Here is a 72089-nt window from a genome sequence, read left to right as displayed (position 1 = left end):
AATTTTGATTTCATAGGGGTCACTTAAAAATTAGGGATTGATGGTGAAAACGGGAATAAGTAGCCCAGTTGGAAGAGCAGTCGCCCGACAAGTGGAAGGTCGTGGGTTCAATTCCCGCCTTAGGCAGTTCGATTTTTTCAAGTTATTTATAATTTTGAAGTTCGTTATATTCTTGCACAAAGCAATACGTCCATCAATAATTAAATAACATTAATTTGTCAAGCATACAACGCTGTACCGATGTCCGTTGAATTGTTAATTAGTACTTTACCATAAACGGTAAGCTCAACGGTCATAGCGCACGAGGCGGAACCACCCCACACGACCCGGAACACCGGAACAAGTCAATGGAACAAGTGCGGAACAGGTGCGGATGTTCCCCAAAGGTCACGTATTGTTATCAACGATCTATTTACCTTCCGAGGGGTTGATGGATTGCACTACCTGACAAAAAAGACCAATTATGCTAAGGGTTGTAGGTAGATACATAATTAAGTGAGAATGTCGTTTGGTCCTGGACTATATGACGGTTGTGGTCGTTATGAATTGTCTTGGCGTTGTCTTTAGACAGTTACTTAGAAATAGTTCTTGTTCAACCCTTTTCAGGAGTAACGATCACATCGTTTTATATTATTATTACTATTCTTTAGACTTCACAAGCAAATGGATAGGAACTTAATTGTTATTAATATTACCCATCTCTCGGAAAAAATTTTGAGCTCCAAATTATGATACTGAAAGCAATTTCTGGTTTAAAAAAGGGAATTGCGATTGATTACTAGATAAGTCATATTTATGGAGAATCATAAAACATCTGATTTCTCTCACCAATTTTAGGGTACGCCACAAACTTTACGGCCCAATAATAAGTAATCGATGTACGTTATTACAATTTAGTGTACCCACTGTTTATGCCGATTCGATTAACGGAGAAATCGCCCATCATCGGGTGCCATTAAGACGAAATTGATTGAGCCTGCCGGTGTTCCGCGTAAGTAAAAAAAGGCTGGCACACGTGGTCTGGTCACTACCGTTCATTTACGGCGCGAATATGCGTAGTAGCAGGTGGTGGGTCGGTGGGAACCCGGGGTGGGACTGCGTTCCCACGGCTCATTCAGTAAGGAACACCTGCGTGCGCCCTTAACGGGGAGGCAGGCGACTGCCACGCGAAGGAAAGCGTCGATTAGGGACGCGTGTGTGCGGCGAGTAGGGCTGGCTAGAATGTCTTAGATGCTGCTGCCTTATTAAGAGACAATCATTACTTCATAGAGTAATGGACTTACATCTCCACTTTTAACTTCTTTTATATCCGGAGCAAGCTCAATTTCATCGATTTTATTTCATCTACAAAGAGATAATTTAAGTGTAATAATTTACATGGTCACGTCATCGGTTATCTTTCTAAGCTTAGGTACTGTACCAATTTGAATCTAATTGGAGTTTCTATACCTCTATAAATATTTTTAAGTATGAACTCGACTACAAACCGCGCTCTACTTATAGCGCTTACTTCTTAAATTTGATATTGCAAAGCTCATCAGCCATCAAATCCATTAAACTTTACCCCTTGCTCTACATCTCAACTGCAGAATATTCCAGAAGTCTTTCGCGCGGCAGCCCTACCGTACGCGTGCGTACACACGCGCGAGCCTCGCTTATGTGTGCGTTACAGGATTTACTTACTGAACCAGCGCTTGCGCAGGGCTGCTCGCGTGGCTTACTATCGGGGTGCGCGTTTGGTTGTGTGCGTGCAACTGATAAACATGAGTTCGCAATTGAAGTTTGAATTAAATGGTTATTTCCATTCAATAGGACAGTTGAACTGGATTAGACCACGTAGGTTGACCATTTGTCAAAGACTAGTTCTATTTTAGTTTAGATTTTATTTAGAAATGATAAAACTTATTAATTATAACAACCAAAGCGTTTAGATTAGTGAAATTTTTTTTACGATTTTGATTGGAAAAAGAAAACTCTACGTGAGCCAGGTGTGCAGAGAGGATGTCTAAAGGATTTATCGCAAATCGAAAATTGAAACTCATTGAGAAATTCAAATTGCTAGTAAAACAAAAATATACCATCACAAACAAGGATCACTCACACTAACAAGTTCTAAGCTGCGCGTGAGTGTGTTTGATTTACGAACGTTAGTTGTATGATAATGACTATGTTACGTTTTCTTTTGCTCCTGATTCTTATGTATAATAAACACCCGCACCCGTTTGTTTATAAATCAGCGGATATATGGGGTGATGTAAATCTATTCGACAAATTAATGGTAACAAATTCAACATCTGCTCGTTGCATGATTCAGCCCGTATATGTATCAGTTTCAATGAGCTTCGGGTTTTTATAAATCCTAATATAAAGTAGGTGGCTTTATTTTGTTTTATTCATTTTGTGATATAAATTTTCGTCAGATATTTGCAGATTTATTAACTTACTTTTGTGTCTGTTAAGGACTCTACACACCATTACAGGTACTCAGTATGTTAGCTGATTAAATATTCCTTTGAATTTTAAGTGACTTTTCAGTTTCTATTTATACATTATACTTTAAGTTTTTTATACATATGTACTTTAAGTTTTTTATACATACTTTATGTTTAGTGTTTTATAAATAACTTTTTAAAGAAGCTTCAAACCTCCTTCAATGAAATACCAACGCGTAGTAAAAATCAATAACACGTAGATTTGATCACGAAAGCCATTGTCACTGGTTATGACTATAACTTAATTTCACGTTCAACGATACATTATTGAACAGCTCATATGTTTTGTACAGTCGACCGCACATTATACTACATATTTCACTGCAAAATCGAACCTATTACCACTGTTAAAACGCTAGTGTTGATTGTACCCATATTAAGGACATTTGTTTGAAGCACGCATACAAACTATGACACGCATTGTTGGCGCACGCGTGTGAATGCGTTTGTATCATTCACGCTATCATAATAGACATTAGCTGAATGAAAATGTTGGTGTTGACAAGCGACGTAATTATTATAAAAGATATTCAGTTAAAATAATAAAAAAGTCTGTGAACTTTGTCGATTGATTTCAAAATTTAAAATACATACATAGCAATTATGTAATTAACTTTTCATATTTAAAGAAGAAAATGAGCACGCTCAAGTTTAAAATTAAAATCTCAATTTCAGAAACCAAGAGTTACATACCTACTAATATGATCAAGGAGAAATATAATGACTAGAAAATATATCTAACTCTACAATAAGATAAGTTATCATCATCATCTCAGCCATAGGACGTCCACTGCAACATAGGGCTCACCCAATAATAAGTATGGTTGTATTTTTCATACAAAGATTTTCTGTACTGAATTTCAGGCTCAAATAATATCAAAAGCCGAGTAGAAAAATTTACATTCTGAATACATTTTATACAATGTAGAGTCAAAAGTTCTGGCATAAAAGACTAAAGTATATTTATCTATTATAATATTGTGCCAATAACAACTACAATTGATGGCATGAGTATTTCCAATCACATCTAAATCAGAGCCCCCATGCCCGCATTGCTGTACTCGATGCGCGTGCGCCGAACGCGTGGCGAGAGTGTGCGCATGATTTAGTTAGTTGCACATTTTTGTTCCAAAGTAACACTTATTGCAATCATATAAGAACCCACAGTGATTTGCTTGATGAGCTGACGTTTGTACTTATGGCTCCGGTAATTCTCATCATTGTTACATACTTAAATGTTAAATATTGACTCCAGTATGGCCCTCAATAAATATCTATTTATTGATTGCGTGACAGGAAATGATAATCCTATCACAGTTCACAGAAAATATAGTTATATCTTTTAATTATCTTTTTCGTTGGAGCGCAAATGACAATATAAGATATCATAGATTGCATAAAAAGCAATGATTAGAAAAACTGCTTGGATATATCCAAGTTTTTACTATACCTCCTGTTTTTATTTAATTTTGATCGGCTAATCTAATTCAACGAATTGTAAGAAACTAGGTAAATAGTATTATTTTCATTTTTTGCCAACCATTGTTAATTTTAACCTAGGTATGTAGAGTTTTATTATTCACGTATAAACTTAGGGACCTTAATCAATAAATTCTTCGTCCCATTTTCAATCACTAAAGCACAATATTGATTCATTTTATCGTGCTTAAAAATAGCCAAATTTGAATACCACTTAAGGGTTTAATCTGCGTGATAATAACACAATGGGAACCTTTTTCAACCCTCAAATGACAATGGGTCATAAATGACAATCCCGTGCAGGGAGCGGGCAGGCGTGTGTCTAACACGCTCCATACAATAAGCATACACTTACTTATAAGTAAATGGATAATATTTAGAAATACATTCATCTAAATCTAAATACAAGTTTTTTACCTTCTTTGTTTTTATTTTCCATTGTAATTATGTCATGTGGCACTTTTATAGAGAGGACCTACGTAATAAAATCTATAGACTTGTAGCTGTATTTATTATCTAAAAAAAAGTAGGTAATACCTACCCAAATAAGTCTCGGTATTTTTTTCTGATAAAAAGTGGTGGAAATTCTCCAGTTGCATCTCTTCACGTCTAAACAATGTGGGTGGGTCAAATTCAAATGACACTTTTCAGAAAAATACCTGTTAAAAGAATTCAACTTCAAGCTGCCCATAACTCTTAAAGCACACTTCAAAACGACGTATACCTATAACTCAAGTTTTTTCCCTCAAGTGTACACTATACCCAGAATACTCTGATAGTAACGTTCCATTTGTAACCCTATACTTGGGGATGGACAAAAAAGGAATCTTTTTTCGACGAGACCATGCACGTGGTCGGGTTGTGGTCGAGGATTTTTTCTTTTTACAAAAGTATTATGTTGAGAAATAACTTCGAGACGCGTCGGTTAGGCGTAGTGACGCAATGAATTTTAATTTTATAATACACATAGCTAGGCATTACATAGGTATGTATATCTAGATCATTATTAATTAGTGTTATTTGACTACTGTAGAGTTCTACACCTTAGTCAAATAAGCAAGTTTGCATAGTGAGGTCGTATAGATTAAGAAGCTTGGCTCTACATGCTGATGATTCTTTACAATGCGAGCCTTTATGATCTAGTGTTGGCAACATATTACTTAAAAATAGTTTTTTTGTTGGCTCAAAATATTCAAAACTTATTGACTCTACATCACTATGACCACCATCGATTCTGATTGGGCCAAGCTTGGATTCTAGTCTTACAGGTTTATACCGCATTGAGATGTAGCTAATATTTAATACGCATCATCTACAATTACCGAGTTTAGTTTTATTCAAATACGCATCATATTATTATTTAAATTGCAATTTAATAGCTTATAATTTTGAAAAACAAGCATGCGATCGTCAACATTTGCATCGAATTCCAATTAGGTTGATTAGAAAATGTATTTTCTGTGTTCATCATTATTTTTAGCATTATTTACTTAGATAATGTAAGTTTGTTTAAGAAAATATAGTATTTATTTATGATGTAGTTTTCTTCACTTCGCTATATCGTTTTATGATGGAAAGCTAATTGGAAAAACATTTATTTTTCCAATAGGAATTCATGTTCCTAGTTCTTAGCTATATCAATATCCGTGTGTTGGCCAAGCTTCTAAATTGATACATGCTTAATGTGTTTTTTCTCTTATTTGAATTTTAAATTAGTTCAGATACCTTTGTAATCCTAATAATCTTTAACACGCCTCAATAGATGGCGTTACTAGTTCAAAACTGATTGTTAAGGTGATTTTAAATTTCGTTTTAAAGGGACCTTTAAAACTTTTCAAAAATATTTTTGACCATAAAATGACAATCTGCCAATCGGCGATAAAATTTAACTACGTAATCTCGTTATAATCATTATAGTTTTTTTTAAGTTCGAAGATACAATCTTATTATCTTTACAATAAACTTATCTTGACTGAAAACTTTAATACCCCGCCAAGGATTCTCATGTTATTAAATTTACAATGTCGTCGCCATCTTCATTATTCCGTGCACGTCGTAATTCTGGCGAAATGACGGTTTTATTAAAGCCGGTTAAGTTATGCGAAGTATAAAATTATTGAATGACACAATCATTATAGTCTTTTTACAAAATTCGATTTAATTACTTATACGGAGTTTTAAAAAGATCCAGCATTTAAATGTTAAAAAGTAGAGGAGACAATTAATTATAGCAAGAATGCACGCCATTTAAATAAATTTGATTCTAGTATGAAAAACCTCCATGTGAAACTCTACTATGTACTCGTACTTATCTGTGTAGTAGGTATCTTTTTTTCTATTAAAACATTTGCCAAATTAAAAAAAGTTATAATTAAAAGTAATGTTTTATTATGCACTACATTAAGGCTGGGTTGCACCATTACTTTAACTTTGGCAAACGTAAAAAATCTGTCAAATTCCGCCACAAATAACGCCGGTTATCGTTAAAGTTACGGTCAAAGTTAGATGATGCAACTCAGTCTAAGAAAATACGCGATATTTCCTTCAAGTGTAAAATAACTTTTTACTCAATTAATAGTCCACCAGATAGCTTACCTAAAGCAAAACAAAAACAGCAACAGTTTCCGAGCATATCATAAAAGAGGTTCGACTTCGTGCAATAATCCTACCATCCCGTCTCTCCATAGGAAATTGTTTATCAAACGCTGTACACGATTATATCGCAGGAAGCGCTAGTACAGCGCTATTAGAGCCAACAGCGGAACCTATCTATCCATGGAGCCAGGTGCAAAATTCATAGATACTATTTGTATTTCCGTACTAGGAGCTAGGTTTTATAGCTATCTTTTCTCAGCCTATTTCAATCTAGTTTAATTGCTAGGTTATTTGTTATGATTGATGTGGTACTAGCTTATGCTTCAATGGCAGGATACGTCGGAGATTGTGTTTAATAAATTGCCACGCGCCGCAAATTAGTTTTATTAACTTCGTCTCATTCAGAAGCTTGGTTTATTTCGTGCTGGAAAACTGAATACCTATAGGATTATGTCGTTTAGTAAATTGATGTGTTCATGTGTTGCTATGTTCTTGACCTTGTACGAGTAGTTAAAGTGGTTGAAAAAATAAAATAAATGTAATACATCCCAGTTAAAAGGAATTCCCTTTTAGACAAAAATAATTCCAAAATATGACAATAAAAACTGAACTTATGACGTAAATACGAATCTTACCTATAGCCTCTCATCAATCTGTAACCATCACAAATCGATAATACACCTAAACGCAACAAACTCATCACAAACAATAATAGACGTCAGTCAACAAAAACAAAACCTCGTTTAATCCGTTGTTAGTCATCAATACGCGGCGCGTCAAAGCCTTCGTAGAACCACGCGCTACATAAAAACGGGTCCGTAGCGCGCGCTACGTTCGCGTGCTAAGCGCGCGCCCCGCAAGCACGCGACTCAGGACCCCTATAAAAGCGCGCCCACCCTTCCTGCTCTACCATTCCCGCCCGAGCTGTCGTGCGTGCGTGTCGTCCACGCTTGTAAATACGTAGTCGTACGCTAGATAAGTTTCGTAGTAATTATGTGTTTGGCTAAGAATGAAGATTCACCGCAGAAGGAGGCCGTGTCGCCTCGGTCGCCGTGGGCGAAGCTTCTTAATCGACAGGTAAGGATCTTTTACTTGTTTTTATTCAGATACCTACAGTGATTTAACTTTGAAATTATTTCATCATTATCAACTTTGAAAAATTTAACTTCATCCCAAGATAATCCCTAAATTACTCAGTGACTTGGACAAAGATATTTATTTTTGTTTCATTCTTTTCAGAGCTCAAAGCCGCGCCTGCCGAGAAAGGTGGCATCCTCTACGCGAGTGAACCTCAACAAGTGTTGGTCGAAGTTGGGAGAGCTCATCTCCAACTCATCGCCCCGCGCTGACCTACCATCGCAAAAGACTGCTTACCCTGAAGAACCGGTCGTCATCCCGTTCTCCGATTTCTTCTACCCGCTGGACCCGGTGAAACCGGTGCCAGTCGAAGACAACGACAACGCCGAAAACCAGAACATCCTGAACTCCAGCCGCTTCGAGTTGATCTCAGAAGACGAGGTCAACGACAACATGGCCAACGAAGTTCGCGAGATCTGCTACTCCGCGACCGCGAACTGCTCCGTATGTAACGTTTGGTATTAGTTTCTTCTTCCTCTACATTCTGAGACCAGTGAAAACAAAATCTCGTCTTCCAAAAGTAGATTTAGTGCGTGCTCCGATGCGAGCTGTAATCCAACGTCTTCCAGTAGCATTAGTGAAGTGGCGTGAGAACCTGACGTTTGTCGTGATGTTTTGTGATGTTAGCCTTAATTTGTGATGTTAGTCGATAGAATATCACGCCCTGGCATCAGGTCCTTACGCTACGCTTAGTTGAGTGTATCGTTTGTAACATCACGTTTTGGTAGACAGCTTTAATGCCTGCACTGTTATCGTCGCACACCCTCAGCTATCTCCTTAACTTCCTCTAACAGATAATCGTTTATGTTATATCCAACGTCTTCCATTAGTTTGTAAGAGAGTTTTATCTTGTCTGTGATAATCAGAGTACACATATTGAAAGCTTTAATTAGGTTAAGTAAAGATTTATGATTGTACGCAATGGCTCTCTCTACGCACTTTTGATGAAATTGCATCGTGAGTGTCTTGAGAAAGTCAATTGCATTTTTATCCAGATACATTTATTCGAGTATTAGAACTAACATATCAGTGAAAAGCTTTAATAGTTTGTAAGAAAAGTTTTAATAGTCTTAAGATCTAGAATATAATGTTCGTAATTGAATGTTTTAAAATCTAAGCAGAAGTGGGCCGAACGTGCCAATCTTTTACTTGTAAGTTTTAGTTTAATAGTGATAAGGGTGCCTTTCGTAGTTAAGTATTAGTTTAAAGCTCTCAATTTTTCGGTTTCGTTCTTTTAGTTTAGGATTGCTTAGTGGAAAAATTCGCATAAAAATAATCAAAATTATGTGGTTAAGTTGTAATTAGTTTTTAAGTTTAGACTGATAATGTTAAGGAATTTCAAGACTTTCGTTTGATCTCCATTCTTATTAATAAATGCTTTGAATAAATAAACATTTCTTTTCTTCACACACCACTGAGTCATGGCCCTTACCCTTGGTTACCCTAGTTCAGTTCTGGTTGAATTAGTAATGAATATTACCTGTGGGAAACTAACATTTACCCATACAAGTACCTGATAAAAACAAAAGAATACAATTACCTAATTACTATAAGATACGCGAAGTCATTAAACTTGATCGCTTGTAGATTCCTGATAATGTAAGAATGTTTTACATACTCACTGTACTCGTTGAGAGAATATATTACGAGTAAATTCTGGACTTGGAATACAGTTCGATGCAATTAGTTGATAGTAATAATTACTGGGTCCGATAAATAATAAACTTGACTTTTGTTTAATCGTTGACTCTTACGATGAAAGCACCTAGTTAGAGGAGATAGAATAAAAGTGACGTTTAGTATAGGAATTACATTTAAAACTAGTGATTACACGCGTGTGTAAAGGGATCAATCTTGGTCTGACACGGGTGGCTCGCGTGGCGGACTATTAAGCCAGCAACAATCCTAATTCCTCATCCATAATTCCATCAATCTAGTATGACAGTTCAGCAGAAATTTAAATCTCTGACTCTACCAGTCTCGTGTGTGGATATGTAGTTTTGTTTTACATACATATAAGTTACGTATACGCCATAAACTTATTTACAAGTAATATAGTAGAGACTATAGAGATTATACTTATTACATTTCAATATAGTGATTACAGCACGCGTGTATAAAGAGGTATCTTATTCTGACACGGGTGGTTCGCGTGCCGGACTACTAAGTAACGGTTGCGGGGTTGAATCTCGCCAGGAGCAAGTGTACAGACGACAGCACATTTTTGTTGAAATATCGCCCCTTTCACAACTATGTACTTATGATGCCAGTAATGTCTGTGCCTAATGTAGTCTTTATTGCTCACAATCTGCCTTAAGATATACGTTTTAGATTATTGGGAGCCTATATTTTTATTATTTATTATAAACTAGCGGCCGGCCGCGACTTCGTACGCGTGGATCCAGTTTTACCCCCTTCATCTATCTTACGCGGTTTAGATTTTTTCATACAAATGTTTTTTCCCGCTAACTCCCATTCCCGTGGGAATTTTGCAATATCCTGTTGTAACTAAGCTTTAAGTTTACTAAGGTACCTGCATGCAAATTTAGGTTTAGATTTTCATAAAAAAGGATTTTCCCGCTAATTCCCGTTCCCGTGGGAATTCCTAAGTACACTATAACCTGACCAGGAGTATGAAGAATAGTTGTACCAAGTTTCGTTAAAATCCGTCGAGTAGTTTTTGTTTCTATAAGGAACATAATTATAGACAGACAGACAGACAAAAATTTTACTGATTGCATTTTTGGCATCATCGGGACTATTCCCACCTCTCGTTCCCACCACTGCAACTCCTGTGTAGCCAGGATCTACAGCTTGACCGCCACAAAAACCCAACCAATGAAGGTCAAGTTTGTCCCAGGGGAAAGTTAAACTGTCATTGGACCCGCAACGAAATTAATCAGAAGAACATAGGAGGAGTTCGAAATTAAGGTTCGACTTCCCTCCATCGCAAAGCGGCATCAGTATCGATCATTAATCACCCCCTGATAGTTATTTTGAAAATGTATTTAATGTACAGAATTGACCTCTCTACAGATTTATTATAAGTATAGATTTATTACAAATGGTAATACAGGTATACTATGTTACTGGAGTAATTAATGTTACTATGCAGACACTTTTTATGTCTTCTGTCTCAGAAGGATATGATAAAAAAAGCAATAATATTTTCTCAAATAAATGTACCATATTTTCAGTCCCCGCTGCTGTAAATATTTAACATTTTCATTATATTTCATTGACATCGAAAAAAAATATCAAATCTCATGCAACTCTAAGCTTGAAACTCTACTCGCTTCGTATACACTACTATACTACAATAAACGAATTTATGAAGCACTAGCTAATCCGGCGAACTACATACCGCCTATGTTCATCATAAATAATGTATAGGATTCTAATTCGTTCCTTCATAAATATATTTTAAAATCTAGCTCTACGAATGCCTCGCTCTCTACTCCTATTCTACCTAGCAAGTTTTACGTGTTTTAGGAGCTCTAGTTAGCGTCTAACTTAAGCGGTTTAGATTTTTCATGCAAAGGATTTTCCCGCTAATTCCAGTTCCCGTGGGAATTTCGGGAATTCCTTTCTTAGTGCACCTCTACGGTACCTAAACTACGTCCCTTCCAAATTTCAAATGCCTACGTTTAGCCGTTTAGGCTGTGCGTTGATCTGTCAGTCAGTCAGTCAGTTTCTCCTTTTATATATTTAGATATTGTGTTTCACTGGACAATAGTGTCTTTCCCGGATTCCTCCAAGTATCTCAGTAGGTAACCGAGGCTCTAAGGATTTTGGCATTAACATTGTCAAACTATTATTTTGTCAATTAATTATGTACAGTCTAGTCCTAATTCTACATCCATAATTCCACCAATCTAGTAAGACAGTTCAAAAGTAACGAAAGGAAGTATAAATTTTAAGATTTAGTCGACTCTACCACACACATGCGTGGGTGGAATATGTAGTTTACTTTTACATAAGCTACGTATACACCATAAACTTTACAAGCAAAATAATAGAGACTATAGAGAATAGGTCCAAGGAACGTGACATTTTACAGGCTGTCGGGATGTCCATTTAGTAGGTATAAAGCGGGTTGCATTTGAAAATGATAAATCGGCTCGTTTCAAAACGCGATTCGTTCCGATCGGCGATATAGCGACAAAAGTCTATGACACCTTCACCCGACTTACTGCCTTCAAAGGTACGATAAAACTGCCATTTTCTGGCCAAATAATTTTAATAGCTACGGTTTTGGAAATATGTTCCATTTTTGAGTGAAAGGGCACCAAAGATTGCAGGATGCAGTAATAGGGCACCGTGAAATCGCGGTCTGTGTCGAATCGCAGAAAAATTCTGGTTTTTCGGTTATTTCTTAGGGATTTGTATGGGCTTTCTTCGCTGATTCGATTCGCTGTACGGGTGTCAGTATTACAAACACATGTCCTTTGATTTAACGTTGAGATCTATAGAAAAATCCGCAACGGCTTTTTCGATTTCGCGACGAATGTCACGCTGGATCCGCGTTACATTGATGTTGACTTACCTTCCGTCACAGCTGCTTGCCATGATTTTTATTGTCGCCAGAATTATGGCAAAGTCTGACGTGCCATTAGGGGATGATTAATATTCATAGGTAGGTATTTGTAAGTCTTCGAAGAAAACAGCTACTAAGATTTTCTTTGACGTCAATTGCTGTTATCTGATGAACGTCACCAGTCAAAATCACTTTCCGTGTATTTCACGTTGAATTCACTTATAAATCAGTACGTCACTATACATAAATTACCTATAAATACCATGCAACCTTGTAGGTGCAATCATGCAATCACCATAACCATTCGTTATCAACGGAATAAGTACATTCATGATCAGATCAGCGACATCCTTTTGAAATTGTATATTCCATTTCGAAGGTATTTTAAAGCAACAAACTGATAACTGAGTTTATTGCGGAGCTTTTTTTCCAGTACCTACTTGGAAAGTTTTCCTCGAAGTGCTGGTAGCTATAATTATACCAATGCCGCCCTTAAACTATGACTAATGACAGTCATAACCCACTACCTACTTAGCTCATGCATGCTTCCAGTAAAACAATTACATTTCGATACCATACATAAGCTAACAAAACAAGCTGCCTATCTGTTTAATTAATAATACTCCAAAACAGCTCCTTGTGTTTTATCTACAGCTTAAGTCCACATCCTCTACAGCCTTAAGTAGGCACATACCAAAACCACCCAAGGATCGTTAGAGACCAGTTGACAAATACGTCCTCTGGTATTATTTAAACCCCAACAATGCCGTTTGAAGTCACCGCCGGGTGCCTTTGAGATTAGCGCCCGCCAACTAAGTATGGTCAGCGTAAACGCGTTAGAATTTTCAGCCCAACTAAAATGGTAATAACATCTCAAAGATCATTGCAATGAGCTTCAAGTAATTGCTTGATTGCAGCAGATAATTATTAAATTGCTAGTAATTATTATTTTGTCACAGAAATAATTTGTTGAGATAAAGGCAGGTCACGTAGTTTGATATAGATTTGTATGTAGTTAGATTTACAACTTTTGCCTTATTTATGTGTTAAGCAATTATGATATTAGTTATAGCATTAATAACATGAATGTCAATTGAATTCTATTTTTTAGTTTAACTACTTTAAATATTTTGATACATTTTAGTAATAGGTAGTTAAAGGACTTGAGAAAAGTTTAGGTTAATTAATTTGCGGAAAACTGAGAAAACTGGCAAGAAAGAAAGGTCAAGCCATCCTTCTGGCACAGTTGGGTAAAAAATGATATAACTATGCTTTTGCAAACGGTACCTACTTATTATTTGTACCCAAAAATTTACACCCCAAAGCCCAGCTTCCATCAAAATGAGACTGTCTTCAAACTCAGGGACCTGTGAAAATCATCAGGAACCCGCCACTTGCCTTGTTAAAATTCACAACTTAAATAGAGCCTTTTGTGTGGAACAGAGCAGCCGTAAGACAAACAAGTCTGCCGTGAAATTTTGATAATGTTGTTGGTACAACCTTATAAAACCAACGTTTATTTGTCACAAAAGTTCTAAATTTTGCTTCCTATACCGTCCTGATAGAGTCTACAAAAATTATATCAACGGTAAAACTATCTTTGCAGGACTAGTTCACGCTTCAGAAATGTTGCTATAGAGGTAACACTAAAAGTGGCGAGATCAACAGTTCTTAACTCAAGCCGTGATAAAGGCTGAAGAGTGCAAATAGTTTACGGGCCCTGACTTTGTAGAGTGATAATTTCAATTCATAGTTGTCAAATCTGGCGTAAACGTTGCCGATGTGGTTGTTAAAATAAGCCGGAGATTATAGATATTATGATTTACAACAGTTTTTGATTATAATAACGTGTGGCTCTATGTGTATTGTAGTGCTATTATACAACTTTTCTTTATGGTAATAGACTTTTGTGAATAATTGTTTATTTTGAAGTAAATTACGTAACTAGAGGATTACCTATGATTTTTCATTTTCAATCATAATCACTTCAAAAATTACAATATGGTCAAGTACAACCTTTCTTTTTGGGCATGACACAGAATTTCTTTCAAAAATTTCATGACTCATCGACTTAATTTTGGATTTAAAGAGTCAATTGTCAACCCCAAACTATTTTAAGGTAGTTTTGGAAAAAAGCCATATCAAAATAAATGCGTGTGAAATCGTAGACAGAAGCTAGTTATTGTGTGGACCTAAACAGCTGCTTAAAGACAATCAGTGTAACAATACAAAACAAGCCACAACACTAAGTTCTACAAAAAGGGCAATATAACTTCAATAAGTGCAAACCGTTTTGGGTATTAGGTTTGACGCTTTAAAGTTTTACAGCTTTTGTGCTTTTGTTCTAAGAGGGTTCTTAAGACTTGGCAGTTTTTACAGCCTTTAAGTGACCACTTAACAGCATTGCACCTCATGCACCTTGCAAAGTGACATGAGAATTCTTTTAGGATTTTATGGAATGCGTTTTATGCATTTTTGTTTGATTATTTTTATTAAAGAAGGAAACTTTGTATTGCCTTGTATGTACATTACAAGAATAATCAGAAACAAAGCATAAATAGTTACGTGAGAATTTTTTTGAGTTATTAGATCCTCGTCTCTACATTTTACAATTACCCACGACCTTTCACGGGAAGCTGAAATGAAGTTCTTGTTTTTCGTTACTTACTCGTATAATTTGCTCTCCATTTAAGGGACTTAGGTAGGTACGAAGTTCACAACACATTATATTAAATAACGTCCTAAGTATTTACAAATTTAATTTATTGATGCGTATCTTATGTATGTTGGCAGATATCTGAAGCTGAACTGTCGGTTAGGTTAGGTTAGAAAAAATAAAATAAAAAAAAAGGTGAGATACAGGCCAAGAGCTTCCTCGTTGTGGATAAAAAAAAAATTTGAAAAGCAAGCTTGGCTCCCAAAAATACTAAAATGTGCCAATACTCTCTCGTAAGTGGCACTTTGTTCTAGCATCTCAAGGAGACACAAGATTCCCATTAGCGTAACCACGTCTGCATGGGAAGTTACACTTCGTAAGGATTCCGTGCAAAGTGCCAGGAAGTCGTTACTGCACATAATTAGGTGCGGTTTTGTAACACTTAGCCGCTTCCGATTGGATATGGGGTGACAGCGAAATTTTAAGTGTTCTTGGCCCCGTGTTTTGAAACGATGCTAAAAACTTCAAGCACAGATTTAAATTGTGATTGTCCTTTCAAAGAATGGACCTTATACATACCTACATACAGACTTGTATCAACAACACATTAGAAAGATTCAGTCTTTTGGGACTCATGTCTTTATGAATCGAATTTATCGCGCTCGTTTAGGTAGGTAAAACCATTAAGAACTTTAAATATTTTATATTTTTTTTATCCAATAAACAGTTTACTTAACGTTATGATAGTAACACAATTAAATACCTATTTTCAATAAATAAAAGTCCACCCACAAGGTGGACCGACGACCTGATAAAGGTAGCAGGAAGGCGCTGGATGCAGGCCGCTACCAACCGTGCGATGTGGAAGTCATTGGGGGAGGCCTATGTTCAGCAGTGGACGTCCTGTGTCTGAAATGATGATGATGATGATGAATAAATAAAAAAACTTTCTGGTTCAATTAAAGACACAATTAAGGCGCTAACACTTGTCGCACAACAAGAGCAAAAGGATGCAAAGCGGGCCCATTAACGCAAATCAAGCCCACGTGGGCCAAATATTTGCCGCCAAAACTATTTTTTACTTCCAAAAATGAAGTTGCAAGTGGAAAAAAACATTTTGCTGCACGTGTATCGGCAATTTCGTGCGGTGTTAAATTACAGAGTTTTTTACCGGAAACCGCGGATTTTTGGATTTCTGGGTGACGAAAAGGACGCGAGATTTTTCGACAGTTAGTTACTGGTGGCGAAATGTTTTTGCACTTCCTCCGTCTTTTTATAACAGTCATAGCGTTAGATGTGGCTGTGTCCCGCTCAGCACGTGTTCAAATAGGTTAAGGCACATGTTATTAGGTTAATGGTTAATAGAATTTAGTTCAATAATTAAGAGTACATAAAATACTTACTTATATTGTGTTTCTGTAATTAATGTCAATGTATGACTGCACGTTTTGAGCCTAGTCTTTGAATAGGACTTATGTAGATGTCTAAGTACTCGTATATCGTCTGCTCGTTTGCCTCCTATCACATAAAAAAAATAAAAAATATCGGCATTGAAACTCAGAGTTAACATCTACCTTCTACCCAATTTAAGAACATATCAATGAAATCACGATATGGAAAAGACACCGAACCATATTCTAGAGTTTCTAACTATGGCTGCTCTATGACAGTATTTTTCTGTCGCCGTTAAAAGTTCCCAAGTGGACAATGTAATATCAAGGAAGAAGGAAATAATAAATGCTGCTAAAAACATTTTTATCTCAACAAAGTAAGGGGCAGGTGCTGAATATCTTTTTACACAAAACTCGCGGCTACTTCATCTCACAGAAAACGCATCTATTCAACTGGAACCGAAAAAAAATAAAAATCGCCATAGACCTTCTCAAAAAGCGGTATACCTCCAAAAATTTTTGTCCCTAAAAAAATTGCGTTTTAGTAACACAAACCCACTGGCCGTTGAAAAAACGTGCTTAAAAAGTTTAATTGTATCGCAAAAATTCGAAATTCAAAAAAATCTTGCTGGCCTAAGGGCACAGGAAATGATCAAGCGGTGACGTCCAATAAAGGCCCATAGCTGTCTCGGTGATGGATCGCCGAAACACAATAATTCGATGGAAACTCGGCCTTTAAGTGCCCCTTAAAAATCAAGTGATATTCTTCACTTTTATGCTTGTTATGGGCTAGCTTTGTAGTTATTGAATCCAATCTCCAAAAGATCTTCCCACCTTTACATAAGGTATACATTTCTGTAACTGTGTTCGATATTCTGTTACATTTTCACATGAGGAACTTTTAAGCTATTTCTTCTTTACCAAACGAAAGTGAGCTTTGATGTTATTACAAGTAGAGTTCCAAATCGTTTGAAAAACGTTTTAGAGATATGACGTTTGTTTTCAGTGTACTACAATAACAATATACCCGAACACATGTTGGATGGCCACTGGAGAGGCATAGAGCCTTGTTTATGGTTATCTGCCATAATAACTATGGTGTCACGTTAATGTCCAGGTATCAGACAAGAATACTTAGTCCTTAAAGTTTTCTAGGGTTTTGTTGAAGCCTTTTAAATATTCCTGAGAATATTGAACTGATTCTAGAGTCTATGATATAAAGTTAGGTTTGACTACATAGGTATATTTTAGGAAATTCAGCAACATTAAATGAATCAAAGTATGGAAATAATTACTCACATTATTAGAAATAAAATAAAATACATATAAAGATTTTTGGAAATATGTAACCTAACTAAGATTAAAAGTATAAGTTGGTGCAACATGGCGACATGAGCAATATTATGCTGCTACAAGCGGAAAACCTTATAAAAGCATAACATCGTACCTATTTACTACTTGTAATTTTTACCAACTTCCAAAATCCCCTGGCGATCGAGATTACGATCTACAGAATGGCAAGACGCGAATAAATGTTGCCTATAAATAATATTACTCCAAAAAAATAGTAACCTAACCTTATTCCATGATCTTTAAAAAGTTTTGAACGGCCCAAAAGAATTAAAAAGTGGGCGTAACTCTTACTGTCATTTCGGCGCACGTATAATGCGCTCGCGCCGGCCTATTATCTACTTTCGGAAAAAATAAAAATGGATGATACAATCTTGGGCCGCGTGAAACGAGGGACGCTGCGGGGTTCCGTTGCGTTGGATAAAAAGGGAAAACTGGATTATTTTTATATTTACACGATTCACTAGTTATTTCCTTTTTGTTTTTAAAACTTATTCTATGAAGTACACACATGCAAATACAATATCTTAAAAAAATACTCCTTAAAGTGTAAGAGAAATGACATACTTAGGTATACATATGTATCTTTTAAAATAGAGGTATGTCCCTCAGAGGTAGATGAGAGATTGACGCTTAGTGTGTTGTGCTTTGCGATTGGCAAAAAATATTTGAATTCTTATTGATATAATTTAGTTTATTAAATTTTTGTTGTCATTGAAAGTCATAAAACTTTTTTCAGCGGCTAACTTTTGCGAGTCCAACGGAACCCTAAACAGAAAGAAAGACTGGCCTCACAATGAGATTTGAAAAGGAAGCGTGGCCTTGCGAATCCGGCCAATAAATCCTATTGATTGGTTTCGGCCCCATGCAGAGATACGGGCTCATTATATTGCCGGTAATTTCGTTTTTTGCATTTAACGTACATTTTGATTGCAAGAAAAACGCATCTAAGTCCGATTTTTCAGAAATTTCAAGACATGCAATAAGACAAGAGGGGTAAAGGGAGAAAAAAAGTTCAGTAAAAGAAGATTATGTAAAATGGAATTTCAGGACAGAAAAGGAGTTATAAAATAGGTAAAAATAGGTGTATCATGTCAACTACCTGCAATTTAAGATGTTTTGAGAGGTAAAGTCAATACTTAATCTTAATCTTAGCTCAATAGCTAAAAGAAAATACTTACGCTTTTCTTTTGGGGCTTCTGGAGCGCCATTATCTTCATTTCTGGACACTAAAAATAAATCTCTAGTTTATAAGTAGGTAATGAGTAGGAGTAGTTGCAATACTTGCAATCAATCTATCAGTAAGCTAAAAATCCTTTTACCTTGCCTCTATGAATCACTCATTCATTTCCAAGGAAAAAAGCTCATGAATGAATTGCGCGCGCGCACCGATTAGCCAACGGTCAGCGGTGAATGGCGGATGGCGCGTAAGGCTTCCCGCAGACTATGCGAAATTCGTTACACGTTTTATTAGCTTCTGTGTGAAATTCCGGCTTCCTTTACACTTGCACGTACAGTTGGAAGTATATTTTTTGGTATATTATTCAAAAGTCCATGTACATTTAATACTATTCTGCGGGCTCAATTTTGTACCTTAAGTTCGCTACTAGCGAACACTTAAAACATTATTATGATCTATTTATTAATCATTGAACATTTTTAAATCTTACTTCTTCTTCTAAATATGGCGTTTTCAACAGACGGCTTAACGTACCTGCCAATCAGGTTGATATAAACAATGTCCAATCCAACATAGTAGAACAAAGTTATGGTCACATTGAGAGTAGGTTAATCCATGCAATGAGTCCCAAATTATCTTTTAACACGAAAAATACAGTCCAACTGTACCCACTGATATGTTCTAACCGTATCATCAGTTACTTGATACACTGTTTAACATGCCACTCATTGTGCCAAGTGTAAGTTTGAATGAAAGGACATTTACTAAGGATAGTTCATACATTTGACTGTTACCAATTTGGTACGCAAGGATCGCATCACTATACTTTTAAAGCTATTGTCACTGCCATTCAATTGTCCTCAAGACATTTAAAGAGGGAATTTATAGAAAAGTCGGTTTTCTTAAAAGTATTGAGGATGGTTTTATAGTTACTACCTATTATGCTGTTCATATGAGTAACAAAAGATACACTAAAGTTTTATGTAACTACTTAAATATAAGATACTTACTTAGGTAGGTAAAAAGGCACGTCATGTATGATAATGAAAAAAGGTGTATAATTTTTGTTCTACTGGGTATAGAACAGTCCGTACAGTTCATATTCATTGTCCATTCGTTCTGCTCGTAACTACTATCCAGATACTATTGTAGTGGATTGCAAATGAAGTGTCCTGCTATCACTTTTAAAGTGTGAATGAAATGCGTCTCTAAAAATGGGTGGTGTCGCCGTTTTATTTTGTGTTTTGGTCTTTTTGTGCCATTTGGAGTACAATAAGTTCGCGGTACTTGCGATTCAACTATTGTGTAGTTTATTGGAACTGCGAGTTTAATGTGTTGCACGTGTGCATTTCGATGTAGGCATGGAATTTCTTGAAATGTCCTTTCTATGCTTATTGTACTGAGTAACGGAAAAATTGTTTCCAAACCAGGAAATGTTCTTAGAAAACACGTTGGATAGGTAAACGAACGAAAGGAAGGGAAGTAGATACAGAGTTAGTTAAGAGGCAACATTGCTTTAATATATGGAAATATTAAATACTTTAATTTAAAGTCTTCGTCGCAAGTGACCTGGAAACTAATACTGTATTTACAAAAAAAAAAGAATTTAAGTCACGAATTTAGTATAAGTGATAGGTATTTAGAAAAGTAAATAATTTATCAGATATAGATGTTTGCAAATTGCAAAGACGCCCAACTAGAACGCTATTCGCTAAAAGTCAAATCGCTCCGTTCCTCAAAAAGCAATGTAATCAAAACACGCCTCAAAGCAATAATATGCAGTAACGCAAACATTTGGAAATCCTAAAATACCTTGGGCCCAACATTTCTGTCCAATATACAAACATTGGCTCAAGCCTGTTTGCAATGATAACAACCCGGGCCCAGGCAAAACAAATATGTGCAAAGGGCTCAAGGACGAGCTCACTTGCATTGGAATTAGAGGATTTTGACCAACTTACCGCCTCTTACCACTCGTGTGGGCTGTAACTTGTTGAGAGAAGCTTTGAATTTAAATATCAGAACTGATATATTTGTCTCATACCCGTTTTCACCATCAATCCTTAATTTTTAAGTGACCCCTATGGTAACACATAACATGAATTTCTTTTTCACAGGGGTCACTTAAAAAATTAGGGATTTAATGGTGAAAATGGGCATAAGTCTGTATTATACAGCTGTCCATTAACTTCTACTAAATAAAGTGTCTTTTTGAATTAGCACTATAAAATACATAGTTTATCTTATCACTTTGGATACTGTATTACTATAATGGGTTAAATAAAGTAAATAATACTACATTTCATATAATTAGTAGAAACAGTGGTAAACAAAACTCCTTTACTTATCTGTCATAATTAAGTATTAGGTATATCATCAGCACATGATAACCACAAATGGTGTAATTTCCTCACCATTTTCTCAAAAACAATTTGACTAATAGCAAGTTTTATTACATCATTATGTACATGTAAAATACGATCTTGTGGTCTCGTAGACTATTAATTTCATGACTAACATTTGTTTCTATGAAAGGATCATTCTCAGAATGAATCTGACGAATTCCCAAAATCTCTTACTCTGTTTAATGTAGTGGTATTTCCTTATAATTTTTATAGTAAAAAATTTTCTTTTCATAACGGATACTATATTAAATTCATATTATGCAACACTGTCTGTCTTTTCATTTCATAACACCAAAATATTTTTAAGTGGCAAGCATACTGCAAAAGATACAAGAACACGTTGTGTACTTTACAATAAGAGCTACACTTAAGGGACAGGACTTACTTATTACCTTTCAGACCTTTGGACTTGTATAAGTTTCATTATTGCCCTATATTTTTTATTATACCTAATTAAGTATCACATTATTATAAGAACACGTCACGTCATTAACCACACTTGACCTAACTTTACAAATATTATATTAACTGCTTAAGATCCATAATTACCAAATCGGATCACTGTCCCCGCATGCCCATAATTCAATTAACCGTCCCATGTTTGTGGCCCTTTGAACGCGCACGTGGGCCCACAATGCTAACCATCGCTGCGGGTAGTCGGGCCAAGTGAGAAACTTCACAATAGTGTCACAGCAATGGAGTAGGGCTGCCACATAATAGTTTTGGTGGTTTGCCAAAATCTTGTGAATATTGGTCTGGGATTATGGATACTATCATATCATCTACTTATCAGTCGTAGTATTTTCTCGTAGCACCTATAAGTACTGCGTAAAAGAGCGTAGAATACTACGCTATTTTATTAAGAAATAGACCTAAAAATTTTTATCAATGTCCATATCAGGTCAAGTGCAAGAGTACGACCGTCACTCTAAGTTATTTGTAATTTCCATAGAGATAGTGTAGACCAGGGATGGCGAACCAATGGCACGCGTGCCATCGATGGCACGCGCCACAATATTTAGGGCACGCCACCAATCACAAAATTTAACTTGTACTATCTATACCCCTCATTGATAGCATTAGGTGTTATTTGATGGCACGTCTATGACTACATCAAACATTTTTTTCGGAAAAGTGGCACGTTGAGACATAAAGTTTCGCCATCCCTGGTGTAGACTCTACCAATACTGTGCAGTACTGGCAGGGTTATGGCGGTCTTTGTCGATTTTTGTGTCATATTTTCTTCCCTTCGCCTTTTACGACATCTATGGGAGAAGACAAGATGTTAATAAGTCAAAATAACATTTTTATGTCCTTATTATCTGTAAGGCTTGTAAATCCTACTTTGACTATCGATAGAAGACAATTATTGAAATATTAGTGGACTCAGTAAATTTTAATAATGAGGATTAATTTTCTTTGAATCTGCAAAATCGTCGACAGCCCTACACCCAAGATAGGTGTGACGGTTATACCTCACAATGGCACAGTGTGACGTCATTGCTCGTCTCTGATTAAAGAACCGCTTGTATTGGTTAGATCTATTTAGAGTATAAAGGAATTCTTGAGGCTGCTTAAGATTGTCTGGAGGGCTTTCAATTGAACTATAGATTGGCATGTCACTAAGAAGTGTTTGAAAAATTATTCTTAACACTTATATACAGATGATCCTATAGATAGAGCGTCGTCGTTGAATTATTTTGAAACTTTATTTGCCGACAGACAGATGGGCAAAGTTTTTTTAGCAAGGTCTCAGTCATAACAATCAGTTACATGACTCAGTTATTAAATTAATTTTAAATCTTTAAGACAATTGTTGTACCTAATTACAAGATTGATGAAATTGAAGACAAGATTAATGAGATTTATTCGTCATAACGTGTTTTACTTCAGAAATCTTTGAAAAGACTTTATGAAATTGTCTCTACATATTGAAATTAATTAACTTCTTGCAAACCGTTTATCAAGTTTTCATAAGTCGTGATGTAATAAAAAATGGTTTATATAGTCAATTTAATAGTATCTAAAATTCTAAATTCATGGTTAGAGACAAATAAAATTGAAACCCTAAAGGCAATTAATATTGAAAACATCCATTAATTCCTTTGAAAAAGCCAAGTATTAGCTATTAGCCAGTAAAGCCATAAAATAAATATCCACATTGACAACACCGTCAACAAAAACTTTACCAAGCAATGTCATTGCAGATCACGCTCGTGCTGTGGACGATCAATCGAAAAGAAAAACCAACACTTATGGCTTCGTGGTTCCGTACCAGTATTTTAAGCATCTATTTATGATGGAAGTAACTGTGAGGATGTCAATTATTGAATTGCAATTAAACAAAATAGATATTTTAGTAAGCAAAAAATAAAGTTGGTATTTTACAGATTTGTCTGTAACTATCAGTGCCTGAAGGGGGAAGGGGGGGGTGCTTTGACCAGCATTGGACGTCATTTGGATAAATGACCACCACGAGCGTCTTAGACCATAGGCAATTGAATGAGACTCATCTATAGACAGTTCATCATCATCATTTATTTGCTTCAAATCTGTTACAAAAGTAAAAAAAGTTACTGTGAACCCGAGTGATTTGATTTTCTTAACAGCTACAAGATAGCTATGAAGGCATTATAAAGATACAATCAAGAGTTATAATCTCTTCCTGCTGATCCCCGAAACTACCCAGAACGATATCAATAAATCGTTTGGACAAGAAGTGACTCTTCAATTGGAGGACGTGCGTGATTGAAAAGGCGCGGCGGTGGTCGAGCCTCCTGCAGGGTCCCGTGGACGTGCCAACATAAGCGCCAAATTCGAAGTTAAGGTGCTTTTTCATGGGTGCGATGTCTACCCCCTTATTACAATAAGTTAGACTGGGTTGCAACATCTTACTTGGACTGTAACAAACGTCAAAAATCTGTCAAACTCCATACAAAAATCACCGGTTATCATTAGACTCTTGTAAACTCTGGTTTAAATTGACATTTAGTATGAAACTGTAGCTTTAAACCAGTGTTCGTCCCGGGTTTAATTTTTTTGTAATAAGGAGGATAGAGTAATTTTTAGTTTGATTCAGTTTGTCCACCCAGGAAATGCTCGAATGGCACCTACATATCAGATCAGAAGCTCAAGGAAAAATAATTTTCCCATTAAACAAAAGTCTTTGTAAGATAAGTTTTTATTTTTATTTTATATCTTTACTGAGTTTATCAAACACGAACCACCAGATGAAATGCCTAATTTGTAAAATAAATTAACATGAGTCAATAAAATTGACGTTAAACAGCCAACTCAAACTTGCTACACGCCCATGGCCATAGCATTAATAAGCTTGAAATCAATTAAAAGAAAGTATCACAGACCATACGAATAAAGAAGAAATATCGAGTCAGTCGAGAACAGTCGAGTGTCGTTTAAAATTCGTGTCAACAAAACCACCCCTTACCATTGTCCTCGCTCTTCGCACGAAAAAGCTAACTGTCCCATAGGAGCCATTGTTTCTTTCTGACGTTGGCCAAATATTGGGCCAGGCTATTCAAGGCGTTTGCAAACATGGCTTACTGGGTGGCGTCCACAAAGCCCTTCCCGGAATATTCGTGATCGTGACAACACTTCAAATATAGTGATTATGCTCTAATTGTGAGCGCACCTGGCTTTTATTTAGTTTTTAGCGTGAACAACTATTTCGAGTATTGAGCTGTCGTCCGCAATTGATGGGAAGTAAGAAGTAACCAGCTCGCGAACATTGGAATCGGCGTTATTTTAACGCAGGTGCAGTTTGGACACCGCGGTGTTGGTGGCGGGAGGTCTCAAGATGTTTGCTAAACACAAGAATTTGAATTACCGGATACTAAACATAGAAGTACAAAAAAGTCAATGTCGGAACTTACAGTACGTGCTTAAATTTAAAGAAATATGCCTGAGGCGATCCTAGAGAAAAAGTTCTAACGAATAGTTGTAACGACTTGAACTGTACAAAATCTTAATCTTTTTTTTATCCACAACGATCTTATGATCAATAATCAAGCTACAGATAATTATCCTACTTTTGTGTGAATTTACGCTATAGAATATCACAAATCTAAATAAATTATCTAAGAAGTCAGAAAAAGAAGAGTCCTCCTGAACCCATTTTAATTAACGTGGAATTTATATTTTATTGTACAGTAAAATAACCCGTGTTTATGGGATATTCTATTTTAAATAGCAAAGCTTTCCTGTTGTGATTATAATTTTATATGTATACTAACATGTGGTTAATATTATATTTGTGTTGTTAATATGTACCTACTTATCTTTAGAGGTATGAAACCTATTATTAATAGAATCAAATACGAGTATATTAAAAAGATTTACAATAAGTAGTTTTTTATACGAAATTCTTAAGAATTGGGCTCATTTATTGACCTCTCGATAAAAAAATATAAATTTCACTTAAGATTTCCAATCGATTTCGTTTTATATAAAAAATAACGATGCCTTATTATGTCTAACTATTTATTGGAAAAGGGCCAACAGCACCAAACAGAATCGTAAGTTACGTCACTTGACTAACATTAAAAGAAATATTATCTCAATAAATATCATCATCAAGCCTATTTATTTATCCAATCCCACATAGCCAGTTGACTCTGGCAACGAATAATTCATATAATATTTGTTGGCAGCACAATAAACACAATCTTTTCTGTATCGTCCTTGTAACTCGAAAGATTTTTTGTATAATCTCCACAATGACAGCGAAGGATCTTTTCTGGCCAATGTTTGGTTAGCTGCCCCGGCTTTGTCGTTTCGAAAATCAATTTACGATAATTGTCATTTATTATGAAATAAATATGATTCTTTATTCGTTGCCTTTTGTGATATTCTAAAGGCGATCTCGTTCTTAGCCCTTCGCTCCATTCAGAAGGCATCATTGGGCGTAGATAATTTTTATATTTTGCACAGGAGTTCGCTGGGGCGTACAGGGATGTGAGTTTGACAATAATTATTGAAGAACTGCATGCCTTGGGAGATATTAGCCGGAACATGTAGGGTTTTGACGTGAAATGATGTCAAAGAATGTTTTCTCAGATTTTGAGCAGATGTACGTTGGCATTTTCTTGATCGAATATGACCTGGTGTTACATACCCTTCAGGAAGTGTTAAACAAGTAGAATTGAAACACTTATGAGCTGCTGAACTATTAGGTTGAAAACGAGCCAATTACGGACTATAAACTAGCCGGCCAATTATTTATCTGTGTAGGTATATTACAATAGTACATTATATGGGCATATCCTAATAAAGTTATGACCATCAAAATTCAGTCAGTCTAGTAGTTTTTACGTGATGGAGTAACATCTAATACAAAACATACTTACCTAATTGAATAAAATGTCTTGAATGTCAAAAATTGTTACAAATTGTCGACATTCAAGACATTTTATTACTCCAAAACATAGTTACAAAGCAGAGCCTTATTTAAATGAAACTAATCATAATCTAAACAATTTCGAAATCTTTTCTCTTTCATAAAACTTCTTAGGCCCAGAACAGACGGTGAAACGCAACTGCAACGAAACTGCAACTTTTTGATGATTCTTATGAATGAAACTGAAACTGAAAGTTTCAAACTGGTCGCGTCATGTGTGGTCTCTCAACGGACGCTATGGCAGAAACTTAGATGCAACTCAAAAGTAACTAGCAGTTGCAGTTTCGTTGCAGTTGCGTTTCAACGTCTGTTCTGGGCCTTACCTACTCAAAATTTCGAGTATTATTATATTTATGAGAAGGTCGATCGATGCAGTCCGAATCGATTACAATATGACGTAAAATTTAATGCGTCGCCATTCGACGCGCAGGCGCGGACAATGATTCGGTGATATTTTATTGGTCGGTTCTAAAGCGAATTTGTCTCGATTTCGACTGCATTATAAGGACTATTATACGGTCTTTTGTCAGCCATTGATTTGTAGTTGACTTGCGACGAGAAACGAAGTGGTTGTATAGGGTGTTCCAATATTGGGAAACACCAAAAGGTAATATTTTCGAACCAATAATTTGCGTAAACGATGGAGATTCAGTCCTTTCCCTAAGAATCTTATAATTCCCTTCATTGACACAACCTCATATTTTAAAAATAACACTTTATTTTAGTGTTTTGCAAAAAAAGAATTAGATCTCTTCATCTATCATTTAAACTCTGAGGTCATAAAACTTGTGTCCGACAATACGGAAGAGTTAATGGTCAATCGATCTACGTGGTCTACTACGAGTACGTTACTGACATTAGTAAATCCATTAATACTTACGCGTCTTTTCAAATTAACATTACAACAAAAATGGTTATCATTTAGCTATAACTTTTGGAACAGCCTGTACAACTAAAATCGTTTAGCGAAAACATCATGCGACTAAACATGACAAAGGACCTAATAACATCAATAATAGACGTCACAAAAAATTAAAAACGATTCGCGCTTCAGAGAATCCTTTTAGTTTATTACATTTACCGTGAATTTATCATATTAAAGATGTGTATTAGCTATAATGACACATCTAAGAACACCTTTAAGAGGTTACAATGAAGTTTTAAATGTCCCTTTATGAACGTCATTTGGGCGAAAGAAATTCAATAAAAATATGTCGTCACTTGGACACGTGTAAGGAATCAGTTGAGCAGAAACTTATTAAGAACTTCGTCTCAATTTTGAAACATCTGTATGTTATTCTATTCATACGAGTAATAGGTTCTCCGATAATAGTTTTGTAACTAGGCTATCAGTCAACTGCTGAACGTAATCGTACTCCCAAGGGTCATCACAAAGAGTCATCTCAGACTTTTGTACCCAGATACTCCTAATAAATTTTCTTCTTGATCTTCGGTCCTGTGAACAGGGGCGTCCTACACTATACGGTAGGTAGTATATTGTTTCAACACAATGTGTAAGCAGTTACCAAACAATTGAAACAGATTTTCTCAATCATTACTGACGAAGTTTGGTCTATTATGAAAATATGCGAATAAAAAAAAGATATTTTCCATTATTCTTACAAAAATAAATTTTTTAAATCACAATCCTCTTTCAAAATGTACGCTAACCAACCACGATAACATAACACTTCTTTATTACCCATCCATTTATCTCCACACTAAAAAGCAAAGACAATGCGCACTATCCATCACAAAAAATGAAACCATAATGCTCAATTTGTCTTTTGAATATAGGTCCACGTGTTCGTCTTTTGTTTGGGATACGGGCCCAGAGCTGGCCTCAGCTCTGATAAGATCTGGCCCTTTCAAACGGTTGTAGATGGGAAGATAAGTGCGGAGATCGTCCATTGTTTCGTACAAAGAACGAAAACTGAGTCGGGAAAAAATTGTGGCACTCGAATGTGCGAATGAGATTTAGGGCTGGCACTTAAAATACAACAGTATGTAAAGGACCATCATTAAAAAATTGTTGCCCTAAGATGTTTTGGCAATAAAAATATTGACGCCAAACTTTTACAGTACACAATATGAGATACAGGCCAAGAGCTTCCTCGTAGTGGATAAAAAAAATGTTTTGTAAATACTATTGGGAAGTCATTAAGTCATAGAAACTACATTAATATTGAAATGCATCGCATATTACAGGAATAAATAGTTTATTAATTTCATGTACAAGTTCTGTACTTTGCACCTCATTCCGTAAGTAATTGCTACTTAGCAAAGATTTTATTTTCAGATTTTAGTTTCAAAGACATTGGGAGTTGAAAAAATGCACCTCATAAAGGTAGGAGAAAGGCGCTGGATTCAGGCCGCTACCAACCGGTCATTATGGAAATCATTAGGAGAGGCCGATGTTCTGCTGTGGACGTCCTATGGCTAAAATTGATGATGATGATTTTAGAATCTGTCAATTTTCAGGTTATATTAAGCTTAATCCATCTACCGCAAATTTTACCTGAAGTGCACAACCCTACCAATGATGGCTTCATGTCAATCACGTGTTTTTGTGTAACGGTATTTGTTGTCCCTGGCCAAACTGATGTCTGTCCCGCTGTTCGGCACAATACTGTCTGGCCGAAGCTTAACGTGCATATTAGTGCCTCGTCATGTAACTAGGTGTAATCAATAATACTTACAGAGATCAAAGATAAAAGTTACGAGTGTTTTACAAAAAATCTTCTTTGCAATCTTGGATAATTTGGTCTGATTTCAGTACATGCACTAATTTTATTATTCATATCTAAGACTAAGGCTGAGTTGCACCATCTTACTTTAACTTTGACAAACGTCAAAAATCTGTCAAACTGCATACAAAAGTCATCGTTAAAGTTACGACCAAAGTTAGGTGGTGTAACTCAGCCTAAGAAATTTCTCTAAACCACAATGTAATTCCTGCTAACCCGTCATCCTGAGGTAAATAGGGAATGAATCGGCAGTATATTGAAACTTTTAGGTTGTAGTCGCCTATGACAAATATTAGGCACTCAAGGCAGCTTCACTTGACAATAGGTGTGATTGCGATGAAATTCCAGTTTCAAAAGGTAAGATTCCACGAGACCATTGATCTTGACCACGCAATTTAAATGTCAGTTATTTGGTTCCGCCTACGGATGGAGGCGCGAAGGGCGGAGCTCAAGCGTGTTGCACGAAAGTTCTGGGGCGGTATGCCTCTTCACTTACAAATATTATTAATGCTACAGAGTATTTTTTTATATTAATTACTTAATTACTAGTGTTAAAGCTTATTCTTGCATTAAACTAAAGTAGTTATTAGATCTGCAGTTTTGTGTGAGGTTGTGATGTATTCTATTATATTTAAAGTTTGTATAATGTGTTCATTGATAATCCAAAACTGTAATAGTGCCCTGTACAAGGAAATCTTCAGCATAATAGTTTTTATATTAAATCAAATGCCCAATAGTCAACTTTTTTTTCCGTTGGCAACATTATCCAATTGACAATTTTTTATCAAACATTAAAACAATTTATTAATATACAATTTGAACCAAGAAAAATTGGTGAACAATAAGTAGGTATTATTGTAAACAAAAGAACCGTTAATCACACAATCGAACCTTATTTTTACTTTTATTAGTTTATTCAGTCAGCTATTATTGGATGATAAATCTTATAAAACGATTAAGATTAATTAATGTTACGCCACTCTGAACACTCTACTTTCAAACATTTAAACTAGATAAAAAAGACAGAATTAACAAAGAAACCCAATCTTGGCCAAACAATTTACATGTCAGTCCTATAACGTGGATCCGCCCACGGCATAGAGCGCTAAGGGCGGGGCGCGCCTTGAGGGCGGGGAGGCATAAATACCTTCAGAATCGTGGCAATTTGTAGCGTGATGCAGCTTGTTTATTTTATTTTTAATTTCTAGGCGTCACTTTAAAAAGGTACTGTAGAATTATTTATGATTTGCAGGCGATTGTCAATTTCTAGGGCGGCGAAAGCCTTTGATATTATTTACTAGTACATATTGAATTTTTTCGCATGTTAACTTTAAATGGGTTACTTGACTCCGTCTATTTTACGTCATATATTTTGCTAGATTCTAGTCTGCTCGACATCAATGTTTTAACTATCCAATTAAATTGTTTCGTTTATCTTATTCAACCTGTTGCTATACTTAGTCTAAGATATGCATCACTGAATTCATTACGGTTACTTTTTAGTTCAGCTGATTACTAATACCTAACCCACATTTAAAAAGGTGTCAAGTATCACGTCTTTTTGCTACCTTCGAGTGGTGCACAACATCCTTCAATAGAAATAAGCAAAGGCGCCGACTCTAGCACCGGGCGGGGCGGGGCCCACGAGCTAGGGCGGGAACTGCTCAAACTAGCCGACAACAAATTCCACGAATCTGTTAACGAATTCACGACATGAATGGTGCCGACTGTTATGTTAGATTGTTGCTCGTCATTGCCTATTCTAAATTGGCACTTGGACAGTTAAATGGACAGTATGAGTAGCCGCCAAGAGTGCGGTATGCTATGAATAGAGTTTGTTCGCAATTAACAGAAGTTCCTTGAAGTGGTAAATACACTGCAGCTTGAGTAAATCCAGCTTATGTCACGTCACTGTAGATAGCTATCCAGATTGAAAAAGAGGTATCTAAATATACAACAATCTCACAAAATGTTATTCATATTTAGCCTAAAAGTATGCTTTGCACAAAGCGACTTTCCAAACCAAAACCCAAATATTTTAAACTATGAAAACAATTAAATCAGGTTTCTCGTCAACTACCCTATCCTATCACGTGGTAAAGTTTTATGACGCCAATTAAGAAAATCGTTTTACCAACCAACTGAAAACGATAAATCTCGTTTAAGAAGTACCTCACCTTCCCTTAATGTGTTTCTTCAATTCTCCAGGCGTAGTCCTTGGGCGGGGTCCATCATCGGCTCATTGATTCCACACATCTGCGTGTGCGCATGATTCTCGAAATTTGCGATAATTAATTATAGAAGGGCGTGTCTAAGCAACGGAGAGTTTTAATTGAAAACTGGTTCTTTTAAACAAACTGCACAAAAACCTTTGGCGATTAATTTTGAATCGAGCGGGATGACTTTCAATTAATGTTTTCTGAACTTTTATTATAATGAGTTGAAAGTAAAACTTGAGATATCTACTCGTACATAGTACATGTATAAAATGTTTAACACTTTCCGCGACAGTAACCCAGACTCAATAGAAGTTTAATTGTTATGACTGCTAATAGCAGTTCACTGTCGAAGAAAGTGTTAATGATCAATGTCTCTCCCGTCCTTTCTCCTCTGCAACTATGATAATTGACGTTAATATTTTTTGAAAAAATTTCATAGTTGACCATATACTTAAATTATAAGAGGATTGCGGAATAAAACCAACTGTTGAAATATTCAAATTATATTACAAAGGCTCTCCTATACCAGTCCTTATTTAATTACCAACTGAGTTTACCAAGCATCTTAAGACTCTAATACCTTATTATGATAGCAAAATTTGCTTGAGCACCCTCAAAACTGATCGTCTAAATATTGAAACAGAATTAAATGCATTATTTTCATACAATAACATCGGAACAAACTAAAAACATCACACAATATCCCCTATTTACCGTAACTCATATTATGAATGTGTAAAACCATTTAGAATAGCGAAACTTGAATAGATGAATGTTGCATTGTGTTGGTGAACCAACTTGGTCGTGATGGTTCACGCACATTTTATTTTACAAACAATTTTCTGAGATTTGATCCTACAACGTAAAATCATTCCTATTCATCAACATTTACAGTTGAAACTGCAGTGGTGTTTACAAAAACCTAAACGAAAACTTCGTCATTGAAAATACGACTTCATTCTTAAGGCGTCACAGTTCAGTATCGGCTCTACATTTTTGGATTTAAAGCGTTTTTCTAGTGTTGAACAAGGAGGCTTTCATAGGGCAGCTAAAGGTCTCAGCATTGTCGATAATCATTGAAGCAAACACTTGTTATTTTAAGAGATCATCCACCCTAAAGCTTTACATTGAGCTTGCAACAATGAGCGCATAATGTATTATTTATAGGCACACTTGGTAGGCGATGTCGGGGCCGCAGCTAGTATTGTTGCGAGAGGTGAGAGAGCCAAATCGTGCCTTCGGTATCATCAATCAGAGGCATTTCTTAACAATTGAACTGGTATAAAGAATAATGTCTTGGGTGTGGATATTGTCATCTACGCGGAAACATTTTGTATTTCGGTTGCAGTTTTGACCAAAAAAATACAGAAAATATGGTAGACATCAAGACATTATATGTGTAGCCGTTGAAATACATTAGCTGAAGTTCTATGATCATATTAAACGTTCGTACATCCATATTGAACAAAAAACGCTCTAAAAATTGGAACTTAATAAAAAAATATTTCAATATGTCTCTGGGGCAGACGGTCGCCAAATAGAAATATTAATAACAAATCAGTTTCTTGCGCGTCCGCCTTATTATACATTTGATATTTATTAATGTCGCTGTCATGTATGCTACAAAAACACCTTGGTCCTCAAAAAATGGCTGACAATGCACCCTCGCTAATCTTTTCTGGGCCACAGTGGTGCATGTCAAACGAAAAAGGGTCCAATTCTTCAACTTAGTAACCATTAAATAAATTCAGGGCACGGACAAAAAAGTATTTTTTTAACAAAAAAGGCCGTGGGGCTACCGCTTTTAAATATTTGTGCGCATATGGTTTCCGGCTATTTGGAGTGGGTTATGCTAAAAAATACTCAAAAATCCTTTTCCAACAATGCATATTCAATGTGACTTATGAAATATGACCGGATTAAAATGCAAGCGATAGATTACATTTTAATAAAATGGAAAGGAAGTCATAACTTCAAGGGGACAAGGATCATTAGGAGAAGTGACTATGTACGAGTATTGTGAAAAAGGTCATTTTACGATCGGATATAGATAAAAAATAACTTTACTTAAGGAAAGTTTTCTGATACTCAAATGACCATAATTACCATATCACAAGCGTTATGGCTACCAGTTTTACTTTTTCATATTCATTTTATTTAACCTGTTAACAACAACTTCACTCACAACATTTTTATATGATGTTGGTATTTATTATATACATTCTTCTTTGATTTGATTTCAGTGTACCTAATACTTCTCAACATAAAATTATCTAAGATTATTAGCACTTGCGTCTACTACAGAGACAGACTTGTGCTTATTATTTTTATCCAATTTAGCACGCTAAGTTCAATTATTGCATAAGTGCAAAATACACTACAGAAGTGTTCAGGTAGCTTTAGCAAGGTCATGAGATATTTCGCTGGAGTGTACTAATGGCCTAATAATTACTACTCAAGCGAAGTCAGGTGAAAAGTTGCATCCATATGCGAAAAACTACCTGAGCTACTCGCTTATCGGGGCCTTCTTTGTAAAACTTACGTACTGGTGCCAATTAGATAATATTACCTACCTACATAGGGTGATTAATATACCTGCAAAATGCATTAAGTACATATTATTTTTCGAAGGGACTTTTTGCAATACAATCCAAGACGTTACTGAGTGGGTCACCTTTTTGACAATATATTTTTCTTTTTTTCTTTCTCTCTTTCTCCTTTTGATGTAATGTTTGTCATTTATTAAAATGGTATGAATATATTTATTATTTATGTTGTCAAATAAAGATTTTCTATCTTTCTTTCAATACAATTAGTACTTTTTACTCTGAAATCTAAAATCTTCAATTTCCCACGTTACATTTTAGTACGTGCCCTTTGAAATTTGGAAAAACCAATTTGCAGTTTTCTACAGTCGATATAAGATTTAGCTTGATATGCCGTCTTTTGTACTTTATAAATCACATCTAAACACGCCGCCAAGCGTTTGTACTTCAAGGAACCCTCTTTCAACCCTCCATTGACAAACCAGGCGTCACTATTGACTAAGGTCCGTGAAACAGAAATTCTTCTATTCAGGAGCACGTCCCAAGACAAGAACCATTCAAGAACCATGAAATGGTTACCTAACTACTCCACATTGTGCTATTTCTCGATATTCCGTAATTCCGCCACCGACAAAGGGTTTTCGATTCCGTAAGCTGTAAAAACAAACCGAGATAGTGGTGTGATCGAGATTAGATATCGATATTTTTATGCTTATGACGCCGACAGCTCTACAAAAGTATTATTGCAGCCTCTTTAAGTAAAATACACAGTAAAATTATTTGTAGAGAATAAGGAATGCGATTGTTTTCCAGATTTAAAAATTCATTTTTGTCTGGAAAACAATCGTCTTATTATTAGCTCTACTTGGAAACATTCGTCAAATGGTTTTGTCGTAGGTGTACTTCTTTATTCTGCAATATTAGCTCTTAGTATTTTAGTAGTAATCATTTCGTCTATCGACAATCGTTGTATCGATTGCCAAGTTATCGACTATTTCACATCACTAACCTGAATAAAGGCTGCTGAGGAACTACAGTAAGATAATCCTTCCTTAAGAGAGCGGCATGCTATTTTGAAAACAGTAGAGAATCCCTTTCGATACCAATTTGCCGCTCGGATCACCCCGCTTTTTCCGTACAATTGTAATTTTTTATACAGCCCTTTTAACACCAAAGTGTTTTGTAATCTTTGGCAGCTATTTAAAAGCTGCAAAATTCTTAGCAAATTGCGAAAAAACTGTTTCTGTACCTTATTTTTGCTATTAGGTGTGGGCTTTTTTCTAATGGTGTTTCTGCATTGATCAACAATGCACGAGTACCTAATACCTATAGCTAAATATAACATCCTTAGCTAAATATTTTTAACAAATCGAAGATCAAAATCTATAACGTTACATAGATAACACTAGAATACCGAGTAGGTAAACCATTTGTATTCAAACTTAGCGTCACAATTTTATGGAAGACATTAAATCCAGCTACCTCCAACTTTTCTTTGAAAAACCCGGCCTGAATAACGCAATTCGATTTTCAAATTGCCCTCACGTGTGAAATATAAACGCGTAACTACAAAAACTTCCGACTGAAAAGAACAATACGCGCACCTAAGCCCTCAGACTAGGACAAAAGTCTTTATAACTGTGCCGGCATCGGATGGTAGAGATGCACAATCCGACCACGCCTACAAGTGAAGTATTGAATCCTAACAATCCAAGGAATTTCGCATCTGGTGTTTGACAATACGCTTCCTGTTGGATTACGAGATACGATATCGCCTCAGGACACGGCCTTTATACAATTTATTTATCAGCAACATCGGATCCGAATTCGCGTGATTGATGAACGTTATGCCTTTTGATAGCGAATGTTGTACGTAGTATGAAGTGTAAGGTTTTTGAAGAATGATCATAACAATGTAAAGTATTCTATTTTGGTAACTCTAGTATCAAAAAATTTGGGTGTCGTTTCGCACCAGTATTTTATGTTGAGCAGGAACTGAAATATTTAAAGACAGTACCTACTAATAACTCATATTGATGCTTTTATGTTACTTTTTGTAAATATTTACCACCGAACAATGACAGTCAATTACATAATATTATGATGACTAATCGAGATCGACCACCAAATTACAGAAACGCAAATTATCGGAGCGAAAACTATCGAATAAAACTTAGTTTACATTAATTACAAGTAGTTGCTTTTGTAAGAAGTCGCCGGCTCTTAATTATCTACAACTTACATTGAAATGTTGTCCAATGAATTTACTAATTTGCAGTTTACAGGAATAGGCGTGCTATGCATAATGCAATTAATAAGCGCCTACCTAGCAAACGGTGTTTATATTGAAGGAATAAATTACGTTTTGCCTACATCGTAACAAAACTATTGCACTCTAACGATCGTTTGTTCGTTTCAGCCAAATGACGTCTACTGCTGGACAAAGGCCTCCCCCAAGGTTTTCCACAATAAACGGTCCTGCGCTGCCCGCATCCAGGCTCTTCCCGCGACCTTTGCCAGAACAGACTCCAATGATCACAAGTAGTTTAAATCAGCGTCAAATATTTCGTGACACCCAAAGTGGCCAAAACGTTCGCAACACGTCTTATTGACACAATGAGGGCTATCGTTTTAGCGCTCACCAGTTAGCGCCACTGTAGAGTAAGGTCCTGTCACTTGCTAGTAGCGAAGACAGTGGCGCCAACTTGTGAGCGCTAAAGTGGTAGGAGGACTATCGCATTTGCACTCATCAAGATGGCGCCACTGTAGAGTAAGGTCCTGTCAATCGCCAGGGGTGCCAACTGTTAAGTATAAAAACGATAGCTCTCATTGGAATATGGTTGTTATTGTCAACTTTTAGGCCACTTTGGGTGTCACGAACTATTTGACGCTGACTGTTCAAGAACCATATAATTTTAAACCAGTATCAGCAACTCTTTAATGCACACTTAACGATTCGGTAGTAGGCGTTATTAACCAGACATTAAACTATCACTGCGGGTTTTATTACGCTGTCAAGATTAAATAAGTGTGTTTCCAGCTGATAATATATTAATATTGAATATTTAATTTTATCAGTTTGTTTATTGAAAGCTTTTACCACCTTCACATTAAGGAGCTGTGTCAAAGTTATAGTGCACTAAAGATAATTCTAGCGATAGCATGATAACTTTTGTTAGAAAAAAATCTAAATTAGGTTATGTGGATTTCTATCACATTCTTTAGCTATCAGTAAAAATTAACTATTATTACGATTTACTACTATTATCAGTACCTACATAATTTATTATTTTCCTGTAGTATAATTTCATTTTTTATATAATTTATAAAATTACCTAATTTGCATAAAAGTTATGTTCTACTTGGACCACCCCGATTTGTTCCGCTTTCGAAATGTTCCGAACACAAAATGGCACTTCCTCAAAACTTCACGGGCTAATTATGAAAAATAAGACATAGTTCACGATCCGCATACTCTTAGTTAACACGTGCTGAGCTATTTTTTCTCTGGAATTCCACTAAATATTAATTTCGAACGGAATATCCAAAAAAACGCTAATTGCTTTTTGTGAAGCCATCGTTTTTGCGGGTCTGTCTGTGACGAGCAAATGTGGGCTTTGTCAGCGAAAAGTGTCAAATTACGTGGCACGAGATGGAAGATAAGCGATAGGGCTGGCGCAGGAAAGCCTTTAAGACAAAATTTCGCAAAATGTAAATGCATTAAAAATTAATACATTTTCATATTACATACATTTTACGGTAAATCTAAATTAATAGCCGCCTCATAAACTTATGCTAATTATTTAAAATATTACCTTAAAATTAAGAACCACCCATGAAAAGTATAAAAAATGAAAACGGATGCAAGATTACATTGAATATTAATGATATGCAAAGGTAACTGTATCATAAGCTCATAAATTATTAATACAAATAAAAACCAAACGATAAAAAAACGACCTAATACCGATGAAGGTAAATTAACAATATTATTAAATCAATATTTATGCCAACCCTAATCACATGGGGATCGTGCCTTTTTGCGCGCATCCATTTTTAGCTTTTCTTAAAGATTTCGCTGTTAGATAATCAACATTTTCTAATGCCCAAAAGTCTTAACCGCCCTTAACATCCAACCTAAATAAAGCTCTATCATAAAGTGACAAAGTCGAATATACCTTGTCATTTTTGGTATTTATGTCCTCGAATTTTTTGAAGGTAGTCAAAACGCAATAGTCAACTAAACGGAAAGAAGCGGTAGATAAAATGCCGACAAGTTGGAGAAATATTTCCAAAATATTTGTAAGTGAAGCCGCGCGACCGCCCCCGGGCGGGATGCGTGCGCGCTTGTCCGGAATTTGAAGCGTCTTTGATGAATTTGAAGCTCACAAAAAGCATTTTATTTTAGAACTAGATTTATTTTTGCAAAAATATTACAATACCATAACTTTATTTTAAGTTATTTATGCAATGAGACATGTTTTTACTAGAAAGGTTAAATAATATTTTTTGCCTATTAATTTGAATCGTGTATAAGGAATATTTCATTAATTGCAAGTAGCCCTAATTGTTATAAAAATAATGACTCATAAAAATTTGTAATCTAATATCTAAAAGATTTCAAACCTTCATAAATATGACTCGGTTTTATCTAGTACTCGTAGATACAGTTACATTTCCACGTAAAATAGACTCGCCACGTACCTACTGTGATTGCATTTGACGATAATGGTGCGCAAGGCTTACCAGAACCACATGTGAACGTGGTTTTACTGATATGAATTTGATATTGAGATATCTCTATATTTTTTCTAATTTTGCATGAATTTAGACGTAAAAAGTGAATTCTAAACATCCATCCAAGCGTCGCACGACAACATAAACTTATAACTAAATACTTTTACAAAACTGTTAAAAAAACGTTTTATTATTAAAACATCAGTAGTGAACCCCCGATTATTATATCCAGGGTTGCCACAAAGGATTTTTTGCGAGAGCTGTTAATTGAAATGAGTTGATGCGTAAATTTTCCTTTGGGTCAAATAGAGGTGGGATAAGGCTCACATACAATTCCTTTTCTGGTAGTTTGTAGTTATTGTAACTCTACACCGCGGCCGAGATTGTCTGAGATAAGGAAGGATTTAAGGCTCGCCCAGTTTGGAAATGTGAACAGATTTACACCGTTCTTTATTGGGCATTATACATCGGGAAAGGTATAAATGTTTACATTAGACATTAGGGATAAGACGAACAGATGTTTTAGGCTTTGTATGGGCATGTAGGATGGTATACCTAGTCTAGCAGATTTGTGTTTGAATTTTAGAAATTATTTACTTGGATATATTTGGTAGTGTATGTAAACAGATAGAAAGTAGAATTTATAAGTTTGTGAATAGCATATGTGATTGAAAGGATTTATGGATGTGCGTACTGGATAATTTTAAGATTACTGGTTGGCTAACAGTGTTTTACCTACGACTGAAAACTAGATAATGTTACGTTAGAAGTCACTCTCATCAACAAGTGACAATAACAGTGACATTTTTATTTGACTCAGGATTATGATTTTGAACTCCATTCTGAACACGTGTATGAAACGCAACTTATCTTTATTTACATTATCAACCTTCTTCGAAGCCAACGCAATACTAAACAAGCTCGCGTTTTGTACAAACTCATAATCCAGTCACGGTACACTTGACACCAATAAGAGCATTGATCAAGGATTACTTGATGTTTATCAATATTTCCTTACAAATATTTAACGAAATCCGCAGGACAATGCACTGCGAACATCTTGCGTGACAATGACATAATATTTGTGTAAAGATCCACCGATAAAACCCCCGGATTGTGCAGCGTCTTAATGCAAAATAATTTCGCATGACATTCGATTTTGATGGCATTGTTAACATGAAAACTCATGTATCTTGCACGATGTATATTTGTGATTGTTCCTTTGAGTTTCTGAAATAATTTCTTACAAAAATTACAAACTTACATACTCTGATTTAGATTTAGATTCACATTAGTAAGAAAATTATCTGTCTTAAGTCATCAGTAGTATCAAACTCATCATAAAATAAGAAATTGACAAAATATGTCCGCTCTATTTACCTTTATAACTAAACCAAAGATGCATTTGGTTTAACCGCCTTGAGTTCATTAAACTGCCTAACATATTAAGTAAGTACTTCCCAAAGTATTTACCACAACCCGCCGTCAAATTAAATACAAACCAGTAACTCTTTTCCATTTCATTGAGTTTCGAAGTCTCATTACGTCGTATAGATTACGCCCACTTTTTGTTCAGTCCAGTTTTAATGCAATCAAACCGATTCAAACTGCTCCATACAGCTCAATGAAGCAGAAATTACCCTTAGATATTAGATAAGGTCTACTAAAACCCATTCCAAATCAGATAAACGTAATGTCTTCGAAACTTCGCTTATTGCCTTACCCTGGTGTAACTAACACCGCAGATCGGAGATAGGACTTTTACAGATTTGAGATAAAGGAAAAAAGTGTGGTTTACTGAGTTAGATTGAAGAGATCTAACAAGTAATCTTGTTGTTGACGTAAGTGAGAATGAGACCACACTGAAAAACTTCTCGTAAATTATGGCCAAACAATAGGTTTATTCACTTTTTTTACGAAAAAATCGACGATGGGTGCAAAATAAAAACAAAGAGCAATCTTTAGTAAGCGAAATAGAGCTTATTGGCTGGTATTTAACCTGAAATTAAAATATGGTTAAAGCATTTCTGAAACACATTAATTAGGTACTCTTGATACCATAGCAGTTTAAACCATTTTTAAACAATATTAATCTTCTTAGATTAATATTATTTACACAATTTTTACAACACGAGATATTACAACCTACAAAAAGAAACAAGCCATCGCCATCGTTAACTAAATTAAATTAATAAACGTCCTTCCAAATAACATCAATCATTGCTTCTAAACAAAATATTCCCTGCGGATTAGTTTTGTTCTCCTCCGCGCGTGTATCTGTCAACGGGACGGGATTCGATTCCCGACGGTGATGTATCATCAGGCAACAGGATGCACGGCATACGCGGACGTGACTAAATTGTTATTAATTTTCGTTAAACGACATGGACTGATGACTGATACGTTGATCCTAAACGAGCATGTTCTTTAATATGTTGGGAGATGTGAGAATTAATGACACGTTGTGAGGCATCGTTAGGAGAAGCTTGCGTTAAAGTAATTTATATTCTTTACCAAGAATAGAGTAACTTTGATTTTCTACTCAGCAAGCGAAAATTGGATTTTAAAGATTTAAGCCAAAGTGAGCCACTTTGGTGTGCTTATATTGTAGAAAATAAATATCACATTCCGATTACAAAACATTGTGTATCATATAATATCTACATTTTTTATTAATATGCAGTCTATGATGTACGGCATTGTCACATTAATCATAGTTGTAAACAAACAAACCCACGTGCTGATGAGCCGGTAGATAACAACGTCTATCGTTCATAGCACCCATAGTTTCTTAGGAATTAGTGTAGTGAAAACAAATTGTCGATAGTCAATATCTATTAGGCATGCCATGTGAGTAAAGTAGAGTCGTTTATGTATTGTATAGGTAATTCCACGTGCGACATATATTTTTTGATGCCACACCGTTTTTTTTAGTGACTTCACTATTATTTCCAGGAGTTCAGGGCCTGTAAAGCAAAACTTGTGCAAATAATATCGGAAAAATTGCATTTGTACTCGTACGTCTTTCTTAATAATTACCAAGCATTCAAAACCATTCGATGACAAGCCTTCGAAAAGGGGCAAATTGCTGAATCTTCTAACGACATAATTACGGTAAAATAATTTCATCCAAAAAAAATCTGCCATTTTCCTGTATTTCGAAATGATAAATATTGATCGAGAATTGATCCCCTTGGCCTAGATTACAATGATACACATCTGTATCTTAGCGGAAACGATAAATACTTACATACTGAGTCATATTATTAGGTCAATAAAAATCACGATAAACACAGATCTATCGACTCTACTTTCGATATCAAGGACTTTCTTTACTAAGAGGGCCTACCAGAATATTTTTTTTTCTTATTGTTATGGCATTAGCATTCTTATGCGAGCCCGTGACACGAATTTGAAAACAATGTGTAGTTTACTCCCAGAATTTATTATTAGGTTTTTGTGCCACTTCGGCTTTTACAAATGTGTTGATTGTGAAGAGAGGTTTTGTTATTTTCTTATGAATGAATTTTCTTTGATATCCGATGTAATGTCTTCTTTGAATCAATTTAACTAAGTATCTTCTTAACTTTTAATTTATTTTTTGTCATTGCTTATACATTTCCTTTTGGCAAACATGACAGTTCTGCATCGTTACGATTATTTATCATTAAAGTATACGAGTACGCATGTAGAGTCAGCATAATTTGTTTTTACAAAAAAAAAGTTCAGCAGTTCCGAAAAGCGATCTGATACCCTTTTATCTAACGATATCACCAAGTTGGTAAATCTAACGACGTTAACTTACAAAAGTCAGAAATCAAATTATCTAACACGCTATATCTAAGCAGTATTATCTTAACCGAAGGAGTCCTGGTAAAAAATGGTTGAGGACCCCAGGACCCACTATTATCTCTGAACACCGAAGTCATTTTAGCTATAATAAGATAACATTAAAGGAAGACGGAGCAGGGGTGCTCAAACTTCTAACAGGGAAGATGATTCTGAAGAAAACCATGACTATACCAAAAGTGTAATTGCTTTAAGCGACTTGAAAATATAAGATTAAGTATGAAAGAATTTTAAGATTAAAGATTAATTAATTCCAAAATCATAACAAGTTTGAACGTAGTAAAAGGCGTTGCGTTGATGAACGTGTATTTTTTTTAATAATAGGAGCGGTATGTACTCCATTACCAATTTTAAATGACTTTATTTTGGTCTACAGCCTTCAGCTGATGGATTAGCTGATATACTCGTATCACACTATAAAAGGATAGAGGCTAAAAATTTTAATCAAAATTAATGAACATCAAAGTTTGGGAATGATCCCCCCCTCAGAGCGTGTCAGCGGACCTGCGCTCTCGAAACAGGTATGGTTTTTTCCTTTTCGTTTTTGCGCGCGCGCACGTGTGCGGAGAACCCTTAATTACCGACGCATACCATAAACAGATCTTTACGCTCCCTTAAATAAATCTTCGAAACCGTTTTTTTTTTGTTTTCTTAGGCAGTAATTTCGTAGCATGGTTTTCGGTTTACCAAGACGCGAACGGACCGATTCTACTTGATCGATGATGATGCTTTGTTTTTACAGGTTTAAAAGATTTGCTGCACGAGATGCGCCTTACGCCCTATTTGGTTAAGGGCGGTTATGGGATTGAGGATCTAAATCGATTAGAGCTTACAGTTACGCACGCGTAATTGGAAGCTTGCGCAAAATTTACGAAAAAATGAAGAACGCCAAGTCATTATAAAGGTTTTATTTTAAATATTGATGAAACAATTCACTGATTTCACGCCATCATAAAGGGGATTGTTATTGAAAGCATTCATTTATTGTCATAAAAAAGCGCTTCATCACGCGCCGCTTTATTGTAGTTATTCTAAACCCAAAGGTTTAATTTAAAACACATAATATAAAGAACTTGTATATTTATCGTACATATGCATAAGAACTAAGAACGCTTTCACATTAGGGCGTTAGTAGCAGCGACGTTTTTATAATGTGAAGCCATGCATCCGCTGTCATCTATATATATAAAAATGAAACCCGTTTCGCGTTGTCACGGCATCACGTGTGAACGGCTGAACCGATTTCGATAATTCTTTTTTTTAAATGTTTGTGGAAGTCCAAGGATGGTTCTTACGGAAAAAAATATTAAGAAAATCTCTACGCTAAGGCGGTACGAAGTTCGCCGGGTCAGCTAGTATAGAATGAAATTTTCGGCAGCGCGTCAGTCGCGCGTTTGTCGCGCTGCTAAATCGCCTAAATGTAAAAGCACTCTTAGGTTTAGTCAAGGGAGTTATCTCAAATGCGTATTTAAATACTGAGTAGGATATAATCGCGATTTGATAGTCAAGGGCATGGCCGCGCCCCGTCAGATAAGATGCCTGTTTTTATAGTTGTGCTAAGCGATATTTTATTATCAAAAGCGATAAAACGCATCCTTGGGCAGGGCTGCCATCTTTCGAAGAATAATTTCAATCGTTTTTGTTAATCAAACTTAGCTAATTCCAATAAAATTGCCATTGGAGGTAATCAAATGTTTTTCAATTTGGTTTTTTACGAATGATCAGCCCAAGTTGTGTAAGTAATTAATCGAACTTGAAGTGCACTTGGTAAATTAAAATTTCGTTTTCAGTCTCAAGACATATTTTAAAAATGTTAGAAAAGAAACCTTGGTTTGTATCCGATTACAATGATATTTTGCATTCATAAAGTACCTGCTATAGTTAAGATCTGCAATAAGTAATCGGGGACAGCCCTGTGTTGATCCTAAAATTTATCTCGATGAATCTTTTTTACTTGGCACTTTATCACTATTATTTAGGGTCGCGATAAAGGCTGCGCCCGCGCCGAGAGGGTTAACATTTCGTAGGTTGAGAGGTTAATTTAGTGGTGACATTAGAAGCTTTATATTGGAGTGAAGAATTTAATGTGAGCACGGAGAGGATTTTACGAGCACAAGTATTACTTTATTCGATATCCAAGAAGAAGAAATAAAAATTCCAAAAATTACTTTCACTATAATAACACCTTAATATTTTAAATTATCGTCATGTAACTTTACCTCCGTAATAATTTCAAATAATTAAAGGAAATCAAATTAGAAACATTTACACCGCCAATCATGTTTACTGTTTAAGTGTATATAAAAGTAATAAATAGTAAAATTAATGAACGGCAATAAGTAAGGCTCTCCATAAGTGGACCCGCATATAATTGTAGAGACCGCACGGGCCGAAACTTTTTAGAGATCAGCAAAAAAGTAAGCCCATTTTCCTAAAATTTTATTTAACTACATATTAGAATGCTCTCCATGCAATATACAGTTAAATTAGTAAAAGAAAGATTTAGGGTAAATCTTAAAAACATCCTGACATTCTTGTTTTTGTTTTGTTTCAAATGCCTCCCAATTCTAGCCTAAAATTGTACAAAGCAAATGGACTTTATCTTGAATCCTTATAATCGTACAATGACGATGTTGATGCAATCATCAACATCACTGAGTTGTCAACTTTTTTATTGCTTGTTTCTTCTTTTTTTCTTTTTGTAACGAGGTAAAGCTTACCCTATAAAATAATTCAGAATAAAGAACCATCTTCACAAGGAAGTGCCTCACACATGTCTCTTTTTTCACTCGGCCGCCATAATTTACTGTCATTAGGCCAAATCAACGCGAACGATGCCAATCATCGATAATTAGGTGTTCCGGGCTACGTTAGCGCAAAAAGGTGTTATATTCGGTGCGCAGACCACTTGCTTCATAGACGTCTAATATAGCCTTATAAAGGCTGAATTACCGCCATTGGTAATTCAGTAGAAATAAGGTTCATTCGTTCGTTCGTTTCAGCCAAATGACGTCCACTGCTGGACAAAGGCCTCCTCCAAGGTTTTTCACAATGCCCGCATCCAGGCTCTTCCCGCGACCTTTAACAGATTGTCGGTCCACCTAGTAGGAGGCCTGCCCACGCTACGTCTTCCGTCTTTTACGTCCTAAGAATTATTTTCCTATTAGTAAATATTCAGTTCCTATTGTCAGTAGACAACGGGCTATTCATACCTAACCAAATATCTAACAGTTGTTAAATACCTAGCTTGTTTCAAAGAAATATTGTTTACAATGTCGCTTGAAACATTTTTTTCTGAAGGAAAAAGCGAATTTTCTTCCGAGCGAAGTTGAAAGCTAAGAATTTTATAGGAAAAGCTTTTGCTCGGAAGATTTTCTATTTAGTACAGCGATGATATATTTCGGTAAATAAAGCGAAGTCTATACAACTAATTTTTCTGCAATGCAGGATTTAAACACTTTTGAGTATTAAAGTCTCATGAGGAGTCATTTGCGGAGGGCATTACTTAATGGCCCCCCTCAAAGGGCTAACGAGGGCATTACCTTGGCTTCCTGTTCACGAAATATAGTGTCGTGATGAAAACATCACTCCTCTTTTCAGGTTGCGGTGTGGCAACAATTTACCAACTAAGAATTAAATCTTTGGCAAATTGCTATTATTACACAAGCTCCATTTAGGAGTAAAATGCCTTATAATCAGCAGGTTACATGTCATTATCTTTAAAAATATATTTTAAGTGTGACCCTAAATACTAAGACCTCGTACGAGTGTCTATCATATTGAGAACTTAACAAGTACCAATGGTAGTAAGTACATACTAGTTAATTTTCTTGTTTTTGCACAAAAACTTAACTTGTACTTCGAACTGCCTTAGTAACTAAGCTCACTTATATAAGTACCTAACTAACAAAAATGAAATCTTTTTTGCATTATTAACCGGGTGGTTATTTTGGTTAATCGTTAACCCATTTCAACCGATTGATTGTCAGTTAACTGGTGGTTAAAGCGAAATTATCCACCATCACAACAAAAGGGTTGTTTCACTAAATCACCCTTAACTGATGTGTTAATTTTGGGCCCAACGATTTTGTGGTTAACGACTTTTGAATTTTGAATACCTATAAAAAAGTAATCGTAGGAACTGCTTTGTAACAAATTTGTAGCCATTTAGTGACCTAATTATGTAAAGTAAAACGATTAGAGTTATCTTATGGTCATTAAGTCAAAACCACATTATTATAGATGAAAAGGTGCCATTAATTCCTATGTATTTCATTAATAAAATAATTTAATTTAATTGCAAAATTGGGACTCAGATCTTAGTAATTGATAAATAATTTACTTTAAATATTAATACAATTTTTATAGTAACCTAGTATCGACTATATAAAATGCAATCTGTATTGATATCTAGGATATTAACGAAACTAAGTGATTATTTCGCTAAAGTCCCCCCTAAATAAACATTTTTGCACTTAGCAGCAGATTTTTTATGATTCTAATAAAAATGTCCAGTGTGGCAGTTTCTTGTCGAACACCCATTGAATGTTATGTCCCTTAATGACGGTGATTACTTCTAAATTTATTGAAAATGTCCAACTGCATGTAAAAAGTAGGCGCCTTACGCTGCGTAATGAAGGTATAATAATTGGTCTACGACGCGGCTGTTCAAAGAAAATGGAATGTAGTTTTTGCTGGATAACGATTTTCAAACGAAAGTTGTAATGAGATTTTTATAAGGGCTTAAGAGTAAAACTTTGGTTATTGAAGAAATGAAATGCAGATACAAAAGCGAACTAAGTCAGACTTAAAGACTTGACTACAGCTGAAAAGAATGTAGATTACCTATAGGTGTAGGTACTTCATTAATTTACATTTAATTTGGATTAGAAAAAAATACTTGTTTTATTTTTTAGCGTTTTCTGCTGAAACAATAAAAGCGTGATGTTTATTCTCATAAAACCAAAACCATTACAACGGAAATCAAAAGCTTTAAATTCTAAAGTGACTGAATAATGAAGACCTACGAATTAAATAATAATCTATTTATCATATTATTATTGTACAATACATATATTAGATACTATGTAGAGTCCACATCGTGTGTACTAAGTTTGTTGCGGCGCTTCTTCTCAGCACTTCCCAAATGTTTGTCTCGAAGCGCTGGTAGGGCAAAAAAAGAATGAGACGTGTATATAGGCTCCTTAAGAGCATTTGACGATTTGTAAGTACTAAGATAATTTTGATTTTTGATTTTTTTTTTCACTGTAGAGTTGTAGATGCATATAGTCTACGTTTATAAATGGTGGTTCTATACGAGCTATGTTGTGTTAGAGTTAGAGCTTAATGAATTGCATCGGCTCGTCGTGGCAACCATTAGCGCTGTAAATAAATTGTTAAGTGCAATGAACGAGTAATTTGAACAATTTGTGGGAGTTCTCATGGGTTTTAGTACAAGTAAAAGGTTGTGGCGGAAAGCTTATGAAAAGAAAGGAATATAAAACATAAAACAGTTTAGGTACATGATAATGCAAACGAACTTAAGATTATACATATTAGGTATGTAACACATTCGTATACTTATACTGTTTTGAAAAATAAAATAAGAGAAAAGATTTTTGACTTCAACGTAGAGGTTACGTTCATGTGTTAACGACTGAATAACTTTCTTGATGTTGAAGACCAAGACCGTAAAATACTGTCAGTTAAACGCCACAAACTATTAATGCTTTATTTACACGTTACTAAAACCGAAATGCCGTGGAAACATTATTTTCTGACAGTGTCTTTCTAGACCCTTTTTCTATACTATATTACTGACGGGACGGGACTTTACTAAGAGTGATTGTGCTTAGGTTGTTGATTGACTTTCACACTATAAACTTATTAAAAATAGTAAAGCTAAAGTCGCTAATAGCTTGTAACTTACACGTCGCTTAGCATGCGCGGGCGCAATAGTTGTCGCGCGCCGGTCGTTAGCCGCGCAGGCCCGCCGCTCTGCGTCATAAGTACTAATCAGTTGTAGATCATTGTTTACTAAACAAGAAGGCACAGAAGTTAGGTGCAGTGGGATTATTCTGTAAAGTGTCTTTCTAAGGCATTGCCATGATTGACTGAAAACTGCCACAAAACTAGGGTAGCTACATTTTTATTACAAAAGACAGAAGTCATGAAAGTCATATGGGACTCGGTCTTTTGAATTCATTCGCATGATCTTCCAATTCGAAAAAATAACTTTAGCTTAAAATAAGATGTAAATTAATAGCTACACCCTTATAGGACTCAAGGAATACCATGTTCATTTTAAAAGAAGAAAAAGTGTTAAGCCTATTACCGAATTCCAAACTCTATGACCATTACAGGAGTACAAGCAATAAAAATCCAAAAATATTGCTTCAAAATGACAGCTGGAGAGCAGTACTAGAAAAAGAACAAATTCTTATTAGAATTTGGTTTCGAGCGGCGTGTCCGATCCTTAATTACAATTTCTAAGTAATAACTAAACTTTTTGGAATCCTTAAAGATATTGTGCTTTTACACCTACCGACTTACAGATATTTTACAATTCATGATATGAAAATGTTCATTTATTTGTTTCAGGCCCTGTTTTCACCAATGTAGAGGGTAAAAGACGAAAGGAGATTCTCAGTATCTATAAAACCTGTATAAATAAAATCTATAAAAAAATAATTATTACAGAAACTAATTGTACTTTATTCATTTTGTGTTTGAAAAGAACTCAGTTTTATTTTCTTTTAGAAAAGAATTCAGTTTTATTTTCTTTTATTTGACCATTAACATTGTATACGCATTGTGTAAATGCCTCTTCAAGTCACTCCTCTGCATCCTTCAAACCTCCTACCTCTACCATTAAACCAAACCGAAGTTATTCAAAATAAACCACGATGTTAACGAGAGGCTCACAAATGAGAGTGATTATCACCTCCCTCTTGAATGGCTCCCTCCTCATTAGAGGGCTTCGGAGGGCTTATAACAAAAACTTGATAGAACTATCTCCTTTATGGGAGATGCACAGATAAAGTTTTTTTTAGAAATAAGTTTTCATGTCATTAGCTACGATGAAAACGGGTTAAGAAATAAGTTAGATTTTAGCCACTCTCAGTCTGGATACTCAAAAGCTTATGTATGTACAAGTTTGTGAGGGAATAAAACTCGATATTCAGTAACAAACATATAATAAACTTAACAAAGTAGGTACTCTATCACGTTATAAAATATTACTTACGATTTAATCACATCTCGTATTACAATGCAAAATTCACCTGATCTCTTTTTTCACCACATTCAAAATGAGTTTACCTGCTATTCGGTTAATTGTTCACAACCCCTAAAATTATACGCCCCTACGTTTTCTCTCCCTTAACACTTCAAAAAGTTCCCCTTAAAAATCCCTTTCCCTGCTATATTCAACCTTACCTCTCAAGGAATAAGAGTTACAGTTACAATAAAGGTGCTCTACAACTGCAAGTTCTATATTGGTTTTAAATCATACAGTTTGGTGATGCAACAAGTGTAAAAGCAACAAAAGGGGCGATTAGGGGTGATTTATACATGGCTTTTATTTCCACCCCCAATTTCTATTTGGAGACGTCGTAACTGAATTTCCCACACTTCGGATTGTGAGGGTGGCTGAGATTACGCAACCGGTGAGGGGTTTGAAAAGGTGTTTTGTAATCAACCATGAACATTGATTTATGTTTGTCATGCAAAAATAGCTCAATAGACTGTGGTTTTTAATTTGAGGCTTTTTTCATAAAGCTTAAGAACACAATTTAAAAACTATCGTAAATTCTATATTTATGGATACACTTCTGGTGTGCAATAATAAATCGCAAATAACTTAACAGTGTATGTATCTATAATTAAAAATACATAATATATCTGCATAAAGAATAACAAAATGCGGTTTAGTATTACAAACTATTAACATTATACAATATTCAATTATGTTCATACAAATACCTACAATTAAAATAAACCTCAGCAGTCATAGTAACAGTCCCTAAAATTATTCAAAAACTAAATACTTTTCACAATAATAAGGCACGTCAAGGTACAGGTAAGCTGACGTTTTTTTAAACCAATTTTTCAAAATCACCTGACATGTGATCGATAGGCAAAAAAATCAAAGCCGTTTGACCCCAAATTCCCGTAGCAAGTGCAGTCACAAACAATAGTGGGGTCCCCTCGTACCCCGGGCTGTGTCCCATCATCCCCAGGGCAATCTCTCCCACGCACACTTGTCACGCCATGGGGCACAAAGCTTCACTTTTTAAATGACGCAGTCTTCCTCAGGTGGATCCTTTTGACCAGCCATTGTTGCAGTTTTTGCATCTTCAAATCGTGGGAACAGTCTTCAAGGCGGTGACAAACGATCCTGAAAAAAGCCAAATACAGTTGAGGGTTTATGTTAAAGAGGCTGTGGCAAATCACAAGGTATTGTTATCAAAAAGTCCTTTTTAAATATTTTACACAAATATTAGATCGAACGTAAGCAGAATATGAAAATAATCAATCTTTTAAACGAACCTTCTGGTAATATGGGCTCCATCCTTTTTCCATATTAATTCTAATTGCTTAGTAATTAACAGTAAAAACTCATTGCATGGGTGCCTCAGGCTAGGCGAAATTACGAAGTAATTATGCCTGCATCAAATATCTGTAAAAAAACAAAACCTATTGTAAGCCCAACAGGCCATTATTCAAACCACCAATTAACCAAATTCACTGCCCACCGCTACTTTCCCAAATCCAACTCATTCAAACGCTCGATTGCAGTCATCATTACCCAAAAATGAAAATTCAACCCCTAACAATGCTCCCTAATAACCCCAAAATGGCTCTAATAGACATTTAATTATAGACCTGGTCGAGTTCCACTGACCCCTTTTACACTTGTTTACATCTTCATCCCCACCCCTCAACACGGTGAACCATCAAAACGGAATGTTTAATTCCAATACTCCATACGATTTATTATAACAACGGGAAAGATTCACGCTTGCCATCTGTCGCCGTTCCGAATCTCGCGTCGCAGAAAAAACTCAATGTGCGAGCAACCCTGGGAACCTAGGAACGGAGAGCATTCCCACGATCAACCCCTCGATTTTCAATAACCAAATTAGCCTTTGCGTTACCCTATTTCGGATATGAGGGAGTCGTGAATCTATTCATATCGATAAAAAATATCGCGCGTCTCTTTCCTTTTGGTGCGCGATTCATATGTTCATCCCCTTCGAATGCACGTGTTCAGTGGTCGTATATTCGGTGCGCGCGTGTGCGTGCGAGAGCCTTCGGATCGCGACACCTGCCGGCGCGCGCGCACCCCATTGGCCGAGACCCGCTATCACCGCTACACTGATTTCTTTTAAACTTAATTTTTTTAATACTCTCTTCGGACATATGATGAAAAAATCCTACAAGTTTGGACCGGTATATGAGCTGGATATTTCGTGTGTAGGTGGCATTTCATTTTGTTTTATAATACTTTTTGTAAACACTATGCTAATGAACTCGGATGTGAATTATTCAAATAGTTATTTGGAGATAGAGAGAGATAGGGTTACGTTGTTGTGGTTACAGATTTGATTTCTAAGCTTCCTAGAGTGCTGTCAGATTGCAGACTACCTTGCAAAGTATATATCAGAATTCCATAGAGATAAAATAGCACAATATACAATTAATAATGACACTCGGTACAACTTTACAAATCAACTAGGTCACGCGACATGCGCGCGCGCCACACGGGTCACGCGGGGTCGAATTCACCCCACCGCTTGACTTAGTGACCCCGTAGGGACGATAACAATCGTATTGTCCCATTACTAGGGGTAATGAACAACATGTGGTGTGTTTACCCACGGGCGTGTGGACGGCACGTGGACTGTGTTCCCATGAAACACAAATACACACTTGTTGTGATAAACCACTGATCTAGATAGAAAGGCGAACCTGTAAGCTCAAAATACAAACAGCCCATTACAGTTATTCTGTACTTTCTAGCGTTTAACTGTTCCATTAATTGGCATTAATTGATAAAGCCTTATCGAGTATAGCCGAGCCATTAAAATCTATGATACTAATTGGTAAGTAGAATGAAAGCACATTTATTTTAAAGCGTTCATAGCACTCATTTCAGAGCAATGCAATATCGTACCAATAAAATTATAGTTTGCGGATTAATACGATTTTGCAAATAGATTAAATTAATTGATACGAGCTACACAGCTATCAATATCTTACAATTTATCTATCAACCTCTTTCAGTAATTATTAAGTCCTACCTACCTAATGGGTTAAAATTATTATGATGAAAATTTCTAAGTGGAACTGTTTTCCCAACTCTTTACAATGTTGACAAAACATCCAAGTTATTGTCGTCCGCTAAAAGCTTTGGGGTATCGAATAATCCACTCGTACACCCACGCACACTAAGGGACTTTTTTACGCGCTCTTTTGTGCCGGGGGCGGCGCGCCGGGTATAAAACCCAGCCCGGCCGAGCAGCCCCACATTCCCGCCTGTGATCTCACTTGCGACACACGCTCTCTACACTCTCAAACATGTCTTACTACGCCAACAACGAGTACATCATCGCCACAAACAACTCCATCAACGAGAACAAATACAACACAGAAAAGATGAAGAACAGCGGCATCAAGGCTCTGTTGAAGCCGCTAATGAAGATGATTAAGAAGACGACGAAGCGCGTTCCCGCCAAAACCTGCGACACGTGTTACGAGGACGAGCAAAACTCGAACAACGAGTTGCTGGAGCGCAAGATCTACTCCGAAATGGAAGCGTGCCAGCCCGGCGCCGCTTTCCTGGTCTACAACCAAGATGAAAGCTGCGACATCGTACCAGTGAACCCGGACAACTTCTACGTGCCCGTCCACTTCGCCAGAACCGATGCTGGTACCTTCTTCTGGACCACAGTCGCCAAACAAGACGAGTTCGCCGCCGCCCACTGCTACACGGAGTGCCAAACCGCGGAACAGCAGTACCCCGCCTTCCAAGACCGCTGGGTGCAAGCCTAATCATCTGATCCAAACAACAACCCATGTCTTCCAAACTGTGTCTTCCGTGAAACCGTGCTTCCGTTGGTTTCAGCAACCGTCTGTGATGTTAGCTTTAATCTTTTGTGCCATTTAGGATAGGTTTAGCTTAGGGACTTGCTATCCTCGTGATAACTCCACGAAAGCTTTAATGTATTTTTCGAAACTTGTGATATTTTGAAAATGTTGAATTGTATAAAATAAAAAGTTAGGATTAGATCTTAGTGAGCTTTATTGTGATCTTATTGTAAGCTTTAATTTTGTTAGGGATGATAAATTATGAATATTTATGAAAAGAACATTGACAAATAAAAAACCTTTTTAAAATATTTCTCTCTTTCCTTTGACATGCCCTTAATTAAGTTACACTTACACACACACACATAGAAAGCAAGCCTTAATGAGGTTTAAACTTAATGCATACAAATACATATACATACAGTAGTTAAACTTATATGCCAATAAGACAAGTCGAGGTTAAATCTGACGTTGTAAAATGGCTCGGTGTTTCTGTTTAAAAAGCGGTCTGACAGGCGACGGCGCGAGCGACCGGCGCGAGCCATCCCTACCGGTTCTGGACCGGGCGAGCCGCATTCGAGTCCGCACGTGCACTGCCCACGGCGGATCTCGCTACTGGACTTTTAATTGTCGCTTTTTAACCGCGCCGTTTCGATCCTCTCTTTTGATAATTACGTTTTATTTGTTCTACTGAATTGGACAGGGATTGTTATCTGATTGCCGGGGCCTAATTTGGAGTGGAATCCGGCCTCAATCAACGTTTAATCAGTTAGTCGCAAATCAGGAACGCGTGCGGAAAGTTAATACAGAATTAATGATTGCATTGCAGTTTTGTTAGTGGTTTCAAACGTGAAATAATTTAGTACATCCTCATTGCTCATGCATTTAGAATAGTAGATGTAGAGATGTTAATAATTATGATATAATTATGTTAGTCAGCAGATCTAAAATCAAGAATCTCAAACTATTTTGGATTTTTCGCAAGAAAAAAGCTACATAAAATTGTTGGTTACATGCAGTTAGATCTACACTACGTTAGTTAGTTACATAATATGCGTTAGGTTATTTAAGCAAGCTTGTAAAATCAGCCTTTTCCAATCAAACAAGGACTCAAGATAACCATACGAGTAGGTGCCTAAAATAATTCATGCCAAAACTAGCAACACCAAGTCATGCATAGTAGTTATCTGTTTTATTAGTCCATTAAATTTTCCGATCACCACCAATATGAAAATCCTGAAAATCATCCCAAGGTTTTCCTCATCTTTATCTCAAAATCAAATGGTACCTAAACAGTAAAGACATACCAATCATGCAATTTTAAATTAGGCGTTAGTCATTTTCATTTTCACAAAAAAGAAAATGAGAATCCGAATAAAGACTCTACATGCAATCCGCCTTAAGATGCACAGATAAAAAACCAACTTTACGCAAACGTAAAACCACCCCGAACAAGTCTCAACCTGTTGCCGCTACCTTCTTCAGAATCATGTCTCAACATGCTTAAAACCTTCAAGAAAAAATACATAAAGAATCGATCTCCTACGCAATGACAATAAAAATTGCCCATTCAATTATGCACGTGCATCGCTTTCTCTGCGCGACAAAATCTTTGGACATAATAGATTTGCCTACGAACAATACCATAGTGTTACAATAAATTAAAATCATGCATTGTTAGTAGAGCTTGCAAAATACGCACAAAAGCGCGTGGAAACAATACCTGAATGTGACAAAAGTAATCATAGAAAAAATCGTGAGGATAATGGAAAAAGTTGTTGGAATACCCATACTAGAAATTAGGTAACTCTACAACGAGATTTTGAAAAATCGTTTTTTTAATTCGAATTAATTATTTCCCACCCATAAAACATAAGTACATACCTAGTTGTAAAAAACACATGCGCAATCAAGTTATTGTAACAAAAACATTTTACAACTGTTTTACCATAGCTCGAATTGTAACAAACCCTTTCCAATAAAAAAATCGTAAAACAATCATTATTGCATTCAACTAAAGAACCGCAAGCAAACATAAAACTGCTCTACGCAGCGTCGCCAAACCAAAACGAGATATGCTAATAAAGCGCCATTGATTAAAAATTATATCCTCGCAAGTCCCGCTAGGCTGCAATTATCGGCAGCTATAATGCGCGGGTACTAGCAAATTCGCTCGGCGTTAACCATACTCGTAGTCGTCGATCCGACCCGTGAGAAATTTCGGCAGATGTACAATTCTTGACGGCACGACGAGTGTACGCTTATGTTTTTTTTTCTCAGCCAGTAATAATACTCGGCGTATCGCCGCGACTCGCTCTTCGTGACTCATCGACGTATTGTTACCTGCACGTGTACTCGGACTTTCGGGTTAGAAAAGAGTTTTTGCAACCCTTATTTCGGATTCCGCAACTCTTGCAAATTCAAAACTTTTTTTCGGACTAATTTCGTGCAATTCCTATTGTCCGAACACGTGCATGGGACCAACGGCCAGGTAGAGTTAAGCGCACGCACATGATCTATGGCTAATTGAAGTTACGGCGTGTTTTAATTAGTTTTCATTTCAATTACGATTAAATTGAGGGTACCGATCGATGGTGCGCTCGATAAAAGTCATTACGGCTGTATCGAGCGGTTCACGCGTTTATCTCTGGAAGCGTTTATTGCGCAATTATTACTCGGATTAATAACTGACCACTGTCCGGTTACGAAATAGATAGTAATTGATTGCCTTAATCTTCGGTTAATTTAATTATGTTGGAAATAATTACCAACGCGTGATTAGTAGTTATTATTGTTGATATTAATAAAAAAAAAGTCGATTATTATCTAGTCTTGTTGCTGTGACCATGGCTAAATTAAAAGTGCATTATAATTTAATGAAGTAAATCGGAGCAAGTTTTTGGAGCACTTAATAGTAAATATTAAAATTTACACATTACTATCCGTTTACTATCTTTTCAAATGAAATAATTTGGTGTGTATTTTAAATCTAGTAATAATTGTTTTATGACCCTCTTTCAATAAGTACTACTTGCAATGGAATGTTCCATTATTGACATAAGCACTAATTTAGTCTTATCTTCTATTTCACCTTTATATTATTAGTTGGTATAATTCTATTCGATAAAAGGCAGCATGCTGCGATAAAAGCGTTAAAACAATTCAACAAGCCTCTCCAAGCACTGCCTACTGATTGTCTTTGCTCGAACCCAGCGACAATCGTCCTTACAACCCTAACGAGGTCGCGTAGAGCATAGACAATACGACACCGCCGACACCTGTGCAAGCGATGAGTTCGGCGGTGATATCATGTGTTTAATCAGTTGACTCGAGTCAACACGCAACTTGCGTCAAACGGTGAGCTGGCTGGAGTGTTAAGGGTAAGGACGGATGGTAGTTGAAAACAATTGAAAAGCGCGATTAGCCTGGAAAATTATTAGAATGTTACATTTTAAAGTTTACTTCTATAGATGATGGCTGAAATATTACGCCTGAAGTCGGGACAATTTTATTGTGTGCATTTGTTTTAGAAAATATATCATAAGTTAATAATAGAAAATTTCTCCCATCGTAGGCATCGCTCATCGCTCAGTTTATTAATTAAAAAGTATAAATATGTCTTTCACCCCCTTATTACAAAAAGTTAGACTCTAGTTGAACTCTAGTTTAACGTCTCTTTAGTTGACATTTAGCATGGAAATTACATTTTAATCCATTGGTTATTCGGGGTGTAATTTTTTACCAAAATCCATATAATTAAACGGTCAACATGTTTCCAGAATTTCAAGGGCATGGAAATCATTATTATAAATATTTTATACAATTCTTGTTAAATGACATAAATAAACATACGTTTGTATTCTTTCATGTATCATATTGAGATGATTTTTAAATAAGCATCTTAATAGGAACAACTTTTGTATCAGTACTGACAATTTAAATAAACATTATACCGGCAACTTGACTGACAGGTAAATTGTAAAACGTTGTAAGTACAAACATAATTACGTATTTTTAATTCCGAAACGAATTCTTTGACGCGCTGTTAATTCGCCTTAATTAAAATAAACTTTAGCATGAGTCATATTAAGAATAGTTGTTGACGATGGGTTCTCATTGTAAGCGATAAATTTCGTTTTAATATCAACAACACCGAATACATATGGAATGACTGTTTCTGACATTTTTGGTATGTTTGTAATGATACTTTTAAATTAATACTGGCATAGGTTAACACTTATTTTAGCTACAGTTTTTGATAAACATATTTAACAAAGACAAATTTTGAGTTAACATTTAACTGTAACCACGAACTTTCGCTTGCGGGGTGACTGTTCTGAACACTTATCTTATCTATGTTATAAGATACCAATTAATTTATTATTATCTATTTTTGTTAAAAAATTTTAGTCCACACATTCCTTTCAAATACAATTTAACATCATCACACAAAACTTTTAAGTGTGAATTTTTTTCACACTCCACCGCGAGACACAATTTTGGAACACACAAAACTTTTTATTGCCACTTAAAATACCTAACTTCACAGCACTGATTTAAAAAATATGTAGTTATTTCGTAGAACTCCCGTTACTTCCTGTTCCACTTCCCGAATGTAACTGAACTTTAAAGATAATGTGCCAAAATTTATAGATAATTCACCCTCCTATAATCCTGTCTTTCCCACGTACAATACTTACACTTTGACCTTATTGGGAGCTATTGTCTGGCAATGCATTGTATTGCTAATTCTTCCTTGTCCCCTACCTATCTCTTGCAAAGAATCTGTACGAGTAAAAGTGCAGTGATTTTTCGATAGATGGCGCTAAGGCGCTGTGTAGAGTTTTAATTTTGTTTTATTCAAAGTCACTTTTAACGTTATAAGTTTGTACTTATATTTTCAGTTTATTATGATAATTACTCGTTGTTAAGTAAATTAGTATAGCCGTTTACGTATGTTAAAATTGCTTAGATTTTGTAATCTTGCAATCTTTACGCCTACATTGAAATAGAAAAAAAAAATTGAGGTGCAGTCATGATAAAATCTTTCAAATAATGTAAATTAAGCTACAAAAACCACTTTCAACATACGAGTACTTGGTCAAATATCATCACAAACAATGATAAGACTGTTCACAAACACTTCAACTTTAATCAAAAGCCCCAAATGTATTACTCAGCGCAAACAAGCGCACGCGCCGCACACGTTTTCCTAATTACCGTACAATGCCATAGTTACAACAGTGAACAATAGCAAACACTCAATACTCTATCTAATCTATTTTGACTGTTAGAGTATGTATACTCGTACTTGTTTAGGCATAATGCTTTTTAAATTCAATTTCTTAATAAATTCAATTCCTTTCATAGAAAATTCGTCCATTCAATTTTAGAACGAATTTAATTTCCATGATACTGGCCATTAAAACTACATAATTTATTAAATAAAAAGAAAACTCATGTTCTCAATTTAAATACATAATAGAACACAATAACAAAACGGTTGTAAAAATAATTGTGTAGTCACATTAGCTACGATGCTGATTGTGCATTGCTACGAAAACCGTAGACAGACGCTACAGACGGGAAATCTATTTTGCTACCGTAGATAAGAGATCATCTTCTTATAAAAGTGAAACAATAACAAAAATATACATAATGTGTGAAGTATTGGAAAAAAAAGTCTTTCTGTGGTGTAGAGTGCAATTTTGTATCATTTTTATAGATCAAGGTTGCTGTTTTATGATTTTTTTTTTTATAAATAAGAGCCAATAAAATGTAACAATATTTTTCCTCATAAGATGCATATTAATTACTATTGCATCAGCCATCACTCCAAAAAAAAATCAACCACAACACATCTCGGTTTTAAAAGCTATAAAAATATTATCTTATCATACAACATTTTAAAAATGGAACAGTTTTCGTTAATTTAGTAATTGGCAATCGCGACATGGTCTCACAGACGGCCGGTGTTCGAGCCGTGGGAACGGGCGACAGTTGCTCGCGCCACCTGCCTCCCGCTAAAAAACTACACATTCAAATTTGGATTCGGAACGATTTGCTTGACCTTGCTAGAGTTTTTTTTTCTTAATTTCTAACGTGTGATCGATGTGGTAATTTGGTTTTGGCATCAAAAAATACATTATGGAAATGAGGCGGAATCAAATTATGCTAGTTCTTCATCGCGGATTTATCCAATTTAAATCAGACTGAGATAATGATAGGATAGCAAATTGATTACACGTTATTTAATTCCATAGAAAACGGTAATTAGATTTTATTAATAGCAAAGTTCTAATATGCTATACCTATCCTAAATGGCTGATAACAGTAATTAGTAACAACTATTTCAGAAACGGAAAGCTTTGCCCTACTTTTTCAAACTAGTCATCGTAGACACAAGCTGCGGTCCATTTGTCTCAAGTACATTAACAAACAGTCTTATCTTCCAAACGTGGTCTAAAAAACTCATTGTACCGGTGCTTATCGCTATTACGGGAGAGCATCATGCCGTAGATCCGCTAAGTCCAAACGTTTTTTGTACACGCGTCAACCGTTGATCGCACCCGAGCCATATGTCGCGTGGATCGTGGGAACGGACTTGGGATAAACGCAAGTGTGCTCCAACTCTCAACTGGCAGGCGACGCCTGTCTATCCCCCACGCGTTCCAATTTCAAATTCAAACCCCACGCGATAGAGTTCCATTTTCGAATGCACCCCCAACCTTATTTTAATTTTAATACCAAGTTAAAATCGATCTTATTTCCAGCCAGTTACAATATAAATTGGAAAACTCCAGCGTTATCTGTAGTAAGAACTTTTTATGCACATGCCCTTTATTGATTGACTGTATATTGTGATTACACTAAGGCTAAGTACGCGTGAAAACGTTGTTAGTGTGCGTTATGAAGTGTTTGTTTTAATTAATTACGAAAATAGACGCAACTCTTTCCCATACTTTGTTGGAAAAGTAAATTTAAACGAGTTTGCTTAGATTAAATTGAGCTTAGAGCTTTTTCAAATACCTACTTTACATGAGGCAAACGAAAACTAACATAATCATTTTAAGTGTTTAAAGTTGCAAGAAATAGCAGAAAAGAAATTAAAAATAATAATTAACATGCAAAAAACTATCAGTCGACGTCACACAAATATCGCCTCTCAAATGACGGTAAAAAAATAATACAAGATCGAGGGGAAGACGCCCGCAACTGGCGCGAGCGATCGTGGGAACGCGACGAGTTTCAAATATAGAACGCCTTAGAAAAGGTGCAATTCATTTTTTTCTCCGATAAGTTTTTATAACTAATGGCGTGCGTACTGGCGAGTAGAATTTGAAATTGGAACCAATGGAATTTTGTTTGGAGATATTCGAAATGTGTTCTGCAAAAAGGTTGAGCGCATCTTGAACGGTAAATCTAAATAGTTTTTTTTTGCGCAGGTTTTTAGGATGTTGCGTTTTTTCAGATTCTTTTGACTAGTAAGTAGTAGCATTTTTTCAAATTAATGCATTGGTATTGGTAAACTATTATCTGCGAAAGATTTAACACATTTAGTTACTTCATTCATAGCATAAGCGTGAATTTTCTTTGTAATGAAAACTCTGACTAGGTCTAATGAGAGTTATTGAAAAAGAATACATTAAGCTAGATTACAATTCAAGTTAATCATCAAGTAAATTTTATAGAGCTTCATATTGTCTATGCATGCGTAATGTCGCGTAAAGGTTAAACCATTAATTATATTTACGTAACTTGAAAAAGCTACCATGAAACGTCCACGTGTAAATGAAATTAGTGACGAAAAAAAGCTGTGACGTCAATCAACTCACTTTTCACGATTCCACACTTAACCCTAGACTCGTACATCTGCCGCTAAAGAAACCCTCGCATAATGCGGGCACGTATTTTTTCTTGACCTCGATCGGCCTTTATGCAGGGGGCGAACCGTGGGAACGATCTCGCTTCCTTGGCCATATGCGACAGAAAAAAGTGCAATTATTTATTCCCCCTCGAAGAAAAGGGGAGTTGTGAGAACGTGACCTAACAATACGCTTCCTGACTTACGATACACAATCTGCGCCCGCGCCGATGCGTGTTCGCCTCTAATGTGATCGCCGAAGATGCTACATTCCGATAACCTGTGATGTTCAGCAAATAATCTGTACTGTAACTTCGGCAGCTGCAAAACCTTTCAATTTTAACTTTATTTTTATGATCACAAAGTTGATATTAGCTTGGGTGTTTGTTGAGAAATTCATGGATAGTTTCTTCAATATAGATTAATGCACGGCTTGTGTATACTGAATGGCATTACGCGTGACCTTTAAGATGGGCGATTGTATGAAAATGATAATCAATATCGGTCCGTTAGGCGCGATTCTTTGTGAGAGCACACGCACAGTTTTCTCAACGCGTCTATCATTAAGTGCGTCTACTTTTTATTGTTTGCATGTAAATTATAGAGTCTGTGAGTAAACGGGCCTGTCGGAAAGTTACTGTAAGTTGAGTTACAATGGGATAAGTATGCCGCGAAACATGGCGTTTTGAAAATATGTATTTTGTAAAATTATTCGACCTTTTTACTTGGATACCAACTGGTAAAGAAAGAAGAACTCGTTAATTTTACAATTATGACTTCTCACTTCTGTGTAGGATAAATTTTTACAAAACCAAAATTACCAATTTGCACCGGCTCTATTAAATTATATTCAACAATAGACACGCAATTTTAAATCGAAACTGGTATAATGAGATATCATTTAGATGTAATTATTCAGTCACACATTATAGCAACCATTGCAAATTGCACTATTTATAATAAGGTATGAATAATGATATTTTAGAGGTACGAAGTAATAAATTAATAAACAAGGTTGTAGCGTGACCTTTCGTAGCATCATTTTTTGTCACATTTGCTACGAGCTACGATAGTTCGTAGCAAAGCGATGAAATTGCTTTTTTATTGAGTTATAATAATATTTTCTAGTTGCTTACAGCTTTTATAGAAACAGAACCCTTATAAAATCACTCGTATGTATATCTACTTCTTGGTTGATACAAAATTAACATCTAAATGGATAAAAGCGAATGGTCACTGACTGACTCACTCATCATGAAATTTCAGAAACTACAAGTGCTACGATTGTCAAATTTTGCGTGACCTTTTAAATTGTAGGTGCTCACTAAGATGGCATTTTGCAAAACAACCCCTAAGGAGATAAAACAGGATCCACGCGTACGAAGTCGCGAGCGGTCGCTAGTATAAATTATAAGTAGTACTAGGTATAACGCAAATTATCATTTTTAATATACGCACGGACTAAAGTGTGAAATCGTTAGAATACATTTGTAATAATAAATAAATAAATTAGTCTACAACACCGCTAGCTCTTTCCCCTTGCCCCACTAGGCGGTGGTCACGTCGCAGCACGAGCGCGAGGTCGCACGCGCATACACTGATACCACTCATTAGGAGGCTTCCAGAAGTTTCACAGTCAATAAATGTCAATATTGCAGATGATTTCACAAATTATTTAAGCAATTATAGCCTTTGTTTAATACGTAAGTCCTCTTTTAGAAGTTATGTTTAGGTAAAACATATTAAGAAGTAACTAGAACAAGAACTCGGTTACTTTAGTCTTTAGGTCCGTTTACAATGACGTCCTAAACTCGATTTCGTTACCCGACTTCGCCAGAAGGAGGATTATGTGTTTTCTAAAATGGATTGAGGCTTTTAATTGGTTTAATTTCCACAGGACAGAATCTATGACTGAGATTAGTCAGGTAAAGAAAAAGTATCACTATTAGGTATACGAGTATTTACTTGACTTTCCTTTTTATGTGACCCAAATGTTATGTGAAAAAAAAAACAATCCTTTTTCACATCTTGCCTAACTACAATCTAACTGTTGAGCTACTTATGAGTCACAATGATACTTATGGATGTTACTCCAAAATAATGGCAATATAATTGCTAATGGTCATCTAAATGGGCACGGACACGCGAGCGGGGTCGCACGCGCTTGTGTTGCGTCAGTAGAGTTCAGGTTTGAATAGTTGAATAAGTGAATATTCATGCATGAGTAATACAGGTCGGTTGTACTGAAATTACGTACAAATACCTCCAGTTTAAGATTCAGAATTTCGGTAAAATCTTCAATGCTGTCTGACTTACATTATAAAATACTTTAAACAAAAAAATATCTGGTCATACAGCCTAAAATTAATGTACCGTTTCGTCTAAGCAACTGTTGAAAAGAGAGCTGTGAATCATAAAAAAACTGACTACAAAAATAGTCTGCATGTTGGTAACATACCTACATTTCTACTATTTCACTCCAATCTAAGCGCTAAAACTGTAATCTGTGCATGAAAACAAATTAAATTCTCTATCCTCTTCTATGCTTATTAAAAATTGAATTAGAATATCTACCATGTCCGTATCTATTCATATTTCGAATGGAAATTCGAAAATAGAACGACAAGTACAAAGTTAAGTTAGTCGCCGGCGCTTACGCGCTTGCGCCGACCTCACGAGCACCGCACGCGCTGATTGCGCACGTCTCGTCGCGCACGCTACGACAATACGTACTCGTGCGCTATTTGCGCAAAGGATTTACGTGCTTTTACGCTTTTGGTTTGTTTTATATAATATATTGTATTTTCTGCTTTCACACATTAGACAACAACGAAAAAATACGTTTTATGTATTGCAGCGTCAAGTAGGTCAGTTATCAATGTTATATTCATAGTTCCTTATGAACTGTCTCAGAATATAATAAAAGAGCCGAGCGTGGCAAATTATGCTATTGTAATCATTGTCATTGTCCACAATAAAAGCTTAAAGTTCAGAAATAGGTATCACAATGAAACTCTTTTTGCATGCGCGCCTATTACGCAACCGGACGAGAAAGAGGTGCCATTTCTGGCACTTTCGAGCTATCTGAGTATTTTGCAATTGGAACGTGCTGTGCGGTCACTTTATTCCGTTGGCACGAGTATACACAGTCGAATCACGCGCAGCGGGCTGAGGGGCGCGGGGGCCGTCTGCCCGACCGTGGGAACGCTCTGCCTTTAACGCGCACGTGCTCAACTACTGCTCCTAAGAGCGAGAAGGACACACCTCTACAACGAAAAGAGACACCGCAACATTTTACATTCAAATGAAAGCAAAAAATAATGCGACAATAAAATAACGTGCACCAACAATTTGTGAGCGTTCGAAAGAAGCTCGATCTTCCGGAGCGTGAAAGGGACCTTATTCGAAAGTAAGAATAAAACAGTAATGGAGCTGTTGATTTATCGGCGCCCGCGCCGCGGCTACTGTGTTTAAGAGCCGTTTGTTACTTTGAAATCGCAAGGCCCATGATTACAATGGAATAAATTGAGGCAGCGTTATTAATACGCCCTGGCTACTGCAGCTAGTGACTCATAAGTGACTTTAGCCAGTGAGGTCATAACTTAAGTGTTCCGTATTATCTCTGGTGACGTTGTTTATGGTCCAACGAGGGCATTGCGTCTGGATATTGTTCAGATAATTTAAATCCACACGCTTTAGTTTCTTACTCATTGACAGTTTTATCGTTTTATTAGTCACAAAGTGGGTTTATGGATCCATGCCTGGTTGACTCTACAATTATGCTCATCTGAAAATAGGCCATATGTGAGTCACTTGCACTTAACTTTATTTCCTTGGTAGATAGTAAACTGACATCGAATTGATCATTTTCACCCACTTGGTAATATTTATTACGAAATCAATTTTTATCAGTGACTAATTGGACTTCCGTATGCTATGAGCTGAAGATCCGGAATACATACATACTTTCATTGCTTTCCGCCTCACAGTAAGAAGTTGACGACGAAATCGATCATGAGAACATCCTTCAAGTACTTTCCATCGGAAACGTCAATAAAACCTCATTCAGAAAACCTGGGACCTAACTCGGTCATCATCGCACCATGTGGCGTGTGCTCACAATGTTGCTTGGGTGGCGATCGCGACATGCGCTGTTCGCGCGACTAAACGTGACATCAACAAGGAACCTGAAAAAAGCGACCTTTAGCACATATGCTGCAATCTCAGCACTCGGATTACCGAACATTTGGCGGCCAGGCTGTCCACATGGCAAAAACCACCATTGATGTCTGCCCATTCGAGTGACACTGACGGCTTGGGTGACCTGACCTTTTATTGCGCATGAGACAAGGAACACATTGTTCAATTCTTTTACAAAGGATTCTACTCGCGCCAGCGGGTGGTTTATTCGCACTTTAAAAGTGTTACATTCGGTGTGACATGAAACCTCAATTTAGTTTTGGAATAAAACAATGCTCTACTTCTAGACTACAAATGTTTTTCTTTAGTTTCGAGGACCTTTACTCTTGGCCTTTACTTTATATTTTTTATACCAAAGATTACTAGGAATCAAAACTATGAAATTCTTCAAATACCCCATGACTACGATATCTTCCATCATAACAGAGTAAGATCCCATAACTAACGACAATTATTCGATAAGATCTCTTAAGACGCTTTGGAATGAAGAAGGCATCTGTAATATTTGGTTAAACGTGCCTAAACTTACCAAAATAAACTATATCTTTAACTCAGCGGGCGTTCTTCTATCCCTTTATTAAATGGATTTTGATAGCCATAAGATCTTACACGTATTTGTTTTTGTAAGCCTTTTATCATTTTATTATTTTTTTCTATTACATTATACTAGACTTTCTTCATTGTTTTGCTAATAATTCATTAGAAAAACGCCGAAATCTTTTCTTTTTACCACCACATGTGACATAACTCAAGCCATGTCATAAAATCACAAAACCACCCTCGAAGCAAAAGGATAAGGTGACGTAACATAAGCGTTGTTTTTGTCAAAATCACTGAAACACGATCATCCCATCCGGTCGGTGGCCACCCGATTTAATAGACTGACCTACGTGGACGAGCCCCATGCAAAATGTATTGACCAAATCAAAGAGTTACCCCATTGTAAAGTGAAGCTTGATCTCTAGGTTTAAGGTAGAGATTTGGTTGTAGATGCGAGGTAAAGAGTGTATTGTCGAAGGCACGGGATGAGCAATTTTTATTGTTAATTCAGCTATACATGCATTCATTGGGCTGAACGAAACCAAATTGCGCACATCCGGGGTGCCTATTCAAGAGTGGCTATTCGCAGTTGTATTATCTATTGATGGTATAACAGGAAAATTGCTTCGTCTTCAACGAGGAAGTGCAGCTCTTGATCTGGAGACGACAATGAAGAGTAACTTGATACTTCATCTGTTGCCGCATCTTCAATGCACCTCAAAATCAAAGAATTTTCGCAATACATTGTGATTGATAGTACCCCGAATGATGTAGGCAACTACAGCTAAAATCGCAGGAAGTAATTGAAATGAGTATTCATTCAGTATATGTTTATTGATACTGCAAAACATTTGTCTTTGAGCACACACTAGAACACGAGAAATTTTCTTCATGTTACGAATCAAGGTGAAATAAAAACTAATATAACAGATGTTTTAATCAGTTGTCCACCTTCATACACCACATCATTTGTACAGCATTTCGTAACTGAATAGCGGGCGACTACATAGTCGTTACTACAGCTTCCAAATTAAGTAATCAAGTTGCCAACCGAGTCTACCCCAAACCTTATTGCCAGAGGCTCGGGCGATACTATTAAAACTCATTTGCATAATAAATTGCCTACGCGATATTTTTACAGTATCTGAGATGCAACTTTTGCTTTTTTATAGGCCTTGAAACACCATTTCTTTATAAGGAATCGTAGCGGTAAATATTTTTTACTACGGACACTTGACAAATTGCAACAGTTTGATTAATTTCGTGTGCCGATAACACTTGCTTGAATAGGAGAAACAACTTACAACCGTCGATACTCAAGGAATTATTTATTACAATATTTAATCGAGTAAAATACAGTAAGTTATTACTGTGTATTCTACAACATGTTAAATGGATGCAATATTAAATTCGCCTTTAAGTTATAGCTCCCATTTGCATATCAAAATCTTATTTAGCGCGGTATTGATCAATTTATAACGAGTCGGAGCCATCCATAAACGTCTCATAACTTACAATGTTTTCAATTAACTCAAAACATTGACGAGTGACAACCAACATACGCTGTCGTTAATTTCCTCTGAGTAGTTGCGCTTTTTTTCAGCGCTACAATGCTATGCGCTACGCTATCTATCCCTGTCGCCGTCCCGCTCGCACGCGCTATCGCCGCGCTCGTCCCGCGCGTGCAGTGCACGCGAGCGCGCGTCCCTCTCGCACTCGCACACTTCCTGCGCTCGCGTCACCCGAGCTGACTGTGGGAAAAGACGGCAGGTGTTTAGCGGGATCGTGAACAACCACGCATTACCATTCACATTATTCAACAATAAATAATAATAATAAGAAGCCGTGGAGCGAGTGGCAAGCACGCGCAACCTCCTCGCCTCACATACTAATGACGCGCGCGTGTGTGCGTGCGTTTTAGACCGTGTGCGCAGTGGACGAGCTTTTTTATTCAGCTTCGTGTGGGCGGGCGCGCGTCATGGACTTAACTTCGGATTAACTTTCGTTAATTGTTTTTGGATACCTTTTATGCTCCGATGGCTGATTGATTTTTGTTTGGCCACATATTTGTTTTTTGTCTGTTAATACTTTCATCTCATTACGGCGTCCGATTGTGTGCTCTTCCTGTGTTTAGTAATTTCGTTCCATAAAACTACAAACTGGAAATTTATTTGAATTATGACTATTTTATTACTTACAAGAAACGTATGATGTAAAATCAGGTGATATTTTAATCAGAGCCTCCATGACTAAAGCTGTTTTTGTTACTTGACCGCATTTTCTCCGAGAATTTGTACATATTCAGTGTTTTTTCCTCGTGTCGCGGGGTCATTCAGTCACGTAGCGGCTTCTGTGCAATTATGGACGTGCGTATGCGCGTAATACGGACGCGTAATATTAGTGCGGTGATAACATTTTATACCGGGATCCAAATAATTGTAGCCTTAAATCTTCCGGGGTTTTATTGGGTCAATTATATCTCGATAGAGTTACGGTTATGCGGTTACCTGTCGCCGTAGATTTATATTACGATAAAAGGCAGTAAATATTAAATTACGAAACCAGTAATTTTCATTTTATTAAAGCACTTTTAGTTGAGCTTTTACTGAAATAGAGTGGAGACAAAATATGAATGTATGTTGAGAGCGATAATTTGTCGTCCACTTCAGTGGAAGCTCAGATATAATTAAAATACATGAAAAATATTTATATCGTCAGAGTATCTATTAAAAAGACGCGGGATTTCATACTCACGGGGCATATAAGTGGATCCGCGGGATTACATTCAGCTGCCCTGCCTACTCCATTCATGTATCCAACTGTGCATTTATTTCCCGCCAATAACCTGGTCAATTAAGCGCCTCCATAATTTATTTACATGTGTGTGTTCAAGGCCTACACTAGTGAAATGAGTTGCTTCAATGGGCTCTACTATTTGTTTACTGTTTTGGTTCGCATTTGCATTTTAAGCCTTAATATTTGGGTATGAACTTGTAATTTGTTGTTAATAGAAACAGAAAGGTATAAAATGCGGTTTAAAAACCCCTGTTAGGATTTTTTAACCGGAGAATGGAGAATACCACAGCAGGCTACAGTAATTTAGCTTAAATTGGGAATGCCTACACCCTTCAGTAGAACGTAATTGTTCATCTTTGATGATAATGATGGCAAGAACTATCTCTGGCTTATAAATATTAATTAGTAAACAATACAGTACAAAAACTCATTAGAGCACATATTAATAATTGCTGCAAAAATACGTGGGAAGAATTTAAACAAAAGAAATCAGGTATACTTAAAAATAAAGGCATGTATTTCCAATCACAGGTCCTCATTATCAAGCTATCAACATGTGGGCGTCGTAAATAGCTATTATTTTTTAATTAATGCAAACTTAATTTTACAACAGACCAAAGTTCTTTGCTTAGCTGAAATTAATTGGGTATTTTATGATGTCGAGAAACAAATTTTAGCTAAATTGGACCACATCTAATTAGATGAAATTGGATTTTTATGATTCTTTTGAGTTCCAATATAGCTTTACGGCTAAATAAAGTTTGTTTGGTTTCTTTTATGACGTTGTATTTTCTAATTATGTATTTTTAATTAATAAAATTAGTACCTATGTACCAAATCAGACAATGGATTAAATGTTATCGTATAAAGAGAAAAAAATCGGACTTTAAGTGCAATGGAATTGGTGCCAAAGTAAACTTGCGGATTCATCACTTTCAACCATTTTTATTTTACGTATTCAGTAAGGATCTTCAATACTTTTATTTTTCTCAACAAACATTTAAAATAAATTGGTATTCATTTAAGTTTACTCTTCTCAGGACTTGTCTCACAAACGAACCTTTTAATCATCGACTCCCGCGCATCAATACCTGTCATTCAATCATTGAAAATGTATCAAGTATTGCACATTTAATATTGAACTTTATGTCAATTTCTTTAGACTTCTATTGGGTTAACGGATAGTAAATATAACACATACAAATTGAATTTTTGCTGATGAATGTAAATGCAAACTTTGCATTTACAAGTAGTTAAATGACTTTGATCAGTCACGCATTAAAAGTGTTATTAATTTAAAATTGTTGTTAAAATTTGCTTGTTTGAATTTAATGTAGAGTTTGTAAAATGACTGATTTCTTCTTTCATTGGGACGGAGAACTAAAATATCATTATATTAAAAACAAAATATTCTTGGAAATTTTACACTGCGCCATCAAGTCCCAAACTAAGCAAAGCTTGTACTATGGGTACCAGAATACTATCAAATAGGAGTACTTAATTTGAATTGTAATTTACTTTGTTGGATATTTCCTAATTCTGTATAAGATTTAGGTTGTGTTAATTAAAAAGCAAGCAACCAACACCTCAGATTTAATTAATTGGTATCTAAGCACATTATTTACTTTAAATTTTCAATTACCGTGATAGTATCAAAGTGAAAATGAACTCTACCTTAATCTCACTCGTATCTTTAATAAATTACAAACTTATAATTAAAAGAGGTAATTTTACTGAATCGTAGAGGAAATGAAAACGACTGTAATGACCAATCAAATGGTTGCCACATGGTAAGCGTATAATGTTTCATAAAGTTTGTAATAAACATTAAAAGTATTAAATGATCATCTGATTACCTAAGACTCTACTGAATGGTACTTTACTTCCAGTGAATATAATTCTGATAGAATAGAATAGGATTTATTTGCATTAAAAGTGGTACAAGAGATGAATACAATTATACAGTTATGATGGCTCCGGCATTTAGAATTGGCGGGAAAAATATTAGCACTGTCACTAATTGTCTCATATAAAATAGGGAGGATATCAAATCCTCTGTTTTCATATTTATTGCAAGAAAATCGAGTAAAATTTTTTACCGTCGAAAAAGTATTAATGCTGTTTTCGTTACCTTCCTTTTATTGCTATTATGAAGGCAATTTATAAATCTTATCCATTCTATAGGTGTAAAGTTCTTTATTAGGCTTAGAGACTGCTTCATTCAAAGATTCAATAACATAATGTCAGCTTTAAATACCGGTAACGCATGTTCTGATAATACCGGTACCATTGCATCACTAGCAGTGGGTGTGCTGACTACTGACCAGTCGTCAGCAAAATTATGATCTGGACTACTTAATTGATTGATTGCGATTTGATATGGGAACATGAAAGGCCGTGGCGTTGAAAGTATACAGAGGCATTATTTTAATCTTGAAGATAATTAACTAACTATGATGTTTTATTCGGACAAACATTTTTAGAATCGTACAAGTAGATGTTGCTGCTGAATTTTAAATAACTAAGCAGAGCTTAAGGCGATTAATTAATTAATAAACTTATTAAATGTAGGAACGGTCCTTCACACTTACTAAATCTGCCACAAGCGAGAATCGAAATCACTGGCAGTGTCTTCTGGTTTAGGCACAGGCCAAATTAAAAAAAACGCAATTAAATTCCGACCGCATAATGTTCGGAGGTTTTAAAACTTAACTAACTTAACGGTGGTTAACTGGCAGAGAATGCTCAATAGCATTAAGTTCGCCTTATGCACTACCAACTTTATGGCATTAAAGATTAAATAAATAAAACTAGCAAAGCAAACATTCACTAGATCATTTTACCTGTTTATAAATATATCAT

The 72089-nt window shown here is 35.9% G+C and overlaps 2 protein-coding genes across 2 annotated transcripts; both read left to right on the top strand.

Annotated features, from left to right (window-relative positions):
- Positions 1–7484: 7484 nt before the first annotated feature.
- Positions 7485–9095, top strand: LOC135078506 (uncharacterized). Its single transcript, XM_063973047.1, has 2 exons — positions 7485–7643; positions 7806–9095. Exons 1-2 carry the CDS (start codon positions 7560–7562, stop codon positions 8166–8168), a joined length of 447 nt encoding a protein of 148 aa, XP_063829117.1. The 5' UTR covers positions 7485–7559; the 3' UTR covers positions 8169–9095.
- Positions 9096–53269: 44174 nt separating this feature from the next.
- On the top strand, positions 53270–54135 carry LOC135078505 (enhancer of split malpha protein-like). The gene has a single exon (XM_063973046.1). The coding sequence runs from the start codon at positions 53318–53320 to the stop codon at positions 53789–53791; it is 474 nt and encodes a 157-aa protein (XP_063829116.1). The 5' UTR covers positions 53270–53317; the 3' UTR covers positions 53792–54135.
- The last annotated feature ends 17954 nt before the right edge of the window (positions 54136–72089 follow it).

This window comes from Ostrinia nubilalis, chromosome 15, assembly GCF_963855985.1.
Source record: "Ostrinia nubilalis chromosome 15, ilOstNubi1.1, whole genome shotgun sequence".
Taxonomy (NCBI): Eukaryota; Metazoa; Arthropoda; class Insecta; order Lepidoptera; family Crambidae; genus Ostrinia; species Ostrinia nubilalis.
This window is presented reverse-complemented; position numbering and strand designations above follow the sequence as displayed.

Excerpts from the sequence above, each read along its gene's own strand:
- LOC135078506 (XM_063973047.1), top strand. The coding sequence starts at position 7,560 with ATGTGTTTGGCTAAGAATGAAGATTCACCGCAGAAGGAGGCCGTGTCG. Across the intron at positions 7,644-7,805 it reads CGAAGCTTCTTAATCGACAG|AGCTCAAAGCCGCGCCTGCC; the intron begins GTAAGGATCTTT and ends CATTCTTTTCAG.
- LOC135078505 (XM_063973046.1), top strand. The coding sequence starts at position 53,318 with ATGTCTTACTACGCCAACAACGAGTACATCATCGCCACAAACAACTCC.